This window comes from Cannabis sativa, chromosome 2 (assembly GCF_029168945.1).
Source record: "Cannabis sativa cultivar Pink pepper isolate KNU-18-1 chromosome 2, ASM2916894v1, whole genome shotgun sequence".
NCBI lineage: Eukaryota > Viridiplantae > Streptophyta > Magnoliopsida > Rosales > Cannabaceae > Cannabis > Cannabis sativa.
The window spans coordinates 12,638,271-12,710,359 of NC_083602.1; the positions used below are offsets into that span (position 1 = coordinate 12,638,271).

Sequence of the window (72,089 nt, forward strand, 5' to 3'; positions counted from 1 at the left end):
CAGTCCAAACAGATATTTCCGTTGTCTCCCCTTTAACCTCCATTTGGGACCTTTCGCGCTAATGTGTGCCAATTTCCAGTGTTGGGGTCTTTGACCTGTTTCAAAATCCACAAATTTCCCGATGTATGCACCCACAAATTTCCTGATATTTGGCCTTGTGGGATTCTTTCAAATGTCACGTTCGTTCCTGTGATCTCTTAAAGGTCGTTCGTTATACCCACACTTTCCAAGCCCAAACGATAGGAGGGTGTATTAAGAGTTAGTCCCACATTGCTAACGTGTGGAAATAAATTGTGATATATATAGATTAATGGACTACTCCTCCCATTGCAAATTGGTTTTGGGCTACTCCTCACATTCAGCTTGTCGACGCCTTCACCAAGCCTCTTTCTTCCACAATACTCAATTCTCACATTCACAAAATGGTTGTATATGATGTATACAGTCCATCTTGAGGGGGTTAATAAGTATTACAATGTAATAACAGTTCTGACTGTTAGCTAGTGTTAGTTGGTTTCTCTGTTATATTTTCCTTTTCCACTGTTTGTGGCTCCTTTTAGTTATATTAGTGTTAGGCTAAAATTAGTCTAAGTTTCGGGTCATATTTTCGGTTAGTTTTCACTCTTTGTTTCTAGTTTTAGGGCTATATTACGCTTGATTCTTTGGTTTCAGGTCCTCGGGCATTTAAAGAAAGTATGTTCAAGAATTGAGGAAAAGTTGCGAAAGAATCGAGAAGAAAATCCAAGATTGGTGTCGCTGTCTGTTCAAGTCGCGACGGGGAATTTGCCAGTCGCGACGGGAACTGGCAGAGACATCTCCAAGGAGTCGAAGTGTAACCCAATCGCGACGGGAAGTGGCAGAGAGAAGTTCGAGACAAAGTTGTTTAACCCCGTCGCGACGGGGGCTTTGCCAGTCGCGACGGGGATCCAGAGACGGGATTTTTGGGCAGTTTCGTAATTTCACGAATTTTAAAGATGAGAATTGGTTTAAATAGAAGGAGTTCGTGAAAATTAGGGATTATTCAGAATTGGAGCCCTAGAAACAAAGAAGGAGGCTAGAAGAGCGACTTGTGGCGACCCGAATCAATTGCGTCAACTAGTTCTTTCTCTTCTCTTTAATTTTTCTATGTTCTTTTCTATTTCAATGTTAATTATGGATTTGATTATGGATGTTTTGAACTAAACTCCTATTTAGGGAGAATGATGAATGTTGTTTAAGTTTTTCCTAGTTAATGAATAATTGCCATTCCTCCATCTTGATTGTGAACATTATTCTTATTTGTGTTTAATTTCCATGTGCAAGATTGATCACCTTTTACATGTTTTATGATCTCAATTCGAAATCTGAAAAGTGAGAATTGAGAATGCTAAAATTGGATAGTCTAGGTTTTGATGTGAAACGAGAGTATTTGCATAGCCTTTGTGACCAATAGATTATTGCTTAATGCTGATTTCATGTTAGTTTAATTAAGAGATTAATTAAAGAGCTTGTGATTTAGAACCTAAAAGATCTGAAAAGAGTTAGGTTAATTCATAATTTGTCATTCACTTCAAGAGAAGGATAGCAATTAGACATTAACACTGGTAACTTAACAACAGGATTCGTCTCCCTATTTTCTTATCTTGATTAATATTCCTTTGTTATTTTTAATTTTCTGAATTGTCTTATTTAATTCATAAAAAGTATTCTTTTACCAGATAGAATCAATAGTATAGTTTAGTAGTAATTAGTCCAATTCCATGTGGTTCGACCTCACCTGTGTGAGTTTACTACTTGACTGCGTATACTTGCGTAGTGATTATAAATTTAGCAACAAGTTTTTGGCGCCGTTGCTGGGGAATCGTATAAAGATTAATATTATCCAAAATTATACTAACTTCTACTTTGGTTTATTTTTCTTGCTAATTACTAATCTTTTTCTTGCAATATTTTCTTTATCTATTTCAGGAATCCTAGTGTATGCGCCGTCAAGGACAAGCAGTCATATTACCAGTTGATCCTGAAATCGAGAAAACTTGTAGGAGAAACCGAAAGAACAAGAGGCAAGAAAGAGTTTCAGCAACTGCTGAAACAACAGAAATCATGGCTGCTAATGTGAATGCGAATGCTGCAAATAACGGCAATAATGGTGGTGCCGTGGAAGATCAAGCTAATGGCCGTAGCTTGAGAGATTACATTCTCCCTACTCTGACGGGAGTGCAGTCATGTATCAGGCCACCGGCAGTGGATGCGAATAACTTTGAGATCAAACCTGCCATACTTCAAATGGTGCAGTCTTCAGTTCAGTTTGGTGGCCTCCCTTCTGAAGATCCTAATCTGCATCTCTCTAACTTCATGGAACTTTGTGAAACTTTTAAAGTTAATGGAGTTAGTGATGATGCCATTCGACTGAGACTGTTCCCATTCTCGCTCAGAGAACGAGCCAAGAGTTGGTTAAACTCCCTGCCACCCAACTCTATTGCCACTTGGAATGATCTGGCAACGAAATTCTTGTCAAAGTTCTTTCCTCCAGCAGAGTCTGCAAAGCTGAGAGGAGAAATCAACAACTTCTGCCAACAAGATAATGAATCTCTCCATGAGGCTTGGGAGAGGTTTAAAGATCTGATCAGAAAGTGCCCTCATCACGGTATAGAGAAGTGGATGCTGGTCCACAACTTCTACAACGGGTTGGTTGGTAACACTAGAACTCTAATAGATGCAGCAGCGGGCGGAGCTTTTATGAGAAAGAGTGCTAATGAGGCGTATGATCTATTGGAGGAGATGGCTCTAAACAATCAGCAGTGGCCAACTGAAAGGAGTCAATCTAAGAAGGTAGCTGGTGTGTTAGAAGTTGATGCCATCACAAAGTTAACAGCTCAGGTTGAGGCATTGACAAAAATAATTGCAGGGCAAGCTAAACAAGCCCAAATTGTTTGTGAGATATGTGGAGGAAATCATCACTTTTCAGAGTGTCAAGCAGATGTGGATGATTTGCCAATGGATGAAGCTAAGGCCATTGGAAATTTTTCACAGAATAACAACAACAATTATGGGTTCAACCAGGGTAATAACCGAAGAAACAGTGGGTTCTATCAGCAACGAAATCAGAACCAACAGTTTAATCAGCAACAATCCTCTGGTGGAAATTTTAGTTTGCAAACAGATTTACTGCTTCAATTTATGACTGAAACTAGATCTTCAATTAAAGACCTGCAGACTCAGATGGGCCAGCTAGCAACTCAGGTAGCAACCCGCCCTCAAGGAAATTTGCCTAGCACAACTGAAGTTAATCCCAAAGAAAACTGCAAGGCAATTACCCTGAGGAGCGGTAAGAAGTATGATGGGCCTGAGTTACCACAACCAGTTGAGGTAGATGAGGAGATAAAAGTTCAACCAGTGCAAACACCAACACCAACAGCAGAGAAGGCTACTGACAGCCTAGCACAACCACAACAGTCTCCACCAATTAGCATTGATCACCATGTGAAAATACCCTATCCTCAGAGGCTCAGAAAGTCAAGCTTAGACAAGCAGTTCACCAAGTTTCTAGAAGTCTTCAAAAGACTTCACATTAACATTCCCTTTGCTGAAGCTTTAGAGCAGATGCCAAGTTATGTGAAGTTTATGAAGGAAATTTTGTCAAAGAAGAGAAAGATGGAGGATTATGAAACAGTGGCTCTAACTGAAGAGTGCAGCGCTATTTTACAGAAGAAACTCCCTCCAAAACTCAGAGATCCAGGGAGCTTCACTATTCCTTGTACTATTGGAAGAATAGAAGGAATAAATGCACTATGTGATTTGGGAGCCAGTATAAACTTAATGCCTTTGTCAGTGTTTAAAAGACTGCAGCTGGGTGAAGCAAAGCCAACCACAGTAACTCTCCAATTGGCGGATCGATCACTAGCTCATCCTAGAGGAGTCATTGAAGATGTGTTAGTTAAAGTTGACAAGTTCATCTTTCCAGCTGATTTCATTGTTCTGGATATGGAAGAAGACAACAATGTTCCTATCATCCTGGGGAGACCCTTCTTGGCAACAGGGAAAGCACTAATTGATGTCCAGAAAGGAGAGTTAAAGCTGAGGGTACAAGGAGATGAAGTTGTATTTAATGTACTCAAGGCAATGACTTACCCTACGGCTAGTGACAATTGTTTCGCAATTGATGTGGTGGACCAGTTGGTGGAGACAAAGACGCACATTGAAGACCCTCTTAATCTGACTTTGGTACAAGGGGAGGTGGTGGAACAAGACGGTAAGGAAGCTTATGAGTATGCTATGTGGCTCGACTCTTATGGACCGTTGAACAGAAGATACTATGAAGAGTTAGGAGTCATACCAACAAAGCCTGCCCCATCTACTGAAAAGCCTCCTCAACTAGAGTTAAAAGTCCTACCGGATCATCTCAGGTATGAATATTTGGGAGAAAATAGGACACTTCCTGTCATCTTCCCTATCTTCTATAGAGACAGATAAGCTATTACTGGTTCTAAGGAAGCATAAGAAAGCCATTGGATGGACTTTAGCAGACATTAAAGGGATCAGCCCCTCAACTGTAATGCATAGAATCTTAATGGAGGAAGGAGTGAAGCCTACCATCGATGCACAACGAAGATTAAATCCACCAATGAAGGAGGTTGTCAGAAAAGAAGTCTTAAAGTGGTTAGATGCTGGGGTAGCGTATCCTATTTCAGACAGTAAATGGGTAAGTCCAGTCCAGGTTGTTCCAAAGAAAGGAGGGATGACGGTGGTGAAGAATGAAAAGAATGAACTCATCCCAACCAGAACTGTCACAGGATGGAGAATTTACATAGACTACCGGAAACTCAACAAAGCCACGAGAAAAGATCACTTTCCACTCCCATTCATTGACCAGATGTTAGACAAGTTGGCAGGCCAAGAGTACTATTGTTTCCTTGATGGGTACTCAGGGTATCACCAAATAGCTATAGCACCGGAAGATCAAGAGAAAACGACATTCACATGTCCATATGGTACTTTTTCTTTTCGACGAATGCCATTTGGGCTATGTAATGCTCCAGCAACATTCCAGAGGTGTATGATGGCCATATTTTCAAATCTAATAGAAAAATGCATCGAGGTGTTTATGGATGATTTTTCAGTATTTGGTTCATCGTTTGACCAATGTCTAAGCAACTTGGAATTGGTATTAACAAGGTGTGAAGATTCTAATTTGGTGTTGAACTGGGAAAAATGCCATTTCATGGTTACGGAAGGAATAGTGTTGGGACATAAGATCTCAAAAGAAGGTATTGAGGTTGACAGAGCCAAAGTATCTACAATTGAGAACTTGCCTCCTCCAGTTTCAGTTAAGGGAGTTCGAAGCTTTTTGGGTCATGCCGGGTTCTACAGAAGATTTATCAAAGACTTCTCCAAAATTGCCAAACCTTTATCTAATCTTCTCGCTAGTGGAGTACCTTTTGAATTTGGGAAAAATTGTCTTGAAGCATTCCAGATTCTCAAGGATAAGTTAATCTCAGCACCGATCGTGACTACACCAAATTGGGAATTACCTTTTGAAATCATGTGTGATGCAAGTGATTATGCGATCAGAGCAGTGTTGGGACAACGGGTTGACAAGGTATTCAGAACTATTTACTATGCAAGCAGGACCTTGAATGATGCTCAACTCAATTACGCTACTACAGAAAAAGAGATGCTGGCTATTGTGTTTGCATGTGACTAATTCCGACCCTACTTGATTGGCAATAAAGTGATAGTGTATACAGATCATTCAGCAATCAAGTACTTGATGACTAAGAAGGATGCCAAACCAAGACTAATTCGATGGGTTCTTCTTTTTCAAGAATTTGATCTACAAATAAAAGATAAGAAGGGTACTGAGAATCTGGTAGCAGATCACTTGTCAAGACTAGAGCTGGAAGAAAGTCAGAATACGAAAGAGGTACAAATAAATGAACAATTTCCTGATGAACAACTCTTTAGTGTGAGGGAAAGTCTAATGGTACCATGGTATGCTGACTATGTTAACTACTTGGCTGCTAATATCACTCCTCCTGAGCTCTCTCGACAACAACTAAAGAAATTCTTTTCTGAGGTGAAACATTACTACTGGGAAGAGCCAATCCTCTACAAGCACTGTGTAGATCAGATAATAAGAAGATGTGTGCCTGAAGAGGAGATGTATTCTATTCTCAATCACTGTCATGCTCTACCGTGTGGGGGACACTTCAGTGGAACTAGAACAGCTGCTAAGGTGTTGCAAAGCGGATTCTTTTGGCCAACACTTTTCAAAGATGCTAGTACTTTTGTGAAGGCATGTGATCGTTGTCAGCGTACAGGAAACATCTCAAGGAGAAACGAAATGCCTTTGACAGGAATCTTGGAAGCAGAATTGTTTGATGTATGGGGGATAGACTTCATGGGTCCTTTTACTTCATCGTTTAGCAATCTATACATTCTATTAGCTGTGGATTATGTGTCAAAATGGGTGGAAGCTGCAACAACACCAGCTAATGATGGAAAAACAGTCCTTCGGTTCCTTCAAAAGAACATATTCACGCGGTTTGGTACTCCCCGAGCAATCATAAGCGATGAAGGGAGTCACTTCTGCAACAAACAGTTCGAAGCACTCCTTTCGAAATATGGTGTTCGTCATAGAACTGCTCTCCCTTATCATCCGCAAAGTAATGGCCAAGCTGAGATTTCTAACCGGGAAATTAAGACGATTCTGGAGAAAACGGTGCAGAGATCAAGGAAAGATTGGTCAAGGAAAGATTGGTCAAGAAAGTTGGATGACGCATTGTGGGCCTATAGAACAGCGTTCAAAACTCCAATCGGGATGTCACCATATCGGTTGGTGTTTGGAAAGGCTTGTCATCTACCGGTGGAGTTAGAACACAAAGCTTATTGGGCAATGAAAACTCTGAACATGGATTTAAAGGCTGCTGGACAGAAAAGATTACTACAGCTGGATGAGTTGGAGGAATTTCGGAACGAAGCTTATGAAAACGCTAAGATCTATAAGGAGAGAACTAAAAGGTGGCATGACCGAAATTTAGTTAGGAAGGAGTTTCAACCTGGGCAACAAGTTCTACTTTTCAATTCAAGGCTAAAGTTGTTTCCTGGTAAATTGAAGTCAAGGTGGTCAGGGCCATTTACAGTGGTCAAAGTGTTTCCTTATGGAGCGGTGGAACTGAAAGGTGAAGGCCCTAATACTTTCAAATTTAACGGGCAGCGGTTAAAGCTCTACTTGGGAGGTCAATTTGACCAAGCCAAGTCCGCCATGATTCTGGCGCCACTATGAAGATCTCGGTCAATGTCTAGCTGAGCGACGATAAAGACAGCGCTATTGGGAGGCAACCCAATCTTTTATTTAATTCTAATTTTACTTTATTTTTTTTTCTTTTGAATTTTTTTTTAGAAGACAATTACAAATGCTGTGCATCATTTTAATTTGTTTCATTGCATTTAGGTTAGATTTGCATTTGTTTAGTTGTAATTTAAAACCGTGAAAATCGTGAAAAAAAAAAGCCACAGCTACAGTAGTCGCGACTAAGGCAGTGCCAGTCGCGACTGGGCCTTCTTCGAAAAAAAAAGGGGCTGGCTACAGTAGTCGCGACTAAGGCATTGCCCGTCGCGACTGGGAAGACCACGAGAAAAAAAACAAAACTTTCTGCCTATTCTAGTCGCGACGGGACACATAGCCCGTCGCGACGGGACCACCTTCAGCATATAAAATCCCCAATTCGCATACAACACCATTTTAACCTAAAAAATCAAATCCTACCCGACCCCCCTTCCTTTTCTCAGCCACCACACTCCTCCCATACCATAAATCATCAAATTCCTCTAATTTTTCTTCAATTCTTCCATCCAAATCACCTAAAACACAAATTTTACTCATAAATCTTCTCTTTTCTTCAAAAATCACACCACAAATTACCCTTTTTCACCCAAATCCGAATTTTCTACTATTCATCATCTTCAACCTTGAGTTCTCCATGGATGTGCAACAATGGTGGTGGATGAACGGCATTCTCTCTTAGTAAGTCTCTTTCTTGTCAAAACTTTGATTAGTTAGGCGAGTTTTCCAAAAATTTGAATAATTTTCTAGAGCATTTGGGAATTTGTGGATTTATTTTGGAGAAATTGTTGAATATTTGTGAAATATTATTGTTGTTGGATTATTGTGGTATTTTTGTGATTTTTGGGAAGTGAACAAATTAAGGGGAAGTGCTGCCGAATTTTTCCCAAAATTTTTGTGTGGTAATTTTGAAGTGTGTCATGGGTTCCAAGCGTACTAGAACGGGGCAATCGGGTGCTTCATCGTCGAAACCGCCAACACCGGCGTCGAAGTCCAATTATAAAAAAGATAGATTTGTGAGTTTGAAAGTGCAAGAAAGATACTTTGAACTGCAAAAGAGAGTCTTCATTATGGATCGAGGTATTGAATATGATGACAATCCCATCCCGAATAACCCATTATTTGAGACCATGAGGCAACAAATTCAGAATCGCCACTGGGCGCAGTTAGTGAAAATTTCAGAAAGAATCAATCAAACTCTGGCTCTTGAATTTTTAGCCAATTGGCCTGAGGCACAAAATGAAAGGGTACGGGTACGCAAAACAACCGTGCGAGTAAACATTAACACCATCCATCAAATGTTTGGCATGCCAAGAGAGGAAGAAATTCTTATGGAGGAAACGTATAGACAATTTATGAAAGAAAAGTTTGACCTTGTGGACTTGGCGGAAATAGTCGGTTTTCCGGGGTTGAGATTGCATGAGGTGGATGAAGAACCCCAAATGCTTTATCGATGTGAACTGAACCAAGTGGCTCGCGCTTGGATGTTTTTTGTAAGTGCTAGGCTTATGCCTAGTAAGCATTTATCGGATTTTCCATTGGATAGACTCAGAATTGTTCACGCAATAATGAAGGGAATTTATGTGCCAGTTGGAGGTATAATTTTGCAGAGTTTCGATAACATGGTCAAGGCCACTGCACATACAGGAATTGGCCTAGCGGGAATTATAACTGAGTTGTGTGTTGCTAATGGTGTGCCACAATATCCTTATGATAATCAAGTACAACCACAACGGAATATTGATTGGACAATGGTGCGCAACCTAAAGCCCCCTCATCCATATGGTCAACCGCCTCCTCCTCGTCGTAACCAGCAGCCAGAAGTTCATGTCCCCGAGGAAGAGGACAATCCAAATGAAGAAATGCCTCAAGCGGTTCCCACATCCACTCCTCTTGATGCGGGGATGCAACATATCCATGCTCAACTCAACTACATTATCCAGCAAAACAATCATATCCAGAGTTACATGGTGCGCAGAAGTGAATTTGATGAAAATCAAGTGAGGCAGTTCAATCATTTAATTGATTCGTGGAGTCTTGGGGTCGAGGACCCGAATTACTTGGCATATCCTCCTCGTTTTCATCCCTATGATCAGCCACCACCACCCAACCCCTTCTGATGGGGGTTCAGGTAAGTCTTTCTCACCTTGAGTATAATAGCACATTGAGGACAATGTCATATTTAGTTTGGGGAGAGAGACTTAAAAATTTTTAAATTCTGCACTTTAATTTATGCATTTTAATTTTTTTTTGTTTTTAGTTTTTTTTGTTTTGTTTTAGTCAAGGAATGGTAATAAGCTTGACGATAGTTGTATACTGCTGATTAGTGTGATGTGTTCTGAAATTGTAAAATAACTGTGTGCTTGATTCTGTTAACTCTTTGGATTAGTTTGTATGCTTAGAAACCTGTGTTTATCTGCAAATATTCAATCTGTGAAAATTGTTATAATTATTTTACTATGGTTTGTGGTAAGATTGACAGGATAGTTTAGAACTTGCATGTTTATTCTTTTGAGACGAAATCCTTGATAGTGTTCAATTGGAATATGATTTAGGCATTTGTTGGATAGTTTGAGCCTTTCAAGCCTACCGTAATAAGATGTATCCCTAGTTAACCTTTTGAGCCTAAACCTGTTATGTTTTTCACCCATCGATTTGAAAAATTGCAACCACACTATTAATTTTTCTTCACCATGTTATCCATGATATCATAAGCTACATAATTAGTTTGGGGGAGGAGAAACATTTAGTGTGAAGAAATAGTGAGAGGGAGAAAAAAAAAACTTGTAAGATTGAGAAGAAAAAAATTGTGTCATTCAATGTCACTGAAAGAAAAAATGAAATATGAAAAAAAAAACACAATAAAAAGTAAAAATATGTGTGAAGAAAAAAAAGCGAAAAAAAATCAGTGATGTTGGAAAAAAATAATAGAGATGTCTTCTATCAATCTTGGTAAATTCGGGAATATTATGGGATCTTAGAAAAAAAGAAAGTAAGAAGCTTGTGGGTTCTGTTTGTGTGCTTATGATATCTTGAGCCAAAATTGACTTTTGCCTATCCCTGAATATCTGAGCCATATTACCTAAAGCCTTGAAAAGACCTAATGATTCCAAAGAATACTGTCAACATTAGTGGAGAAAGGTCAGCATGCAAGCTTATGAGTTATCGGGATGTGGAACTGGTGGGAAGAGTAAAACTTTTATAACAATGTTTCACATTTGAATAAATTTTTGCAGTTGTACATAGTGCTATGAATTGAGCATCTGAGTTAATTATTAGAGTTAGTAGGATCGAAATTCTAGTTTATGCAAGGAAGAAAACAGAGCATGAGTCAGCAGCATAGTGATTATCTGACAGCGTAGTTAGTTTTTTTTCCCTTACTCGGGGGCGAGTAAGAATCTAGCTTGGGGGAATTTGTTAGGCTAAAATTAATCTAAGTTTCGGGTCATATTTTCGGTTAGTTTTCACTCTTTGTTTCTAGTTTTAGGGCTATATTACGCTTGATTCTTTGGTTTCAGGTCCTCGGGCATTTAAAGAAAGTATGTTCAAGAATTGAGGAAAAGTTGTGAAAGAATCGAGAAGAAAATCCAAGATTGGTGTCGCTGCCTGTTCCAGCCGCGACGGGGAATTTGCCAGTCGCGACGGGAACTGGCAGAGACATCTCCAAGGAGTAGAAGTGTAACCCAGTCGCGACGGGGAACATGCCAGTCGCGACGGGAAGTGGCAGAGAGAATTTCGAGACAAAGTTGTTTAACCCCGTCGCGACGGGGGCTTTGCCAGTCGCGACGGGGACCCAGAGACGGGATTTTTGGGCAGTTTCGTAATTTCACGAATTTTAAAGATGAGAATTGGTTTAAATAGAAGGAGTTCGTGAAAATTAGGGATTATTCAGAATTGGAGCCCTAGAAACAAAGAAGGAGGCTAGAAGAGCGACTTGTGGCGACCCGAATCAATTGCTTCAACTAGTTCTTTCTCTTCTCTTTAATTTTTCTATGTTCTTTTCTATTTCAATGTTAATTATGGATTTGATTATGGATGTTTTGAACTAAACTCCTATTTAGGGAGAATGATGAATGTTGTTTAAGTTTTTCCTAGTTAATGAATAATTGTCATTCCTCCATCTTGATTGTGAACACTATTCTTTTTTGTGTTTAATTTCCATGTGCAAGATTGATCACCTTTTACATGTTTTATGATCTCAATTCGAAATCTGAAAAGTGAGAATTGAGAATGCTAAAATTGGATAGTCTAGGTTTTGATGTGAAACGAGAGTATTTACATAGCCTTTGTGACAAATAGATTATTGCTTAATGCTGATTTCATGTTAGTTTAATTAAGAGATTAATTGAAGAGCATTTGATTTAGAACCTAAAAGATCTGAAAAGAGTTATGTTAATTCATAATCTGTCATTCACTTCAAGAGAAGGATAGAAGTTAGACATTAACACTGGTAACTTAACAATAGGATTCGTCTCCCTATTTTCTTATCTTGATTAATATTCCTTTGTTATTTTTAATTTTCTGAATTGTCTTATTTAATTCATAAAAAGTATTCTTTTACCAGATAGAATCAATAGTATAGTTTAGTAGTAATTAGTCCAATTCCCTGTGGTTCGACCTCACCTGTGTGAGTTTACTACTTGATTGCGTATACTTGCGTAGTGATTATAAATTTAGCAACAATTAGTTAGAAGGATTGTCGGTTGTTAGCACATATATATATATATATTCCCTCATTGTAATCAGCTAATTAATTCAATAATAATATCCTTTCTTTTCTCTGTTTTCTCCTCTGTTTCTTCCGCAACAGCCTTGCCTGGTAAGGCCTCTTTCCAATAATGTAGATTGGAGTGTTATATTGGAAAGTCTTCCTACCACAAACTTAATACCAGCCTCGGTCATGTCTAAAGTCAACTGTGGAGAAATTTGCATCAAACTGTATATTTGTCCCTGACCTTTCTAACTACGGGCATCATCTACAATGTTGACCTTTCTAATATGATAAGTAATTTCCCAATTATAATGTTTTACCAACTCTATCCAGCGTCTTTGCTCATAAATCTTTATGACTGAAAAAATACTTGAGACTCTTATGATCAATGTATATCTCACACTTTTTACTGTATAAATAGTGTCTTCACTCCTTGAGTGCAAACACCACTGCTGTCAAGTTATGAGTTCGATATCGTTTTTCATACTCCTTTAACTGTCGAGAGGCACATACAAGCACTACAAAAAATTGCTACTTTTAGTGACAACTTTTTAGTCACAACATAAATTTTTTGTGACGAAATGTGACTTTTAGTCACAACAAAAACTTACTTGTGACTAAAACATAATATTTAGCTACAAGTTGTCACTAATTTAGTTTTAGTCACAATAAGTATTGTGACTAAAAACACATTTAGTCACAATAAATTTAAACTTTTGTAACTAATACTTTTAGCCACGGACCTTTTAGTCACAACAAAAAAATAATAATTTATAATTAGTCACAATTTTTTTACTTTTAGTCACAAATTTTGTTATGACTACAAGTAAACTTTTTTATAGTGAAGTATTTTTCCAACTTATATTAAAACACATCGTAGGCCCTACCTTGAAGCATCACAAATATACAACAACCGTTTTTCCTATCTAAGGAAGAGTACACAACTACATGATCAATTTATCTTAAAATCTTTTCTCGCTGTCACTCAAAACAAACTTTGGATTCTTCTTGGTTAGTTTTTTATAAGGGCAGTGTTGTAAGTTTAGAATGGCAAAAGTAATTATTTTTTTAGTTAATTTTCCTTGTAGTTACCTTTTCCTTGTGAATAAGTAGAGCACGTGGTAAATGATTCAAAAAGATTTTATTAATACTTTATTCATTTTTCTTTCTCTCTCTTGTGTATGCTTTATTAATTTTATATAAAAAAAAGATACTTTCATAAATACTTAAAAATAACAAAAAATAATTAAAAATACGGAACTATAATTTCTTTCAATATTTTTAGTAATTTGACTTTGTTGTTTTACAAATAAAAATATTAATTGTTTATTTTTACGTTGTTTTCACAATAACATTATATTATGTAGTTTCTATGTTATTTTTACATTGCTTTTATATTTACATATTGTTTTCATGATATGTAAAAAAAAGTAAAACATAGTCCCTAAAAATGTAAAAGAGAAAAAAATTGTCATTTTAGGAACTTTTTTATGAAAACCCCATAAAAAATATTAATAAAATATTATATTTAAATAAGGTAAATAAAATATAGAGAAATTGACGTCTTATGATATAACTTAAAAGAGTAATTTGCAGCATAAGTACTTGAGTTTAATTTTTAGTTACAAATAAATACTTAAGTTTAAATTTTTGACGATAATAATGCTAAGTTATAATGAAAAACTGTGTTTTTGCAAATGTCAGTTGTATATAAGAAAATATTAAAACTGTGAACGTTTGCAGCAGCAGAAAGAAATTCTGCTACAAAGAAATGTAACGGTGCGTAATATAAAATATTTGCAAAAAAATAAATAACTTGACACAAGAGATTTATACGTGGTATCAGTGTTCTCCCGAACACTCCTAGTCCACGGGGCCACGCCCAGAGAATGAAATCAATTAATAAAGTATCAAAATTACAAAGACAATTGACTTAAACAAGTTTAGACTCCCTCTAAAGTATTGCCGCAATCCTTTGTAATCCACTTTATGAATCTGACTTCTTGAAACACCTTCAAGCCCGAACTCCCTTCGTCTTTGAAGTGTGAGTGCTTACTTCCTCCCGAAGTAAGGCTTCAACAAGTCTTCTCCCGAAGACCAAGTGCTTACTTCCTCCTGAAGTAAGGCTTTATCAAGTCTTCTCCCGAAGACCAATCTCTTGTTCAGTCAAGTAGTTCTTCACAACCTCTAGGGTAGAGTAAGAACAGAAATAAACAACTAGAACCTAGATGAACAACTAGGCTCTCACAAAATAAAGAAACACTCTCTTCTCTCAAAAGATAAATGCAAAAAATGAATAATAGAAGAGGTGATTCGAATGGTTACTCTCTAGGCTCTATTTATAGAACATAGAAACCAAAGAGGCAACTACAAGTTCGAATCTACAGCTGTACAAAAACTTTCCTAAGAAAACACGATCTGCTACATCAGATTCGGATGCTGACGCAGCAGATCTGACCAGAAACGGGAAACTTGCTAAAATCGGGTCCGATTTTCTATCAATGCTTGATTCCTGCCAAAAACAGATTAGATATTCTGATTGTATCAAGATACAATCGAAATCAATAAGAAAAAGGCAATAAACAAAGTTTCCCTAAAAAAGACAACTTTCCAAAAGAGAATTCCGAAGTTTTCAACAAAGGAAAGTTCAGCTGAAAGTGCAACTTTCCAAACAAGGAAAAGAGCAACTACAATCTGAATTTATAAGGTAAGAAATCAAATATGAATGCACAACAATCTTACCATAAATGGAAAAATTATTTTGTCAACTAACTTGCCAAAAAAGGAATTTACATATAATTTTGAAAATTCTGTAGGTACTAACTGTTAAGTGTAAAGTAAACTGTCACGTGACAATTCTTGATTGGTCCAAACTTTTTATTTTTTTTTAGAAAAATAATTTCAATATACTAATAAGAAAATGACACGTGGATAATGACTTGACATTTAAAGTTCAGGTACCTACAGAATTCTAAAAATATATATAAAAAACTTAAGTATTTATTTACAATTAAGAGTTAAACTTAAGTATTTATACCGCAAATTACTCTAACTTAAAATTTTGAATAAAGAAACATGTGATTTTCTATGTATATGTCTTATTGGTATAGCCTTTTATTTATTTTATTTTTGTTAAATAATATTTATTTCAAATACTCATAAAGGTACATCGTTTCTTTTCGAGCTCCAATCCTCTTGTGTATCGTTTTAGCATTGCTCATCGAATTAAGGAGATAAGACAACAGTTAGATGATATTGCTAAGAATATGGAAAAGTTTGATTTGATCAAAACTCAGCTGAAAATGGGTCAAGGCCTTCCAATAAATGGCAATAGGGAGATGAATACTCACTCCCTTGTTAACCCTGCAGACATTATTGGTAGAGATTGTGAAAAAGAGGAGATCCTAAATATGGTACTAAAGGACCAAGCTCAAGATCATGACAATCAAATCCCTGTTATAACTATAATTGGGATTGGAGGTTTAGGGAAGACAACGCTCATCAAATCAATATATAATAACGATGCAATTAAAGAAAAGTTTGATTTGAGAATTTGGGTTTGTGTGTCTTTGGATTTCAATGTGTCTAAAATAGTAAAAGATATTCTTACAGATGCAACTGGTAATAGCAATGCCACAAGCAACTTGTCCAATTTAAACCAGTTGCAAAAAGTTTTGACAGACACCTTGAAAGATAAGAAGTTTCTACTTGTATTGGATGATGTATGGAATGAGGATTTTTTGAAGTGGCAGGATTTAGCAGAATTGTTATCAGTGGGTTCGAAAAAGAGTAAAATTATAGTGACAACACGAAGTAGTAAAGTTGCTTCAATCATGGGTGGAACAAGGCCTTATGAATTGGAGGGTCTTCCTCGGAAGGATTCTTTGTCTCTTTTTTTCAAGTATGCACTTGGAGGTGAAGAAGAAGCATCAAAATATCATGAACTCAAAAGAATTGGTGGAGAAATTGTGGAAAAGTGTAGTGGGGTTCCTTTGGCATTGAAGATTTTGGGCAGTCTCCTTTGGTTGAAGACTGAAGCTCATGAGTGGAAAACGGTAAGAGATAGTAAAATTTGGGAGTTAGAACGAGAAGAAGGTCATATTTTACCTGCATTACGATTAAGTTACAATGCAATGTCTCCATCTTTGAGACAGTGTTTTTCTTATTGCTCAACTTTCGAAGAGGATAGTTTGATGTCAAGCATTGATTTGATTAGTATTTGGATGGCACTTGGAATCCTTCCTTCACCTAAAAACAAAGAGGACTTCGAAGTTATTGGTGACTCCTGCTTTGTAGAGTTGTGCAACAGATCTTTATTTCAACTTGATCCTCATGAAGATTCTTTTGAAATCTCCCAAGTGTTCAGAGTGCATGATTTAATTCACAACCTTGCATGTTCAATAACCCAAAATGAGTGCTCAATTGTAAATTCCAACGACGATAGAGAGATTTCTGATACAGTAAGATATTTAAGAGTTGTTATCAATGAGAATAACTTAAAAAAGTTGAGTAAGCTAAAGAAACTAAAGAGTGTTCATATTGATCAGTATACCAGAGATGAGAAGGATGAAGTTGTGCAGTTATTCCTTTCTACATGCATCTCAACAATCAAGCACTTACGAGTGTTTGATTTGTCAGGATTATCTTTTGAGGTGTTGCCTAATTCTATTGGGACCATGAAGCAGTTGAGATATCTTAACTTGAATGGTAATAGAAATATGAAGAGACTACCTGATTCAGTTTGTAAGCTGCAAAGTTTGCAAACTTTGATTTTTGAAGAATGTAAGAAGCTAGAGGAAAGACCCAAGAATATAGGGAGTTTGGTAAGCTTAAGGACTCTTTTCTTAACCACAAAACAAAGCGTTTTGGCAGAAGGTGGAATTGGATGCTTGAAGTCTCTTCGTTTGTTGATTATTGATGAATATTGTAAAAATTTGAGATCCTTGCCGCATCACTTGATAAATTGCACTACATTACGTTCTCTCTTTATAGTTGTTTGTGGTAAACTCAACTTGGCAAGTGAATTTATTAATAAAGATGTTCAGTTGAGCCTCCACACATTTGTTATTTATGGATTACTAGAGACAACAGAATTGCCCCTGAAAAACCGTGTTTTTGCAAATGTCAGTTGTATATAAGAAAATATAAAACTGTAAGCATTTGCAGAAGCAGAAAGTAATTCTGCTACAGCAAAACTGAACAGGCAGAATATAAAATATTTGCAGAAAAATAAATAACTTGACACAAGAGATTTATACGTGGTATCAGTGTTCTCACGAACACTCCTAGTCCACGGGGCCACGCCCAGAGAATGAAATCAATTAATAAAGTATCAAAATTACAAAGACAATTGACTTAAACAAGTTTAGACTCCCTCTAAAGTATTGCCGCAATCCTTTGTAATCCACTTTATGAATCTGACTTCTTGAAACACCTTCAAGCCCGAACTCCCTTCGTCTTTGAAGTGTGAGTGCTTACTTCCTCCCGAAGTAAGGCTTCAACAAGTCTTCTCCCGAAGACCAAGTGCTTACTTTCTCTCGAAGTAAGGCTTTATCAAGTCTTCTCCCGAAGACCAATCTCTTGTTCAGTCAAGTGGTTCTTCACAACCTCTAGGATAGAGTAAGAACAGAAATAGAACAACTAGAACCTAGATGAACAACTAGGCTCTCACAAAACAAAGAAACACTCTCTTCTCTCAAAAGATAAATGCAAAAAATGAATAATGGAAGAGGTAATTCGAATGGTTGCTCTCTAGGCTCTATTTATAGAACATAGAAACCAAAGAGGCAACCACAAGTTCGAATTAGCAGCTGTACAAAAACTTTCCAAAAGAAACACGATCTGCTACATCAGATTCGGATGCTGACGCAGCAGATCTGACCAGAAACGGGAAACTTACTAAAATCGGGTCCGATCTTCTATCAATGCTTGATTCCTGCCAAAAACAGATTAGATATTCTGATTGTATCAAGATACAATCGAAATCAATAAGGAAAAGGCAATAATCAAAGTTTCCTTAAAAAAGACAACTTTCCAAAAGAGAATTCCTTCTCTTTTGAGAAGTTTCCAACAAAGGAAAGTTCAGCTGAAAGTGCAACTTTCCAAATTAGGAAAAGAGCAACTACAATCCGAATTTATAAGGCAAGAAATCGAATATGAATGCATAGCAATCTTACCATAAATGGAAAAATTATTTTGTCAACTAACTTGCCAAAAAAGGACTTTACAATCTCCCCCTTTGGCACTTTAGATGAACAAAATAATTTTTAACAAAAAGTACCTGCAAGGGAAAGTTAGCAAGAGCAAAAGATACTACTCCCCCTGAGTAACACAATCGAATATCACAAAGAAACCAAAAACATGCTAACTTTAAAAGATATGTTCAAAAGTACTAACCAACCACAACTCCCCCTGGAAAAAGGGTCCAGAGTTGATAAAAATAAATTGAATGCTCAATAAAATGCACATTAATTAAAAATATTTTGACAACTAAATTGCCAAAAAAGGACCTAACAGTCTCCCCCTTTGGCACTTTAGATAATCAAAATATTATTAATTAACAAACACCTACAAAACAAAGTTAGCGAAACAAACATAAAAACTCCCCCTGAGAAGCACAACATTAAACCAAAATAAAAAGCTAACTTTGACCAAAGACGAACACAAACACAAACACAAACACAAACCTCAACTCCCCCTAGACAGTTGAGTATACAATTACTCCCCCCTTTTTTTTTTATCTATAAGGGCCAAAGACAAAAAGTAATGAAAATATAGAAATATGTTCAACAAAAACAAAAAGAAAGAAAACTTATGCCCCATAAAGCTTGATCAATGAGGACAGCCGCTTGGACATCTCTTGCTGAACCTCCTCCATGCAAGCAAGACGATTGGAGCAGCAAGAAGAGCATTTGGGGGGGCTTGTTCGGATTCCACCATTTTCCTTGGATGCCCTAGGTTCTTAGTTGTAGCAATGAATTACTGAAAGTAAGAATGAGAAATAAAGAAGCAAGAACACAAAAAATAGGGATCGGGTAGCTATGTTATAAAAAATAAAGGAAGTTGGTTTATATAATCATGTGAGAGAGGATCAAAAGAGGAAACCAACTTAAAAAGAAAAACTACCAGCCCAAGAACACAAAAGGAAACCGCCCATTCTCTTGCAACTCCTTTCCTTTTTTTTTAAAAAAAAAATAAATAAAAGGAAACTAGAATTACCAACAATATTTCCAAAAATAAGTCAATCTTTCAAGATTAAAGACACATTACCATATAAAAGCTCAATCTTTAAATGAAAACATATCAAAAATAAATCAAGGAAGAATAAATGTTGATACTTACCATTTAAGCACAAAATTTTCTTAGCCCATGAAACAAGTCACACGCCTCCCTCTTTTTTTATTTTATTTTTTTATTTATTTTTTTTATTTAAACCAAAACCGAAAATAAAATACAATGTGTACAATAAATATATGAGATTCTAAACAAGCAATGTAATCAAATATCATTGAAAATTGACAAAATAAAATACATGTTATGCTTTTAAGGAAAATAACTAATTAGTATCTCAGGAACAAATCAAACTTAAATGATGTTGAGGAAAAAGATATGCATGTTACTAAAAATTGTGAACCAGGATTATCACTTTAATTTAAAAGAGGAGACTTACAAATTTGAACACACTTGTCAGACATAAGTGTGTGCAGTGAAAATAGGATCATTGTCCTTGGCAAAATTTTTCATTTTCGCCTTTTTCAATTTGATCCCGCAACTGGATGCTATCACAGCATACTGAAGGTAGCCCTTTTCTATGGTAGTGCATCCTCATCATAGTTGCTAATTACAATGTTCCAGCTTACTCAAAAGATGGCTTTCACACCTCAGTATGGGTAGCTCTATTCCAGCAAGGGGCCTGACAAGACTGAAACAAAAATTGCTCAACTCTGTATAAGTACATTATTTAATCCTAGACACAAATAAAGAGTAACATGAACCTTTTAACACAACATCACAAAGTATGATAAGAATGAGATCCTAACTAATTATAATCCAAAAGCATAAACATGATTTGTCAAAATACAATGAAAGAAGATTAAAAGCTAGAGAAGAATCACATAACAATATTGTACAAAAATATGAACAAGAGAGATTTAAACAATGCAAACTCCCAAAGACTTTCTGAGGGAGTCAAAGCGACTTGAATCTAGGGCCTTTGTGAAAATATCAGCTAATTGTTTTTCAGTATCAACATATTCTAATTGCAAAGATTTATTTTCAACAAGTTCCCTGATAAAGTGATGCATTATATCAATGTGCTTTGTTCTAGAATGTTGAACAGGATTTTTGGAAATATTTATTGCACTAGTGTTATCACAAAAGATAGTCAAAACACCCAATTCAAATCCATAATCAATCAACATTTGTTTCAACCATAACAGTTGAGTACAACAACTGCCAGCAGCTATATACTCAGCTTCGGCAGTGGACAAGGAAATGGAATTTTGTTTCTTGCTATGCCAACATACTAGATTATTCCCAAGAAAGAAACACCCTCCACTTGTGCTCTTTCGAGCATCAGCATTGCCTGCCCAATTTGTATCACTAAAACAAGCAAGATTAGAATTAGTATCTTTCGAGTACCAAATTCCATAATCAAGAGTGCTATTAACATATCGAATAATCCTTTTTACAGCTGTTACATGGGATTCCATAGGATTACTTTGATATCTAGCACAAACTCCCACACTGTAACAAATATCAGGGCGACTAGCAGTTAAATACAAAAGACTTCCAATCATGCTACGATAAAGTGTAGTGTCTACCTTTACTCCATTCTGATCTTTTGACAATTTCAATGTGGTGCTCATTCGAATACTTACCTGCTTAGCCGATTCAAGACCAAATTTCTTGACAAGGTTCTTAGCATACTTACTTTGAGATACAAATGTACCTCCTTCCATTTGTCTCACTCGAAGATCCAAAAAGAAAGTAAGCTCACCAACCATGCTCATTTCAAATTCATTCTTCATTTGATCAACAAAAAACTGCACTTCATGGTTAGATGTAGAACCAAAAACTATATCATCAACATAAATTTGAGCAGTGATAAAATCAGAGTTTATATGCTTGATGAAAAGAGTTTTATCAACACTAACAAATATATATTGTTTACCATTCAAACTTTCAACTTGGATGGGACCCATAAGATCCATGTGAAGCAATTCCAATACTTTTGAGGTATTGATATAAGACACAGGCTTGTGAGAGATTTTTAATTGCTTCCCAAGTTGACACGGTACACACTTACCAACACTTTCTTTACCAAGCTTGGGAAGTCCTCGAACAATACCTGCAATTGACAATTTTTTTAGGTTTTTATAATTAATATGCACAAGCTGGGCATGCCACAAATCTGTGGTGTTGTTGATAGCTGAATGACAAGTAAACACAGGGGTTAGAGTATAACAGTTATCATTGGATCGAAATTCTTGCAAGATACATTCATTATCATCATTAAGAACATAACAATGATCACTATCAAATGAAACAGTATACCCTTGGTCACAAATTTGACTAATGCTAAGTAAATTAGCCCTTAGTCCTTCAACTAACATCACATTTTTCAGTCTAGGTAACCCTTCAAAATTTAGAGTTCCCATACCAACAACTTTTCCAGATAAGCCATTACCAAAAGTGACTTCTCCACATTGCATAGGCCGAATGTTAGTCAAAAAGTCCTTGTCACCTGTCATATGTCTAGAACAACCACTGTCAAAATACCACATTTGAGATGCAGCAGTTTTATCAGAAAAACCAGCTAGACAATTTTTTTTCACCCATATTTGTTTCAAACCTTTATGTGTCTTTTGAGATTTTTCCAAATTACCAAAATAATTTGTTTTAAACAGATTTTTCAACGTGAAACATTTAGGTCTGATATGTCCTTTTCTACCACAAAAATGACAAGTGGGAACAACACTTTTTACCTGAGATCTTACTCTTTTCGAAAATCCTGGAGATTTTGCGACATCAGAAACAACTCTTGCTACAACAGGCTGTGAAACTGTTGCAGCAGACTTTGTAGCCTCAGAATGGTTCGTTGGAACACTAGATTTTACAAACTTCGTGACTCCAGAACTTTCCATCCCATTTGATCCAATGCCTGCGAAACCTCTTTGATCTGCATTCTGAGCTTTTTCAAAAATAGAAGATCCAGGGTTAAGCATTTGGACATTTTTCTTAAAATTTTCAAGTTCCTTTTTTAAGAGAGTGATTTTTTCATCTTTATCACAAACACTTGTCTCATACTCTTTTATTTTCGATTCACACATTTCAATTTGATGAGACAATTGTTTATTCAATTTATTCAACTCTCTATTTTCAGAAGCAACCTGAATCCATTTTTCATACATGACTTTGTATGATTCAGCAAGAGACTCTTCACAGATGTCAGACTCATCTGAATCTGATTCCTCTTGTTTGGTGGTATTATTCAAACATACCAATCTAGCTTTCACCTGTGAATCACACAAAACATTAGTCATAACAGAAGTTAGGGCAACATTTTCAGAATTATCTTCATCACTTTTGGTTTCATCATCACTCCAAGTGACATTGAAACTTTTCTTATTCTTTTTCAAAGTGTTTGCACACTCAGCTTGAATATGCCCAAAACCTTCACATTCCCTGCACTGAATTCCCTTTTTGTTAGAGACAAATGGTTTAATAAAAGTATTACCTTTTAAACCTTTCGAAATATTCTTTTTATTTCCCATCTTTTTCATATATTTTTGAAAATTCTTTGTTAATACAGCAATCTCATCATCACATTCACTATCAGAATTTTCATTATCAGCAACTTTCAAATCAATACTTTTACCTTTATCAGCAATGGATTTGGGTTTGTCCTTTTGTTTAATCTGTTGATTTAATTCAAAAGTACGTAAAGAACCCATCAATTCTTCCACCTTCATTGTGCTAAAATCTTTAGCTTCCTCCATTGCCAAAAGTTTAGTATCGAACCTCTCTGGAAGAACTCTAACAATTTTTTTTACAAGAACAGAATCATCAAGCTTTTCACCAAGAGCAAAATATTCATTAGCAATATCAGATAATTTTTCATAGAATTCAGTTAGGGTTTCATTATCTGACATCCTAAGATCATCAAATTTGGTCTGAAGCATAATATATCTAGAACGCTTAACATCAGATGTTCCTTCAAACTGAGTTTGAAGGATCTGCCAAGCATCCTTAGCAGATTCACAAGAAGATATAAGCTTAATATAACCTTCACCTACTCCATTAAATATGGCATGTAAAGCTTTGCTATTATAAGCAGACAAATTATCATCTTCAGTAGACCATTCAAGTTCAGATTTTAATTTAGAATTACCTTCAGAATCTACCACAACAGGAGGAGACCATCCTGAAATAACCATCCTCCATGCTTTCTCATTTTGAGACTTGATAAAGGCTCTCATTCTAACCTTCCAATAAGGATAGTTGGAATCATTGAGGAGTGGTGGGCGAACAATAGAAGTTCCTTCTGCAAAGGGAAACATATTGCAAAAACACAAGAAAACGTTAAAAGGACCACACTAAGAGTTTAGTGTCCCGCTCTGATACCAAAAGAAAAACCGTGTTTTTGCAAATGTCAGTTGTATATAAGAAAATATAAAATTGTAAGCGTTTGCAGAAGCAGAAAGTAATTCTGCTACAGCAAAACTGAACAGGCAGAATATAAAATATTTGCAGAAAAATAAATAACTTGACACAAGAGATTTATACGTGGTATCAGTGTTCTCACGAACACTCCTAGTCCACGGGGCCACGCCCAGAGAATGAAATCAATTAATAAAGTATCAAAATTACAAAGACAATTGACTTAAACAAGTTTAGACTCACTCTAAAGTATTGCTGCAATCCTTTGTAATCCACTTTATGAATCTGACTTCTTGAAACACCTTCAAGCCCGAACTCCCTTCGTCTTTGAAGTGTGAGTGCTTACTTCCTCCCGAAGTAAGGCTTCAACAAGTCTTCTCCCGAAGACCAAGTGCTTACTTCCTCCCGAAGTAAGGCTTTATCAAGTCTTCTCCCGAAGACCAATCTCTCGTTCACTCAAGTAGTTCTTCACAACCTCTAGGATAGAGTAAGAACAGAAATAGAACAACTAGAACCTAGATGAACAACTAGGCTCTCACAAAACAAAGAAACACTCTCTTCTCTCAAAAGATAAATGTAAAAAATGAATAATGGAAGAGGTAATTCGAATGGTTGCTCTCTAGGCTCTATTTATAGAACATAGAAACTAAAGAGGCAACGACAAGTTCGAATTAGCATCTGTACAAAAACTTTCCAAAAGAAACACGATCTGCTACATTAGATTCGGATGCTGACGCAGCAGATCTGACCAGAAACGGGAAACTTACTAAAATCGGGTCCGATCTTCTATCAATGCTTGATTCCTGCCAAAAACAGATTAGATATTCTGATTGTATCAAGATACAATCGAAATTAATAAGGAAAAGGCAATAATCAAAGTTTCCTTAAAAAAAGACAACTTTCCAAAAGAGAATTCCTTCTCTTTTGAGAAGTTTCCAACAAAGGAAAGTTCAGCTGAAAGTGCAACTTTCCAAACAAGGAAAAGAGCAACTACAATCCGAATTTATAAGGCAAGAAATCGAATATGAATGCATAGCAATCTTACCATAAATGGAAAAATTATTTTGTCAACTAACTTGCCAAAAAAGGACTTTACAGCCCCAATGGCTCCAACAAGCTGCTAACACCCTACAAAAGTTACTTATTGGAAGGTGTTCAGAATTATCAAGATTGCCGGAGTGGCTGCCAAAACTCATCTCACTTGAGAAGCTGGTGATTAAGGATTGTCCAAAATTGTTGTCTCTTCCTGATGGGATTGAAGGCCTCACTTCGCTCACACATTTGGAGATTGAAGATTGTGATGCATTACAGGAAGCATGCAAAAAAAAAGTAGGCCCGAATTGGCATAAGATTGCTCATGTTCCCAACCGTATTATTGGTAAAGATGATCGATCATCATGAGGAGAAGGAAGGAAGAGGTATGCATCTACTTTTGTTGTTGATGTATACATACATACATACATTACATACATGTTATCATGATTATACTCTTTTTTTTTTTGTTATGCTAATATATGTATATATGTTTGTGTTTGTGTGAGTACAGGATTCTCTGTTCGTTTAGCTAAAGTGATTAAGTTCATGAAGTTGGTGTCTCTTCTGTCAACATGTTCAACTAAGATTTATGTATTGTGATTACTTTTGGTATAATTTTAGTGCATGAATAATTGTGGTTAATATATTTTTCTATATGATTTTGAATAATGTAATTATAGTTATAGTATAGGAGACCTCGTGTATTATTAATCTCCTCCAACCATTCATAAAAATAAATAATAATAATCTCCTTCAACCCAAAATTTGGTTTTGAATCAGCTATGTACATAATTAAATTTTAACATATTTGGTGTCAAAATTTAGTAAAAATAATTTTAAGATGAAAATTAAAAGTGTTATAGAGACAAAGTGATATATTTTGAAAACAAAATATATTAATGAAATGTAAAAGTGTGAGGGTGATACTCTAATGTGAGTAGTACTTTTAGGTATGTTTGGTGTCTATAACTAAAAATATGTATATTTGAGACATGTTTAGTGTCTATATTAGTGTTTCATTTTGATATGCTTGATATCAAAATTAGTAAAATTTGAGTTGTGTGAAAATTAATCTTTTATGATTTAAGTTTCAAAGTTTAAGATTTTAAGGAGAAAAGTGATACTTAAAAGTGGGCACTATATTTTGTTAGCATGATTCGCTTGGAATCAAAAGTGTGTAGTTAACAAATCGCTTAATCTTCATACAAGATTAAAGCATGAATTTTTGGGATGGGACCTAAACTCTCTTATTGTATTCCTCATTGATGGAACATATATTAACAGTAGTAAAAATATAATCTTAAGTTCAATAGGTAATAACAAGTCAATAGAGTGAATTTGGGACTCAAATTGTCCCATTCATAAATGAGTACATATGGTGAAAATTGAAGGTTAAAATCGAAAGATTTTTTAATGGAGTTTAACCTTAGAAGTGTATAAAGAATAGTGAGACACTAAAATTCTACCCATATAGACTAGAGGCGGTGCCTCCTCTTTTAAGAATTGGAAGTATTCTCTAGAGAGTTCATGAATTAGAATTTTGCACATGGATATTAACGGTACAAGAGCGAGACATGCGGTCTCAAGTGAGCATTAGCAAGGGTGTGGGTTATTGCCAATTTGTACTAAAAGAATAGTGATTTAATGCTACGACAACTAAAAATTTATTAAATTTTGAGGTAACTACACTAAAAAAAATTAAAGTCAAAAGATATTTTAGTTAATGCACTTAAGCAAGACTTCTATAATAGTGTATATTTAGTCAATCAAAGTGAAAAAATATTATATTTTAATGTAATATTTTTGATTGATTAAATTTATGTTACAAAAGTTACAAGTTTGATATTAAAGAGATAATATTTAATTTAGTGGAGATTGTTATATTATTTATGAATAATATAATATATAAATTAAATATATGTAACATATGATAATATATATTAGTTGTCATTATTTTATAGCATGTGGGGAGTTAATTATTGCTATTAGTAACCTCCACATAGGACCGACTTTGAAATATAGTGGGTCATAGGAAAAAAAAAATTTGAGACCTTATTTTGAAAATAAAAATGTGGTATTTTTCAAAATTAGTAAAAATATATATATAATTTTAAAAGAGAAAAAAAAAAATTGGGCCAATGGATTAGGTGGGCCCTACGCACATGTTTAGCCCGCCTATGCCCAAGGTTGGGTCTCTCTCCATAATTATCACTAATATTAAGAGTGTAAAATTAGGTGTTACACGTCATAGTTTGGAATTCTTAAAAGTTATAGGAGTTACAGTTGTTGGAGAATGAATTTTATACTTATTTATTGAGTCTATAACCTCCATGGGAGGTTATGAGTTAGAATTTTAAATTGTTTTATCATAAATACTATATAAAAAGGTCTAAGATACTTATATTGAGAAGATTAAGTTTTCTATCAAAAAAACAATTTGCTAGAAAATCCTAAGGCTTGATAATTCTCAAAGTTGTTTCTTAAAGAGTTCCCTTAGTGCTTAGAGATAGAAAAAATAAGATTTTGGACAAAGGTGATAATATATTATTCAAGTCATGGTGATCCTCTTTAATCTACACTCAAGATTGTAAGTGAATGTATATATATATTCTTCTCTGATAATATATATTAATTATATAATATATTTTGTTCATATTCTTCTTCTATCTTCCTTATATATGTATGTGTGTATAGTGTATTGCTTTTGTAATATTTTTTTAATCAATCTTTTAGTCCTTCTATTATATTGCAATAGTGTTGTAATGTTTTGATTATCTTCCATTATAATAAAATCTCTAATATCTTCATCAAAGATCCACCGTCGTCCCCGATCAAAGATCGTCCTCCAATCTTTCAGCGACATGTAGGAATCGATTCTCATGGTGAGCCACCATAAACACCAAAAACAGTCTCTCGAACATGCTCATAACCTTGTACGCCAAGATCCAATGACATCTCTGTCTTCTCTGGTATTGGAGTTCTTCGAGCTCCATTCATAGCCGCAAATTTAGGATCCACAACGTTCGATGAAGTTAAGGGCGCCTTCTTCGACTTTGATGGTCCGTGAGCTACCATCATCGCCATACATCGAGCAGGCATCAATCTACTTCGATCAGATTTAACTTAACATCACTGTCGGCGAGATCGACGAAAGGCTTCTCCATTGGCTTCATGATTCTCACTTGTTCCTCAGAACTACCAATGAGATTTTCGACCTCCGGCGAAATAGGCACTGCCTGAGCTAAGGGAATCAAAGTTTTCTCAATTGATGAGTAATATAGCTCAACTCTAACATCTAATTCCTCTTTGAGATGCACTTTTATTGCGTTCAATTGAGCATCGACGAAACCGATACGCAACTCCATAGATTTCAATGTGGATCTCACAAATCCATGAAGCTCTTCATCAACCATTTTGCCGAGCTCTCAATGAAAGCATCAATGATAGATAATAGTTTCTTTGAGATAGGAAAATCCCCAAATCTTTTAGAAAGAATAAGCGTTTGCATTTTGCTCTGTATCAATCCTTGAAAAAGTGTGTTTACAAACCTGGTGCATTCTATAAAGAAATACTATTTCCTCTATGTGAGGTAAACTGTTCTTAACTTATCAAGTGGTTCCTTAAGCAATTATTTTCCTTGTTCGTTTTTTGTTTCTGACAAAATTATTTTCTTCAATGACAGTCAAAAACGTGCAATCTAAGGGAAGCTGTTATTATTGGGAGCATAATACAAAAAGTTTCTATTCCTCTTCTTCATTCAAGGTTTGTATAGATTTTGTGTTTTCAAAGATGTATAGAAGCATGTAATGCAAGTAATTTTCTAAGCACACTATTGATGTTTTAAAACAATGGTGAGCTCTTACATTAGTGTTGGCGAACCATACTTTCCTAATCTTTAGGAAGTTATATCAACTTGTGTTTTGTGATATTATTCGATATTTTAAACAAGCTTTTATATGCTTTTGTAGTGTTGCATTGTTGAAACTTACTGATATAGAATATTGTGGTACAACAAGGTACTCCAATATATTTTACACATTATATGTTAGAACAGAAGCATTGTATATTCTATAAGATGTTATCCATCAATGATTATTGATCTGAAATGTGTTCTACACCCACTCGCCAACTAATGATGAAACGTAACCTATTTGACGTTTCAAATTGCTCGAAAAATGTCTTGACATTGTTGAGTTAAAATACTTGCAGTTACTTTATAAAGATCCTTTTGGAGAAAAAGTATGCTCTTCCATATCGGGCACTTGATGCTCTTGTTGTACATTTTGTGAGATTTTCGGATGACACAAGAATTATGCCTGTAATATGGCATCAATCGCTGCTTGCATTTGTGCAAAGGTATTCAAACATTCAATTGGGTGTTCCAAGTAAGAGTTTGAGACTGGCAAAGTTATTGATTCTTTTACAATTGGGTGTCATTGCTTACAGGTACAAGAATGAACTGCAGAAGGAAGATAAAGTTAGCCTGAGAGCTCTTCTTGAAAAGCAAAATCATAAACTAGTGAGAACAATTATCTAAACTAGTTTCATTTATTCTATATTCAATTCTTTTCTTAACATAACTAAGATCGATATGTAATCATTTTCTCTGGTTGAATGTAGATTACTCCTGAGATAACCAGGGAGCTAAATAATAGCCGCAATCGGGGTGAGAAGGAGGATGATCTTATGCTAATTGATATCCTTTGTCTTACAAGTGCTGTTTTTTTTTTCTTTATTTGTTTTTATTTTCATAGTTTCTTATGACTAAATAATTTAGTTGTCCCTATAGATTCAATGGTGATGTAATTTATTGTTTCATTGACCTCAAACTACCTTCCCCTACTTCTGTGATCAATAAGACTATTGAAGAAGATAGGTTTGATATTCCAGAGGTTCCTATGGAGGAAGATTGATCAATTACTTGCAAAGGTATTTTCTTATAATCCATTCTTGTGTTTTTGGCCTCAAATCATTTTTTTTCTCTTAATGCCCTTTTCTCAGGTTTGCAAGGCTCATTGTGTTGTTGCAGCATGTAAGTTTTGTCGGAATTTAATCGTATATTTTGCTTTGCATCGAATTAAACCACATACTCCACTGCTTTTACTTGAGTTTCATTCTTGCGAACGTACTCACCGGTGACAGAGGGTGTCAAGGGAAGTACACCATTTTCTTTTTCCAGGGAGAAGATATAATTCTGGGATTTTATATGTGAAACGTTTGTGCAGCTGAGTGGATTTAGTTTATAGTTTATTTATTATTTTTTTCCCCATCAATTTCTAAGGTTTATTTGGAATGTGGATTTTTTTTTTTGTAGGAAAGAAAATGTAGAGAAATAAAAATGCAACATTTTCTTCTGTTGGATTTTGCTTGGATACAGTATGTGCAATTTCGTTTGGTGTTTGAAGTTATTTCAGTTATATAATATAAATTTACAAAAAATGAAAAAGAAAAACAGGAAAATTGTAGTAAAACTATCCGAGTTACAATTTATGCTATGCTTAATTTTACAGTTTTTTTTTGGAGCGAAATCAAACTTTAATTTTGTTTTGGTATTTACTATAGTGAGTAGTTAAATGCCAACTTGTATTGTTTATGTGTATACAAGTGTACATGTGATATAATTTTATTGGTCAGTACCATTTTAATTTTTTAAATATTATGAGTAAACAATTTCAAGAGAATCATGGAATATACACTATAATTAATGTTTAAACTTGCTTGTGCATGATAGCCCATTTCTAGCTGATGACTTGCTTGAAAGACTTTTTGATGAGTGCCCAGATATCAAAACACTCTAGAAACTCCATTCCAAGATCTTTTTCGACCAGCATCTTCATTAGAATCAAACACTAGGTATTAAGGTTATGAGGGCTTATGCAGCCAATGGGGAAACAAGGATTACCTGCCGCATATTTGATGAAATGCCTGTGAAGAATGTTGTCTTCTTTAATGTCATGATCAGAAAGCATTGTAACAATTACCTGTATGATGATGGTCTTCTTGTTTTTAAAACTGGATAATTACACATACCCTTGTGTCTTCAAGGCATGTTCAACATCCCATTATTTGTGGGTTGGGTTGCAAATTCATGCTGCTGTTGTGAAAATTGGACTTGATATAAATTTTTTTGTTGGGAATTGTCTAGTTTCCATATTATTGGAGGCACGACAAGTTCTTGATGAGATGCCGACTGGAGATGTTGTTTCTTGGAACTTGATGGTTGCAGGGTGTTGATAGATCAAAGGGCATAATAGTAAGAGTTATTACCTTTAATAAGAACCTTTGGTGAAACACTTTAATGATGAGATACTACACAAGTTGGACGATACAAATTGATAAAAAGATAAGATTACTGCAACTCATTTGGGAGGTTGTATGTAGGGTTAATTTTATGGAAGGTAGGTTAATACTTAGCTCTATAAAAGGAAGATTGATGGAACTCACAACACACAACTCAGAGGCGCAGAAGAGTCTCTCTTTAAAACTAACTCTCATTTCATCATTATATTGTCTAATACATCCTATTTTTCTCTCTTACACACAACCATCCCATCTCATCACTTCTCTTTTATACACAACCATCCCATTCCTAATAGTCTTTTTAATTAATCACACTTATCATTCACCAGGCTGCCTGTTTAACAAGCTTCGATAAAAGACTAGAGCTTGTTTGGCTGTGTTTTCAGTTTTTAATATTGTGTTTTTAAAAGTGAGAATAGAAAACAATTTTTTGTTATTTAAAAATTTAATAGCGTTTGGCGCAAATTTTTAAAAACTGTTTTTAGATTTTTTCTTACGAAAAAAATCAATATTTTAGCACCATACCATGACACTAACCCATCCGAGTTTAGTTTTGGGTATGGTTTCGGGTCTAGGAACCGAGTATGTGAGAAGAATATAAAATATAATATGTTAGACAAAAAAAATTGTTTTTGAAAATTGAAAACAACATTTCGATGTTTTCTCTTTTCTAGTTTTTTAAAATTCAATTTTTAAAAAACAGTTTTTAAAAATTTTTGCCAAACGACTCCTAATAGTTTTTAAAAACTGATTTCAGTTTTAAAAAACAGAAAACAATTTTTAAACTGTAAAGCCAAACAACCTCTAGGCTTCTTATTTAACAAGCTTCTATAGAAACTAGGTTGTTTATTTAACAAGCTTTTATAAAAATCATATTGCCTATTTTATAACCCTCTATGAAAGTCAGGCTGCCTATTTCACAACCTTCTATGAAAATTAGGTTGCTTATTTCATAACCTTCTATAAAAAAAAACTAAATGTTCACACCACCTTCAAACACGTCGACAATCCTTAGAGTTTCTTTTTCTTCTTACAAACATAATTATATTGTCTAATACATCCTATTTATCTCACACAAAAAAGTAACCTCATCTAGGTTACCACACTTGCCCAAAAATAGACAGTATTTTCTCTTAATCTTTACAATCTTTTAGATAAAGATGCAATACTGACTCCTTGCTACTGTAGATGTAGGCGAATAAAGTTTACTGAACTACATAAATTTGTGCCTAGTTTTATTTAAAGTAATATATATGATATATGTGTATATTTAAATTTATATATATTTATATAATATGTATATATTTAAAGCAATATATATTTATATTATTAAATGTTTAGCTAGAACCCCTGATCACTCATAATGCAAGGTTTGATGATGCATTGGAAGTTTGTGAAGAAATGGAGTCTATGAGGCAAAGACCTAATGTTGGAACAATGGCTAACTTAGGGGTGTTCATAAAATAGTCGATCCAATCCAATTCAATCTACAAAATGCGGATATTTGCACTTGTGCAGATTGAATGTTGATTGACATGTAAAAGTAACCGATCCAATCTAATCCACACATATTTATAAAAAAAAAAATAAAAAATTATACATACAATTAATATTTAAAGTAACAAAATAGTAATTTAAAAATCTAATACATATTACACAATTATATTTCTAAACTTAATAGATCAAATATATACTCCATTCTTAAATATAATTTTTTTTCTACGTACAATTTAAAAATAAATTAACAAGTTCTTTATACATATAATTTTTTTCTTGCTTTGAATTTGTTATTGGTTATTTTCTTTATTTTAATTTGTTGTTGGAGACATGAAACAATAATGTGTTTTATTTTTTTGCTAGTTATGTGGAAAAAATAATTTTTTTCATAAATATTAAATAATTTAATATAAAAAAGTAACCAATCTAAAATAACCGATCCAATCCGCACTTTTACGAATTGGATTGGATTGGATTTGAGCTATTGTGCAGATTGGATTGGATCCAAAATATGAAATCCACACTTTTTTTTTGAAGAAAAGCGTGCTGTTATATAACATAAAAATAGTTAGCAATATTATGAAATCCACACTTAGTGCGGATAAGATACATTATGAGCAAAATAGTACAGATTGGATTTGATGAACACCCCTAGGCTAACTAACACATCTAGTGTTTTAAATATAGGACGAGCTTTTTAACATAACACGAAATTGGCATGAGCCTGGAAGATGCGAGCACGACTAGATATGAAAAAATATGGGCTTGGGCACGATATGACACGGCCTATAAATTGGCACGAGACGACATAGAAAATATGTGATTAAGCACGACATGACACGAGAAGCACAAAAGACTTGACACATAAGCACGAATAGACTAGTTTGAAAGGCACGGCACGCGACAAGCGACAAGCGTGACACGAAACATTAAAAAACCCTATAATTTAATAATAATATATGTATTTGTCAATGATAAAATAATAATAAAATTTAAATATAACACTGAATATTATAATTCTATAATTAAAATTATTAAATTTTCAAAAACAAAAAATTATTAAAAATGTAAAACTAAAACTATATATTAATTTATTTATATAGCGTGATATAAAAATTTAAGATTTTATAGGTAAATATTTAAATTCTAATAATTTTAATTATTTTTTTATATGACTGCTTAAAATATTATTGAAGGATTACATAAATATAATTGAAACTATAAAATATACTTATAGTTTAGTAATTAACTTATTAATTGTAAAAAAGAAAATGCAAAAGTAAAACGCAAATTCGAGCCCTGATATGAAAACGAGCTAATCTGTTTAAGAAAAGTGGACTGATACGAACAAAGCACGGTACGAATCCGAGTAGAGCACGACATTAAAATATCGAGCCTACCCTTTGAAAATGGTGGCGCGGTACAGTAAGACCCATATAGGGCATAACACATCACAACCCATATTTTGAAAAGCACAGAAAATATGGGCCGAGCCAGTACGACGAGCACGAATTTACAACGGGAAATTTGAATATCTATGCATTAATTGGGGGATAATTTTTTCCCTAATTGAATACATATGAAAATTGAAAATATGTGACAATTTTATCTAAAACCCAATACTACCGCTCTCATAACTCAACCCCATCTCTCTCTCTTCCCCATCTCTCTCTTCTTCTATCTCTCTCGCTCTCTCTCAACCAACCGAACCACACCTCACCGCCGCCCAAAACCACAACCCCCAATCCCCCTCACCGCCGCCCAAAGCACTGGCCCCTCACCATCTCTCTCTTCGTCTATCTCTCTCTCTCTCAACCAACCAAACCACAACCCCCAATCCCCCACACCACCGTCCAAGGCGTCGACCCCTCACCACTGCCCAAAACGCCGCCCCCACACCACCGTCCACAACACCGTAAACACGCACCGACACACAAAGACCACCGGAGAAGAAGATGGTCCGATGCCGCGCACAAAGAAATTTTTTTTTTTTTGGTTTTTATGGTCGGGTCCGACGGGCCCATCGGACCCCATCGGACCCCATCGGACGGGCATCAGGCCCGACTTCAAAACCCCCCAAAAAAATGCCCATCGGACCCATGCATCGGGACCCATCGGACGGCATCGGGCCCATCAAACCCGACTTCAAAAACTCCCAAAAATGCCCATCGAACCCATGCATCGGGACCCCATCGGACCGATGCATTGGGGACCCATCAGACGGGGCATCGGGCCCATCGAACCTGACTTCAAAAACCCAAAAAAAATGCCCCCATCGGACAGGCATCGGGCCCCATCGGACCGGACCCCTTAAAAGCCCAAAAAAATTGAAAAAAAGAGTTTTTGAGAGGGGTCTTTTTGGGGTTTTGGAAAAGTTGTCATATATTTTCAATGTAGAAAAGTATTAGTTTAGGGAAAAAATATTAGGTATATGTAAGTATAGAATTTAAAATTTCCCTTTACAACACTGCACATCATCTTACAATGTCTCATACATTAAGAAGATGTTAGATAACTTGGTTAAATATTTGGTTTCATGGAATGCGATTATAACTAACTCAATGCCAGTTGAAGCAGTTGATCTATTTCTACAGATGGACAGTTGTGAAAAAGAGCCTGATGCAGTCACAATTGCCCTATTACTTGGTAGCCGTCTTCATCGATATGTTAATATGAAGAAATTTCGGTCAATATTATTGGAAAATGCTTTATTAGATATGTATGTATGCTAAGTGTGGTTGTTTAGAAGAAGCAAGTGAAGTATTTAATTAACAGTATGAAGTTTTAGGATTATTTTAGCGTCTGGAATGCAAGATTTGGGTATGAGTCCGGATTCTGTTGCTTTTGTATCAGTTCTATGGGCTTGCAGCCATGTTGGATTGCTCGAGGAGGGGAAGTACTACTTTAAGTTGATGATTTACAAGTATCAAATAGTTCCAGGGCTAAAACTATTCGTGCATGGTTGATTCGAAGAGATGCCAACAGAGCACAACAAAAGAGGTTGGGGGCTTTGTTGAGTGCTTGCAGTGTTTGCAACCAACATTTATGTGAAACCTGAGAGGTGGCAAGAGGTGACCACAGTTAGATTAATTATGAATTGAACTCACACCATTGCGTAATGTGTCATACACTCCAACCAACTAAGTTATAAATATTTTCTTTCAATATACTTAATTTTACTTAAAATAAAACTAAAGTTCGAGGAGTTGAGGAAGAGTTGGATGTATTTGTAAGAAAAATGAAAGAGATTGATTCAGCTCTCCATGATGTAGAGGAGGAAGACAAGGAGTGTCAACTAGTTATTCATAGTGAAAAGCTTGCAATTGTTTGTGAAATTATGAATTCAGAACTCAGAATTACAAAGAATCTTCGCGTTTGTGGGGACTGTCATACTGTAGCGAAACTGATAACCTAAATGAAATTGTTGTAAAAGACACTCATCCTTTCCACCATGTCACCAATGGGTATTTGCTCTTTTGGAGATTACTGGTAAATTTCATCATCATATAGAGTAGTATTTTCAATTGGATTACATTAGTTGATTGGAAACTTGAACATGTTTTACTCACACTAATTTGTTGATGTGGAAATTATTTATTTATTTTGTAAAAATTTAGATCTTTTCATCTGTTAAATTGAGGAACATTGATCATTGAACACCTGAGATTGGTTGTTTTTTTCTCTCACCAATTTGTTATTTGCTTAATAACAATTTGAGATATTCAAACTATTAGGATTTAGGCTTCACTTGTTAGTTACTGGTTTGTACTGTTTTATAGGAAGTAGTTAATTCTGTTAATTAACTCCTTATCCTTTCTTTTCTGTCAGTAGTTAGTTAAATATAACTAACTTTAGCTGAATATTAGTTGGGTAGTTGGGTGTCCCTGCAGTATATATATTGCCCTATTTTTCATTTCTGTATCATCTGAATCTTGCAATTCAATAAAATGATTTCTCTTTCTTTTCTTAATACAAACTACAAGGAGTTGAAAAAAAAAAAGTATGAATCCAAAGGCACATAGTTAATGAGTGAGAAGACTAGCATCTTATATTTTGAGCCACTTGCCTAGATGAAAAGAGAAGTTCAATTATGTTTCAGTCTTAACATTTTTCTGCTTTATTATTTATTAATTTGAATTGAAATAAATTGCAGGTAAAAGGCATATATAATCCAGACTTCTTATGGGACTTTTATGTGTAGTAGTAATTCTCTTCATTTTAGATAAGGATGTCTTGTTCACCACAGTCAATGGTAAAAAATAGCTTGATAATTTATAATGGTTAGATCAAGCTAAAATAATTAGAATAGGCCCTAGCACGAAGTGTGCAGATGGAGTAGGGCTTTCATTCTTCCTATGGAAGAAGGAAGAAGAAGTACTCTGAAAGATACTGAACAAAGGTGCTGTCATAAAATGAAAGTAAATTTTTTTACTTTTACTTTTTTTAAAAAAAAAATAAAAATGTGTTCTGTAACCACTTTTATTTTTTAATTTTAAAAACAGAAAATAAAAGTGTGTTCTGTAAAGTTTATTATTATTTTTATTTTATTTAAGTTGGGTCTAAGTCCAGAGTCGGATTCGGGTTCGAGTCCGAGGCCGGGTTCGGCGGCAGGGTCGTGGGAGGAGATTTGGGTTCGGGTCTGGTCTAAGTTTAAAATATTGAAAGTCATTTTTTTTGTTTTTAAAATTTTGATTCTCAATTAAAAAAATTGAAAAATGAAAACAGTTTAATAATTTTATAGAACATGTTTTTGGAAAATATTTTCACTTTTTCAATTTTAAAAACTGAAAAAATATTTTTGAATTTTTTCATAGAAAAATATTAAAACATAAATATAAAATACCAATAAGAAGGATATAGGAGAGGCTAATAATTTTTTCAATTTTGGTATGCGTACCTTCCGTATAGATAATTAATTTGATGTTTGTTTTTTATGTAATTATTTTCATATTTAGGTATATATTTGAAAAATCTCTTAATAAAGATACTAGTGGATGAGAAAGATCCAGCTTGTGGATGAGAATTATAGCAAAGGGAATATCTCTCTCTCTCTCTCTAATCTCTACTGCTTCAATGTCTCAACACTCTACTGCTTTGATAATGGCAGATCTAGCTTACATCATAGCTGGAAATGTCTTGGACAAACTGGGTTCTCTTGCTTATGAAGAGGTTAGCTTGGCATGGGGAATGAAAAAAGATCTTGACAAGCTTAGGCTAATCACATTAGCCATCCAAGATGTGCTCCTGAATGCTGAAACTAAGCAAGAAAAGAATCCACAACTCAAAAACTGGCTCAATTACCTTAAGGATGTGTTCCATGATGCGGTGGATGTGCTCAATGAATTTGAGTGTGAATTACTGAGGAGACAAGTTGTCAAACAACATGCCTCTTTTGGTAGAAAGGTATGCCGTTTCTTTTCAGGGTCCAATCCTCTTGTTTATCGTTTTAGTGTTGTTCATCGAGTTAAAGAGATAAGACAACAATTAGATGAGATTGCTAAGAATATGGAAACGTTTCATTTGATCAAAACTCAGCTGAATGTGGAACAAAGCTCTCTCGTGTTAGAGAATAGAGTGATGACTCACTCCTTTGTTAACCCTTCGGATGTTATTGGTAGAGATCGTGAAAAAGAAGAGATCCTAGATATGATATTGATGGATGATAACAAAATTGAGAATCAAATTCCTGTGGTATCTATAATGGGAATTGGGGGTTTAGGAAAGATTTCACTTATCAAATCAGTTTTAAATGATGGGAAAATTGATGAAAAGTTTGATTTGAAGATTTGGGTTTGTGTATCTTTAGATTTCAATGTCATTACACTAGTGAAAGATGTTATTATGAGTGCAACTAATAATGAAGCTGAGATTAGTAAGTTGACTAATTTATAGTAGTTGCAAAGACCCTTGAGTGAGACTTTGAAGGATGACAAGTTTCTACTTGTGTTGGATGATGTATGGAATGAGGACCCTTTTAAGTGGCAGGAATTTGCAGAGTTGTTATTTGTGGGTTCTAAAGAAAGCAAAATTATAGTGACAACACGAAGTAGTAAAGTTGCTTTAATCATGGGTGGAACAGAACCTTATGAATTGAAGGGCCTACCTAAGAAGGATTCTTTGTCTCTGTTTTTCAAGTATGCATTTTGAGGTGAAGAAGACGCATCAAAATATCCAGAACTCAAAAGAATTGGTGAAGAAATTGTGGAAAAGTGTAGCGGGGTTCCTTTGGCATTGAAGACTTTGGGCAGTCTCCTTTGGTTGAAGACTAAAGCTCATGAGTAGAAAACAGTAAGAGATAGAAAATTTTTGGAGTTAGAACGAGAAGAAGGTCACATTTTACCCGCATTACGGTTAAGTTACAATGCAATGTCTCCATCTTTGAGACAGTGTTTTGCTTATTGCTCAACTTTTGAAGAGGATAGTTTGACGTTGAGCATTGATTTGATTAGTATTTGGATGGCACTTGGAATCCTTCCTTCACCTAAAAACAAAGAGGACCTGGAAGTTATTGGTGACTCATGCTTTGTAGAGTTGTGCAACCGATCTTTATTTCAAGTTGATCCTGATGAAAATTATTTTGAAATGTGGCAAGAGTTTAGAGGGCATGATTTAATTCACAACCTTGCATGCTCAATAACCCAAAATGAGTGCTCAATTGTAAATTCCAACGACGATAGAGAGATTTTTGATACGGTAAGATATTTAAGAGTTGTTATCAATGAGAATAACTTAAAAAAGTTGAGTAAGCTAAAGAAAATAAAGAGTATTCATGTTAAGCGTACTGGAGATGAGAAGAATGAAGTTGTGCAGTTATTCCTTTCTACATGCATCTCAACATTCAAGCACTTACGAGTGTTTGATTTGTCAGATTTATCTTTTAAGGTGTTGCCTAATTCAATTGGGACCATGAAACAGTTGAGATATCTTGAATTGAGAGATAATATAAATATGAAGAGACTACCTGATTCCGTTTGTAAACTGCAAAGTTGCAAATTTTGATTCTTGATGGATGTGTGGAGCTTGAGGAAATACCCAAGGATATAGGGAATTTGGTAAGCCTAAGGACTCTTTGGTTAACCACAAAACAGAGCTTTTTGGCAGAGGGTGGAATTGGATGCTTGAAGTCTCTTCGTTTATTGGTTACTGGTGAATGTAAAAATTTGAGATCCTTGCCGCATGACTTGATAAATTGCACTCCATTACGTTCTCTCTTAATAGGTGATTGTGATCAACTCAACTTGGCAAGTGAATTTGTTGATAAAGATGTTCAGTTGAGCCTCCACACATTGCTTATTTTTGAATTACCAGAGACAACTGATATGCCCCAATGGCTCCAACAAGCTGCTAACTGTTGGAAATATTTTACCAGGATCTAGATTTACTACCAAGTATGTTTCATTAACATCGTAATATGAATTCTAAAACAATGAAATAAACACATATAAAGTTTAGTAAACCTTACATTGGGTGCAGCAGAATATAATGACTCCTTCCATTCAGATCTCTAGCCCTTGATTCCATTCTGTAGCAGAGCATAATCAAGATCTGAATTTGGATCTCTTTCTCTCCTTCCTTTGATGCTGATTCTCCTTCTTGTTGTTTGGATTCTTCACAGTCTTACACACTATGATTGAGATACCACTTGATGTGTGTGGGCACTACTCTATCACTTAGGGTTCGAAATTCAAGAGAATAATAAGAAGATAATAGGGGCGGCTATGGCTTTTCTCTGAGAGAAACAATATGCAAGTAATAGTTTCCTGAAGCCAACACTTTCTATTTGTAGAATGCCATCTAGGTTTAGGTTAGAATTGTATGGCATTAAAATAATAAAAAATATAAATGGTAAACCCTTTGCATAGTGGCCGTCCATATAAGGGAAATGGGCCTCACTTTGCAACTTTTCCATTTTGTCATTTTTCAATCCCATTTTCTCAAAAATACCAATTTTCCAATTTAACCATTTAAATGCCAATTTTAATTATTTAATAACTAAAAATTAATTATTAAATAATATTGTCATTTAATATATTTATTAATTTAGACATATAAAGTCTCTTAATTAATAAATAAACCTAGAATCTCTTTTCTTTACAATTTTGCCCTTGCTTAGTGAAAATTCATAAAGTAGACATAGTCAAACTTTAGAATTATAATTGATTAATCAAAATTAATTAACTGAGTATTACAAGCAGTATGGTCTCAACTAGTATGGGGACCATGAGCCTATATTAACCGAGCTTCCAATAAGTCGAACCGAATTTACCAAGTAAATTCCCTAACTTATTAATTCCTTATTGAATCCACACTTAGAACTTGGAATTGCACTCTCAATCATATAGAACGCTCTATATGTTCCACAATATAGATACGCTATTAGTTATCCATTGTTATAATCCTAATTTGATCAATGACCCTCTAATAGATGATCCACATTGAATAGGCACCAAATTACCGTTACATCTTCAATGTATTTTATCCTTAAAACACCTAGCTCTGTATAAATGATATTTCAACGAAGTGAAATGAGATCTCCACCATTTATCTCTGTTTAGCGAAGCTCGAAGGATATCATTGTTTCACTTCTAAATTCCTATAGAAGTTATAGTCTCCATATTTATGGTACCGCTCCCACTCAATTATACTATCATGTTCCCAAAATTTACGTATCACCCTGACCCAAAAGTAGGCTTAACTAACAAATCAAAGAACATGTATAATACTTTTGAGATCGAACCTAACCATATCAGGATTAAGATCATTTGATCTAGGATCAATGAGTGATATTGAATTGAATAGATATTACGGTAAATTTTAATATATCTAATCAAAGTTCAATATCGGTCCATTCCGATGTATACTCCATACATCCGATACTGGTAAACTTTGCCAATGCCCTGGAAAGGACATAACACTTATCTAAGGTGTAAGAATACCTATCGTTGATTATCATGTCAGTCTAAATCCAGTGAACTGACAAATCAGGGAATAAACTTTCGAACCTATAATTAAGATTATATTCCACTGTGCTGACGACACTATAATCATTAACAAATTCATATGTTTTGGACTTAAATAGAATTCATACATTATATATATATCATCATGAAATAAATCATGTGAACCATGCAACATAAAGTGTTATTTTTGATCTTTATTAATAAGTAAATCTGATTATATTGAAATGGGTTTTATTTAGGGCACAAAACCCAACAAACTCCCACTTGCACTAATATAAAACAAAATGTGCATTTCAAATAATCTAAACACCTTGATATACAAATCAAGTGTAGTAGTAGTATACTCCTCGTAATAGGATCTGATAGGTTGAATTAACCACAACCTTTTCTCCACCATTACTCTTCCTTAATCACAAAATCCTTGATAATGTGAAATTCCTCTCTATATGTCTACTATCTCGGGATACTGGATTCTATACTTTTGGCAACTACTTTTGGTTAATCATGAAATAATACTAGTAGTTAAGACAAGTTGGAACGGTGCCACAAATGTATAGAACTTTCCTTAGACTGAATAAGTACCTTTCCTGCAACTTTAACATTCAGTCTCTCTTTGGTAGACCTAGAGACTTCAGATCGGTTTTTACAGTTCTCCAAAATCATTACTCCACCCCCAGAGTAATCACCATCTTATCAGAAGACTTTCTAGAACAAAGGCAAGTCTCGAAATATGATGTGGTGTAGTCTAAGAGTTTTAAACACACCCTTATCGACTAACATATAGTTCCTATTCTTAATCTTGAGATTTACTTGATATTCTTCCAATGTTCCTCTACTAGATTAATCTGATACCTACTCATTACTCCCACTCAACAGCAGGTGTCTGGTCTAAGGCATACTAAAGCATATCTAAGACCTCTCACTATATATTTAAGAAATTATTTCATGGATTATCTTTTCTGGAATAGTTGAGACTTTTCCTTAGATAAATAAAATCTATGTCTAAGAATTCGAGAAGCTTCTATAGATTGCCATTAGAAAATGCTTCAGCATCTTACTAAAGTAAGTTGCTTGCATTAGAGTAAGTAATTACCAGGTCTACCACAAGCCATAGGTTTAGATAAACTCAAACCTATAATACTAGGAACAGGAAGTTTTGTTAAGTCCGTTGAATAGACTTATTAATGAAAATCTCCTTTTTATGTCCTTGTAATAGAAAACTTTAGGTTACTCCATGTAAATGGATCAAACCATAGTTCTCTTGGCTTTTCTTCTTAGTTTCTTATCTTGACAATCCATTACTTGTTTAAACTCACAATGAATTTTAATCACTAGTGTCTTCCAAGTCATAAGAAGAGTTAGTTCCTTGAAACCCTCCCACTACGACAAGGTACCGTGAATTATGTCTAAGAAAACTACATGGTATTGACCTCTTCGGTTGTGTCAAGACAACAGAGGCAGTGGTATCATCTTGTATCAAATAAGATGATAGAACACTTATGGAATCAAAAAAATATCTCCTTTATTTGCTACTTTATTTTCAGACTTAGTCATTTTCTTAGAAAAGTAGTATTTGTTTAAACAAACACTTTCTTATCTAATGACTATGGAATGTTCCACCCTTAATCACTTAGAATAGCTAACAAACATGCAAACCATGGTTAACAGTTCTAGCTTTTCTTAAGATTTCGATTTGGTCATCCATGAATCTAGTAATGATTTACATTAAGTATACAACCATTGCATCATTCTGAAATTGTATTACCATAGAAGGACTTAGGCAACGACTAGTAACTAATCAACAATATGCAAAACAAATTTTTTGAGGATGTAAGTTTGGATATAATTCAAAAATCAAATTAATGATCTTTGAACTGCATATCTACTAACTATTTCTCCACCCCTATCAGTTCGCAAGATCTTTAACCACTTACCTTAATGGTTTTCCACCATTGCTAGAAATTCATGAAATTTTTCAAACATTTCAAATTTCTTTTGCATAAGGTAAAATCTAGAGTGATCGTTTTAATAATACAACGAAAACTCATATCCACCCCTGAATGTACATCCATCTGCGAAGGAGATGAACTTACTTTCAGTAGATATAGGCATATTAACTCTTTGCAGAGAATGATTTTGTCAAAACCACTATGAACAAGATACAAATGCCATAGATTTAAAAAATATGTGGTTGTATCTTTTGATGACTTAGGTTTAGTTACATCAAAGAGTTCTTAGAATAGTCCAAGTGGATTCTGGTCACAGAATACTAAACTCATATTCCTCACTATCATGCAGTTTGAATCCATTGATAGAAAATTGTTCTTAAACACTTGTGAAAGTGTAACTGTATAACTAAAATTCAAACAAAAATATGTAAAATAATAAAAAAAAAATGTGTAACTTACCGAGGTAATTCCCCAAAAAGAAATTAATGAAGATTGAATGAAAATTGTCTCACTTAATAATTAAAAGGCTAATTAGTAATTTTTGCCCCTGAACTTTGACATATACCAAATCATACTCCCCGAACTTTTTTTGTCGTTAAAAATTTCCCTTGAACTATTGAGATTGTTAGATTTAAGGACTTTTGACTAATTTCATTCAATTTTACTGTTTCAGTGATTGTTTATGTACTAAAACATGCTCCCCAGACTTTGATATCTACCAAATTATGCCCCTCAAACTTTGATATGTACTAAATCATGCCCCCTGAACTTTCATCTATGTTAGAATTTTTTTACTAAAATTAGACAAAAGTCCTTAAATTTAACAATCTTAATAGTTCATGGGGAATTTTTAACGGCCAAAAAAGTTCAGGGGGCATGATTTAGTACATGTCAAAGTTCGGGGGGAAAAATTGCTAATTAACCTAATTAAAATATCATATTTTATCTAATTTCCATACAACAATTAAATTTTAATAATTTTCTCTCAAAAAAAATTAAATTTAAATAATTAAAATTTATTATGGAACACGACAATTATAGCAATACTTTATTTTATTTGTATATTGAGAAGTGATAATTACAACTTCCTGTTATAATTTTTTAGTCCATTTCTATGCCCAAAATCACATATCGAAATATTTTTTTTCAAATTTTTTTAAACGATATTAATTATAGTTATAATATCATCCTTGTAAATTTTTGAAAAATTCTAAATACTTTATAGTATCGAAGATAAAGAATCTCATATTTCAGTCTACCACGCGTGTTTAAACAACTTAATTTTGGCACTGTAAACTATTTGAAAATTTTCAAAAATTTACAAGATTAATATTATTACTATAACGGATGCTACCACAAAAAAAAAAAATTAAAAAACAAATATTCCAGCTCGTACTTTTAAACACAAAAATTAACTAAAAAATTATAATAAGAGATTATCAGTACCACTCCTCTTTTATTTTTATTTCAAAGAAAAAGTAGAAAGAAAAATTATTGTTTTTACTTTAGTTTGTCCAAATTAAAACACACAAAAAAGGAAAAATGTTATGATTAAGGCAATATATTAGTTAGTGCAGTCCAGCTTAGCTTGTGAATGAGAAAGACTCAAGTCAACAAGTGAAAAGCATACAACTTTATTCTGCTCTCTCTGCTCTCTACTGCTTCAATTTCTCATCTCTCATGGCAGATCTAGCTTACATCATAGCTGGAAATGTCTTGGACAAACTGGGTTCTCTTGCTTATCAAGAGGTTAGCTTGGCATGGGGAATGAAACAAGATCTTGACAAGCTTAAGCTAATCACATTAGCACTCCAAGATGTGCTCCTGGATGCTGAAACTAAGCAAGAAAAGAATCCACAGCTCAAAAACTGGCTCTGTCACCTTAAGGATGTGTTCCATGAGACAGTGGATGTGCTCGATGAATTTGAGTGTGAGTTACTCAGGAGACAAGTTGTCAAACAATATGGATCTTCTGGTAGAAAGGTATGCCGTTTCTTTTCATGGTCCAAGCCTCTTGTTTATTATTTTAGTGTTGCTCATCGAGTTAAAGAGATCAGACAACAATTAGATGAGATTGTTAGGAATATGGAAAAGTTTCATTTGATCAAAACTCAGCTGAATATGGATCAAAACCCTCCAAAGCATGACAATAGGGAGATGATGACTTACTCTTTTGTTAACCCTTCAGATGTTATTGGTAGAGATCGTGAAAAAGAGGAGATGATGGGTATGGTATTAAAGGAGCAAGCTAAAGAAAGTAAGAATCAAATAATAGATGTTATATCTGTAATTGGGATGGGAGGTTTAGGGAAGACCACACTTATCAAATCAATATACAATGATGATGCAATTAAAGAAAAGTTTGATTTGAGGATTTGGGTTTGTGTGTCTCTAGATTTCAATGTCACTAGATTAGTGAAAGATATTATTATGAGTGCAACTGATAAGAAGGCTGAGATTACTAACTTGACTAATTTAGATCAGTTGCAAAGATCTTTGAGTCAGATTTTGATGAATAAAAAGTTTCTACTTGCGTTGGATGATGCATGGAATGAGGATCCTTTAAAGTGGCATGAATTTGCAGAGTTGTTATTTGTGGGTTCTAAGAAAAGTAAAATTATAGTGACAACACGAAGTAGTAAAGTTGCTTCCATCGTGGATGGAACAAAACCTTATGAATTGGAGGGCCTACCTAAGAAGGATTCATTGTCTCAATTTTTCAAGTATGCATTTCGAGGTGAGGAAGAAGCATCAAAATATCCTGAACTCCAACAAATTGGTAAAAAAATTGTGAAGAAGTGTAGAGGGGTTCCTTTGGCACTGAATGCCTTGGGAAGTCTACTTCGGTTGAAGACTGAAGCTCGTGAGTGGAAAATTTCCAGAGACAGCAAAATTTGGGAGTTGGAACGTAAGCAAGGTCATATTTTGCCTGCATTGTGATTGAGTTACAATGCAAATGTCTCCATCTTTGAAACAATGTTTTGCTTATTGCTCAACTTTCAAAGAGGATATTTTGATGTCAAGCTTTGATTTGATTAGTATTATGATGGTACTTGGAATCCTTCATTCACCTAACAAAAAAGTTGAGTTGGAAGATATTGGTAGATCATACTTCCTAGAGTTGTGGGGCACGTCTTTCTTTCAAGCTAATGATTTTAGTGATGATGATTTTAAAATCAACCAAAATTTTAGAGTGCATGATTTAATTCACAATCTTGCATGCTCAATCACTCAAAGAGAGTGCTCTATTGTAAGTTCTAACAGTGGAGAGATTTCTGATAGTATAAGATATTTAAGAATTGTTATCAATGAGAACAACTTAACAAAGTTGAGTAAGTAAAAGAAATTGAGGAGTATTCATATTGAGTGTACCGGAGATGAGAATGATGAAGTTGTGCGGTTATTCCTTTCTACATGCATCTCAAGATTCAAGAACTTGCGGGTGTTTGATTTGGTTGGTTTATCTTTTAAGGTCCTACCTAGTTCGATTGGAGCCATGAAGCAATTGAGATATCTTGACTTGACCAATAATGAAAAGCTAAAGAGACTCCCCGATTCAATTTGTAAGCTGCAAAGTTTGCAAAATCTGTCTTTTTGGATGTGAGGAGCTTGAAGAATTACCAATGGAAATATGTAATTTAGAAAGCCTAAGGGTTCTTGGATTAACCACAAAGCAAAGCTTTTTGGCAGATGGTGGAATTGGACGCTTAAAGTCTCTTCGTTTCTTGGGTTTTAAGGGATGTGAAAATTTGAAAGCCTTGCCACATGACTTGAGAAATTGTACTACATTACGTGTTCTATTAATACTTAATTGTAAAGAACTCGAGTTGGCAAGTGAATTTGTTAATGAAGATGTTCAGCTGAGCCTTCAGACATTTGCGATTGATGAGTTACCAAAGACAACGGATCTGCCCCAATGGCTGCAACAAGCTGCTAAGACCCTACAATATCTACATATTGAAGATTGTTCCGAATTAGCTACATTGCCCGAGTGACTGCCAAAACTCATGTCACTTGAGAAGCTTGTGATTAGGGATTGCCCAAAATTATTGACTCTACCAGAGGGGATGGAAGGCCTCACCTCCCTCACACATTTGCTGATTGAAGATTGTGATGCACTATAGAAAAGATGCAAACAAGGACAAGGGAAGGATTGGCAAAAGATTGCTCATATTCCTAACCTTTCTATTGATGATTATGATGGTGATGATGATGAGAAGGAGAAGGTACACTTCTAGTTTTAATTAGTCACATTTATTACTGATCACAGTCACATGTTAAATTTTTATATATGAAGACTCATAAAAGTATATGAAATAATTTAGGCAAAATAAGTCATTTCAATAATAACATTTGGCTTAAACCTATCACATGGATCATTTTGTCAAGTATTCATGATGGTGTATTCTAATAAAATAATGGTACTAATGTTTGTTGCAATCTTAATTTTTTAGGAAAAATCATTAAAAAAGTTTCTATATTTATAATAGAGAGGAAATATTACTTTTGTTATATGTTTATAAATGTAGAATATGTACACATGTAGAATATATTTTACAATGAATATACGAAAAACACATTTTATTTTATTTCATTTTTCTTGAGCTAATTAATAGGTATGTTTGTGTGTGCATTGTGCAAATTTTCCCTTTGCCCCAGGAGTAAATTTGTTTTGCTGAAGTCTACCATTAAGTGTAGGAAATTTGTTCAATAAAGACATTTTCTGTGTATTATTTTATTTCGTTTGGGTTTTTAAGTGATGTTTATTTTTTTTTTTCAGTTATTTCAGTTTTTTTAATATTAATTTACCAAATTAAAAAGAAAAAAGAGGATATTTGTAGCAAAACTACTTAAGCTACAATTTCGGCTATGCTTAAAATCACAATTTTTTGAGGCGAAATCTTTCAAACTATAGTTTCATTTTGGTATTTACTATTCTGATGGTGACCGGTTAAAGTTTAAACTTGCTTGTGCATGATAGCCCATATCTGGCTGATGATTTACTTGAAAGAGTTTTTGATGAGTGCCCAGATATCAAAACACTCAAGAAACTCCATTCCAAGATCTTTTTTTGACCAGCATCTTCATCAGAATTTATCACTAGCTATTAAGCTTATGAGGGCGGCTTATCCAGCCAATGGGGAAACAAGGATTACCCACCACTTATTGGATGAAATGCATGTGAAGAATGTTGTCTTCTTTAATGTCATGATCAGAAGCATTGTAAACAATTACCTGTATGATGATGGTCTTCTTGTTTTCAAAAACTCTATAGTTTATATACCCTTGTGTCCTAAAGGCATGTTCAGCATTCCATTATTTGTGGGTTGGGTTGCAAATTCATGCTGCTGTTGTGAAAATTGGACTTGATAGAAATTTGTTTGTTGGGAATGGTCTAGTTTTCATGTATGGGAATTGTGATAATTTATAATTGGGAAAGGTTGTATGTAGAGTATGTTTTATGAAAGGTAGGTTAATACTTAGCCCCTATAAAAGGAAGACTGATGGAATTCAAAACACAATTCAGAAGCACAGAAGAGTCTCTCTCGAAAACTAGCTCTCATTTCATCATTCTTCTCTCTTACACACAACCATCTCATCTCATTACATCTCGTTTATACACAACCATTTCATTTTTAATAGTCTTTTTGATTAACCACACCCTTACCATTTACCAAACTACCTATTTAACGAGCTTCTATAAAAACTAGGCTGCTTATTTAACAAGTTTTTATAAAACATCAAACTGCCTATTTTTATAACTCTGTATGAAAATCAGACTGCCTATTTCATAACCTTCTATGAAAATTAGGCTGTCTATTTAATAACCTTCTATAAAAACTAAAGTGCTCACACCACCTTCAAACCCGTCGACAGTCTATACAGTTCACCAAGCTTGTTCATGAATTATAAGTTCATCCATTTACAATGCTTTTTCTTTTTACAAACATAATTATAATGTCTAATGCATCCTATTTATCTACTAAATACTCACAAAAAAAATCTAAATTACCAAAAAGAAAAATACTCACAAAAAAAACTAACCTAATCTAGGTTACCACACGTGCCCAACATTTATCATCTTGTACAAAAATAGATACTATTTGCTCTTGATCTTTGTAATCTTTTACATTAATAAAAATGCGGTACTGACTCCTTGCTACCGTAGACGTAGGGAAATAAAATTTGCTGAACTACATAAATTTGTGTCTCATCTCTTTTTAAAGCAATGTATATAAACTACAAATATATATATATAAAAAAAAAGATGAGAGGTTCGTTCATTTATACATTTCAAAGTATTTTGTTCTATTTATACGGTAAAATTTGTATAAACTACAAATATACAATGTTTTATAGTAAATGTCCTAATCGCAACTTACGCAGCAACCCAATTCAATTCGCAATCTACATCGCAACTCACACAGTAACCCTACTCGATTTGCAGTTTATACAGCAATCTAAATCGCAACTAAAATTCAACAAAAAAAATTTGTGTAACTTACCGAGGTAATTTCCCAAAAAGAAATTAATGAAAATTGTTTGTCACTTAATAATTAAAATATGACATTTTATCTAATTTCCATACAACAATTAAAATTTTAATAATTATCTCTCAAAAAAATTAAATTTAAATAATTTCAATTTACTATGGAACACGACATTTCATAGCAATACTTTATTTTATTTGTATATTAAGGAGTGTTAATTACAACTTCTTGCTACAATATCTTAGTCAATTTTTATGCCCGATTTCACATATCAAAATATTTTTTAAAAATTTTTTATAGCGATATTCATTATAGTTATAATATCATCCTTGTAAATTTTTAAAAATTTTTAAATAGTTTATAGTACCGAAAACAGAGAACCTGATATTTCTATCTACCAGGCACGTTTAAAGAACTTTAAACCTAATTTTAGCACTGTAAACTATTCGAAAATTTTCAAAAATATATAGAAATGATATTATAACTATAATAGATACTACCAAAAAAAATTGAACACAAAAGTTAACTAAAAAACTATAATAAGAGGTTGACTGTAACACACATCCTTTGTTTTTGTTTTAAGGAAAAGTAGAAAGAAAAATTCTTTTCTTTTACTTTAGTTTGTCCAAATTAAAACACACAAAAAAGAAATGTTATGATTAAGGGAATATAGTTAGTGCGGTCCCAGCTTGTGAATGAGACAGACCATCAAGTCAACAACTGAAAAACAGACGAAGTTCAATAGTCTATACTCTCTACTGCCTTAACTTCTCATCTTTCTAGTCTTTTGTTTGATAATGGCAGATTTAGCTTACACCATAGCTGGAAATTTCTTGGACAAACTGGGTTCCCTTGCTTATGAAGATGTTACCGTGGCATGGGGAATCAAGGGAATGAAACAAGATCTTGACAAGCTTAAGCTAATCACATTCGCCCTCCAAGATGTGCTTTTGGATGCTGAAACTAAGCAAGAAAACAATCCCCAGCTCAAAAACTGGCTCTGTCACCTTAAGGATGTGTTCTATTAGAGAACATTGTCCCACATGGATTAAATGTAAAAGTATTGAGCCATATATAACATAAGCTACTCCACTCATCATTAATTGGTTTTGAGATGGAATTTGATGATTCTCAACATGTTCCAATCCTCTTGTTTATCGTTTTAGTGTTGTTCATCGAGATAAGACAACAATTAGATGAGATTGCTAAAAATATGGAAAAGTTTCATTTGATCAAAACTAATCTTAATATGGATCAAAACCCTCCAATGCATGACAATAGGGATATGTGTTAGGCTATTTTTAGCCTATGTTTCGGGTCACAATTATATTTGCTTTTTGATGTTTTAGGACAGAATTACGCTTGTTTTCTGTGTTTTCAAGTTTCTCAAAGCTATGGAAGCTCCGGGCTATAAAAGTGCAGCAAAAGACAAATGGAGCCAAGAAAAACGCAAAATTAAGGTTCGGTACACTTCTGGCCATGGCGACCCTATTCCTGGCTGCAGCTAAATACTCTGGGCAGAGAGACGGTTTTGAGCTAGGTCAGTAGCCGCGGCGAGATGTTCTACCGCTGTGGCCACATCATCACTCGTCGCGGCGAGGCGAGGAAAGCTATGGCCGCGGCGAGATCCCGTACAAGTGAGGGCAATTTCATCTTTTGAATCTGAAAACGAGAAATAAGAAGAAAACTGCGAATAGAAGACCGGGGAAGCGATTTGGAGACCTAAAAAGCAGTCAAGAGCGGCTGGAGGAGCAAAGTGGAGACCCAGATTCATTCCACCAACAGTTTCTTTCTTCCTTCCTTTTCAATTACTTTATGTTAAATTCTGTTTTTGGAATGGTATTGAACATGAGCTAGTCTTCCATTTAGGGAAGATGATGAATGTTTGTTAAAGTTTACCCTAGTTAATGTTAATTGCCATTCCTGTTCATTCTGATATTGAAATTATCCTTATTTGTGTTATTCCATGTTAAATCTTGATCATGTTTTGCATGTTCTATGATGTCAATTCAAAATCTGAAAAGTGAGAATTGAGAATGCTAAAATTTGGACAACCTAGGTTTATGTAAAACGAAGGTATTTGCATGACTTATGTGAGAATTTAGATTATTGCTTAATGTAGATTTTATGTGATTCTAATTAAGAGAGTAATTAGAGAGCATGCGATTTAGAACCTAGAAGATATGAAAAGAGCTAGGTTAATTTGAATATTTGTCATTCACAATAGATACTGGAATAGTAATTAGGCATTAACAATTGGGTAAACCTATCAATAGGATTCTCTTCCCTATCTTCTCATCTTGATTAACTTTTATTGTCTATTTAAGCTTCTTGAATTTTGATTCGGTTATTAAACTTGAAAAATATTGATTTGCCAAATAAAAATATAGATTGAGTCTAGTGGTACTCAATCAAATTCCCTGTGGTTCGACCTCACCTGTGTGAGCTTACTACTTGATTACGTGCACTTGCGTACTATTTATAATTTTCGTAACAATATGATGGCTCACTCTTTTGTTAACTCTTCAGATGTTATTGGTAGAGATCGTGAGTATGGTATTAAAGGAGCAACCTCAAGAAAGTAAGAATCAAATAATATATGTTATATTTGTAATTGGGATGAGAGGTTTAGGGAAGACCACACTTATTTTTCTTATTCCATTACAATTCATATTACCATTACTATTCCTATTACATTACATTACATCAAAACAAACATCACCTAAACTTTTTTTTCTTACAAAATTAGTTTCGGAAGGATCAAACAAAACAAAACTTGAGAAGAATTAAAACAAAAGACAGGTTCCAGTATAGAGAACTTGAGAGTTTTAAATGTTTTCTTTGCAACACTGAAGATGAGACCGTGGCACACCTATTTTTTGAATGTTCTTTTTTCTTGGAATGCTTGGAAAAGATGAAATCATGGCTGAATTGGAGAATGACTGCCACTACCTTAAAAAGAATTATAAGGTGAATAAGTAAGGTGAAGAGATCATTTTTTGCTGCTGTCATTACAGCCTTTGTCTATGAAATATGGTGCACAAGAAACACAGTTTTATGGCAAAATTCTAATACTAATGTAGAATATGTAATTGTCAAAGTGAAAAACACAGTGAAAAAGAAAATTACATGTATATGACCAAAAACAGCAACTAGAAGTGTGAAAAAATAGTTTGATACCTTGTAAAGTTTTAAAGATATTTAGATTCTCCTTATTTGGAGAATACTATTAGGTGGTACGAAAAGTTTTTGAACAATACACATATTTGATTTATCAAAAAACAAAAAAAAAGAATTAAGAATAGTATCACTTATATTTCTTCAACTATATATAACTTCATTGTAGAAGATTTTGCTATGAAGCCAATTAACATTTTAAGAATAAGGAATGGTTTTTAACGTTGCATACACTCCAAAAAAAAAAGTCATTCTTTACTTGTGTACAAAATATTATAAAATTGTCACATAAGGAAGAATAATTTATATATATATACATATAGACAAATAATTGCACTTGAACATTTCTTTCTCACCACCCACAAATATTGTTGTGAAGAAAGAAAATTCAATCACTTGTTCTTTCAATATGGCTGAGCTAGTTTCCAGTATAGCTTTAAATGTGTTGAATAAGCTAGCTTCCCTTTCTTATGAGGAGTTTAACATGGCATGGAGCATGAAAGATGACCTCAAAAAGCTTCAACAAATCATGTCTAACCTCGGCGATGTGCTCATTGATGTGGAAAGTAAGCAAGGAAAAAGTAGAGAGCTTAAAAACTGGCTCGCTCAACTTAAAAATGTTTTTGATGACGTGATCGATGTGCTCGATGAATTTGAGTGCGAAATACTGAGGAGACAAGTTGTAAAAGAACATGGCTCTTTTTGTAGAAAGGTACGTACCTTAATTATTAGCATAGCTCAATTTTTTCCTCAATTCAAATTTTTTAACAATTGGTATTTTTCAAATATTAATAATTAATGTGTACTTAGTCCATATGATCACATATGGAGTAAATATTTTGATAATTAACTCAAAAATACTTCAACCTTTTATTTTTTAAAATAGAACATAATAATATTCTAAATTCAAAATATCAAATTCCTTTTACATTGTCATTATTAAATATATAAATAGAAAATAATTTTTACTTTTTTTTTCTCCAACTCAAATAAAATAATTAATTTCAAAATTAATCCTTTTTTCTTTTTCACCTCATAAATTTAGAAATAATATATTTATTCAAATCCAAAATTAATAATTAATAGTTAATTCTATAATTAATCATTGAACCTCATTTATCGTAAAAATATATATTTGACGTGACGAAAAAATTCTCCTACAATTGTCAAATTACCATGTATCAACTCCTACCTTAATATGATGTTGATAGAGCCGCCTTGGGAACTTATGAACCTATAATTTTAAGCTCCAATAAATATTGTATTATTACTAATCAAAACTTTTTGATTAAATAATTATATATTTATAAATTAATTCCATAATTACTCCACTATAAATATGGTAATACTGTACTCTTGATAATTATAGATGTATATATTTACATAGAACTTTATTAAAGAATAAAGTATCCATTTATATGATCATTACATTCATCCTAATCCTCTATTAATGGTTCATAATTAAAGGAAATAAAATTACTATTTTACCGTTTTAATTATATCTTATTCCTAGTGTTGACTGAGATTTTCGGTAACTTAACTAATAATTATAAAATAAAGAAAAATAGAGCTTAAAATAAAATGAGATGAAAATTTTTACGTGATTCGAATGTTAATGAATCCTAATCCATGAACCAATATTATTGGGAGTTGTTGTATGAGCACAACAATAGTGGTTCTCTCTGTTGGATTTTGTGCCCTAAATAAAACCCATTACAATATGATCAGTTATCAATCTAAGAAATTTGAAGTGATTTATGTTTGCATGAAAAAATTTTCATGCTTATGGTTTAATATGTTTATATATGCACAAAATCTGTTAAGTCTAGAACATATATTTATTCACAATTACAGTATTGTCAACACAGTGGAATGTGATTGTGATTATATGATTCAAAAGACTAAGTCCCTGTTTCATCAGTGTTGATGTGATAATCAGCGATGATGTGTACTTACACTTGGAGTAAGTGTTATGTTCTTTCTAGGACATTGGTAAAGTATACTAGTTTCGAATGTATAGAGTATACATTGGACTGGACGAATATTGAACTTAGTTAAGATATTATAAACTTACCGTTGTATCTTTCCAATTCAATATCAGTAGTAGATCTTAGATTAAAGGAATCTAAATCCTGATATGCTTAGGCTCAACTCAGGAGTGCTATTCATGTTCCTTGATTTATTAGTTAAGCCTACTTTTGGGTCAGGGTGATACGTATATTTTGGGAACATGATAGTATGATTGAGTGGGAGCGCTGAACATAAATATGGAATTTATAGCTTCCACTGGTGTATAGAAGTCAAGTGATGATTTCCTTCGAGCTTAGCTAAATAGAAGTGTTGCCCCTGATTTTGCCCAATATACGTGGACCAACCGGACAATGACACGTGGATGGAAAGGGTTTAGCATTTAAATTAAATAGCTAAGTCTTTATAAAGCAAAGGATTATTTTGGATATGCCTCTCGGAGAAGGCCTGCAAAGTTTCATATGCTCCCGCAGAGCAAGATGGCATCAAAGCATTTCCGGGTGGTGTCAAGCTTCCTCTGAACAGTCATCTCGCATTTCATGTCGCATGGGAGGAGGCGTATAGGAACTGCCACACGCAATAAAGTCTGACGACACAACCCCCGATCTGTACCTACTAGGCTATGACCAATAAAGTTTAGTTACGGCTACTCTGTGAAGAATCACATCAGTCAAAAGGGATTAAGAACTGCCCTCATAAAATCCCTACAACACCTAGGGATTAGACCATGGATTACCCATGATATATTCATTGGAAATGTACAACTTTACTGATAGTCACAGAAATGCATGTACCTTAATTTTGGGGATCACCCCACAAAAACACTATAAATACCCCCCAAAGCTCATTAAAGAGGGGTCGAGAATTTTGGGTTACATAAGTGCTAGAAGAGTAAAAACTCACCAAGAACGTTCTCTGTATTAAATACTATCATAAATACACAGACTCGTGGAATAAGGCTCATTAACGCCCCAACCACGTAAAAAATCTCCTTCTTACTTTTTGACAGCTCTCTAAATTATTATCATTTTATTGGTTGCCGAAAACCTCAGTCAACATTTTGGTGCTTTCATTGAGAGCTGAAGAAAGCGTCTGTAAGTAAACACTGCGTTGTAACAACACAACAATGGTGGAGACTCGAAGCACACGTCAACCTCGCCCTCTTCAAGATGCTCAAGATCTGAATGTGGAGGACGTAGCATCAAGAGCAACCGAGGGTTCCGAGGAAGAAGAAGGAATTCCTGATGACGATTACGAAGGAAACCTCGATGAGTACGCCTACGATGAAGGCAGCTACTCAGAACTGGTACTCTTAAGGGAAAAGGTAATGCAAAAAGCCATGGAGGCAGCAGGAATCCACGTGCATCCTAAAGCTATCCCTGCGGGACTTGGCAAGGAACCAAAGAATCCTCGCCAAGTACCCAAAAGCAAAAATCTAGGGAACCAAGCTGTATAAGGTATCCTGCCGAAGGGAACCAAAAGAAAAACCCTACTTCTACCCCCGGGAAAAAGAAAAAGGTGCGGGATCCGCGAAAGGTCCGCTCAGATTTCCTGAAAGGGAAAGGTCCGCAGAGGGGCAAGCTCCAAAGAGGGAGTCTTGGCCCTCAGGATCGAGAGGACCGAAAAAGCATTTCCGTGCACCAAGAGCTCGGAGGGAGAGGAAGAAGGGGACAGAAATGTCCTCCCGTTGATCTGAGGAATCAAATTAACGGAAACCAAGGTGACCTCTGGGATCACCTTAACCAAAAGAAATACGAACATGCGGTCTCCACGGGAACGTTAAACGAAGGAATCATGGTAGAACTCGCCATACTTTGAAAAGACATCGTCTGAGTCTCCCGAAGACAGAAAGACGACGACACCGACTCAGACGTGAGGACCGGGAACCATGTGCCAAACACATCCTGGAAGCATAGTTCCCCAAAAACTTTAAGATGCCCGAAATGGAAGCTTATACCGGGAACTCTGATCCAAGTGATCACCTGTCACGGTTTAACTGAGTCATGACGGTCATGAGAATCAGCAATGACGCTAAGTGTCTGCGCTTCCCGCTTACTCTAAGCGGGTCCGCGGAGGAGTGGTTCAAGAAATTGGAACTAGGATACGTGGGTTGTTGGAATAAGTTACAGACCAACTTCCAAAGATAGTTTGTCGCCGCAAGGAAAGTCAATCTGGAGGTCAGCGCCTTGACTAACATCAAGCAGCTGCCTACGGAGACGTTAAAGAATTTTATAAAGAGGTTCCGGGAAGAAGCCTCTAAAACCAAGAAAGTAGATGATGGACAACAGCTTGCCCTCCTCCAAGCAAGCATCCGTACAGGGACTCCATTCTGGAACGAACTACAACAAGAAGGAGCTGCAAACCTTCAGGACTTCCAGAAGAGTGTCCAAAAATACATTAACCTTGAATAGGCACAAATAGTGGCCTATGGAGGATATTATCCCACCAGGATAGCGGGATATGTGCCCGGAGCCCAGCCCTCGGGCACTGTGCCGGCAGCAGCTCCACCGATGAGCGACATACAGTTTTCTGCCCCTCCCGGATATACCCAAGGCCAGGCCCTGGCCCCCGCATCATCCCATTTTGGAAATCCCTCAGGGATAAATGGACAAGCCCCCTCGCACTTTGCTCCGACAATCAGTCTAGCCGGTCCTTCCCAGGGCTCGAGGAGTAAAAGGTCCTCCAAAGGCAGCACTCGGACGGAGGAAAAACAACAGAATAGGGGGTATACTCCCCAATATACCCAGTACACGGAGTTAACGGACTCCCAAGAGCGTGTGTACTTTGCTACTAGGCAAAATACGTACTACCGGAGACCACCTCCTTTGTACAAAGATAGCTCCCTAAGGGATCCCAACAAGAGATGCGAGTACCACAACGACATTGGGCACAGCACCAATGAATGCAAAAATCTCAAAGACGAGATTGAAAACTTAATCCGATTGGGACACCTCTACGAGTTGATCATGAATCGGTTGCCTCACCTCAACCCGGGTCAGGCGGCTGGAACTTTGCCACAAGTAGCACCAGGGGGTGCAGCAAGGGTATTGGCTCCAGCTGTCCCCCCCCCCCCCCCCCCGAGATGCTCAGCATATTCCCGGCCTACCACCTAGACCCAACGGAAGAGTGGCTATGATCTCGGGAGGACCCCAGATCGGAGGAACCACCCGCAAAGAGCTGAAACGGTACGCAGGGGCCGTGAAACACGATGAGGTGTGGGAAGTTACTCAACTCCCAGCTCAAAGGCCCCGGATGATGGATCAACCTATTAAATTGACGGAAGAAGATGCAAAAATAGTGCGTTTTCCCCAACATGACCCCTTGGTCATCGAGACCCCCATTGCCAATAAGGTGGTGGCCAGAGTCCTAATTGACAACGGGAGTTCTGTGAATTTGCTGTTTAAAGAGGCCTTCACTGCAATAGGCCTGGCGGAATGAGACCTCTCACCAAGTGGTTCCCAACTCATGGGGTTCAATGGAACAACACTTATCCCAATGGGAAAAGTGAGGCTTCCAGTCACCTTGTGCCCGGACACACCCCAGAGCACTTTCAAGTACTGCACGTTCGTTGTGGTGGACTGCCCGAAAGCCTACAACGCAATCCTCGGTTGACCGGCCTTGGTGGACTTTGGCGCAGTCACATCAATATGGCACTTGTGCCTGAAATTCCCCACCCAGGAAGCTGGGATAGGGACGGTGAGGGAAAATCAGGGGGAGGCGAGGCAATGCTATAACGTTGCTGCCCACCTACCCGTGTTGATGGTCCGAGAAACTATTGAGCCAGAAATGGCTGAAGAAGACGAGTTGGATCCCTGTGTGGGATCCGAAAAAATCGTGAAACCAATGGAGGACGTCGAGGAGATATCAGTGTGCGACCTCGACTCCACCAGAGTACTTCGGCTAGGAAAGAGCCTAGACCCGGAGGAAAAAGAAAAGATAATAAAGACACTGAAGGGTGCCATTGACGTTTTCGCATGGTGCCAAGAAGACATGATTGGCATAAGTCCCCACGTCATCACCCATGTCCTCAATGTCAACCCGGACATGCCGCCGGTCCAGCAGAAACGACGTCCCCTCGACTCAGTGAAGGCCGAAGCCTTAGAGAAATAGGTGGACAAGCTATTAACAAGCGGCATGATCCGCGATGTCTACTACCTGGAATGGCTAGCCAATCCGGTCCTGGTGTTGAAGCCTAACGGGACCTGGCGAGTTTGTATAGACTTAACTGATCTAAACAAAGCTTGCCCAAAGGACTGTTTCCCTCTACCCAGGATCGACCAGATGGTAGAAGCTACCTCCGGATTCAAATTACTGTCCTTTATGGACGCATATGCCGGTTATAACCAAATAAAAATGCACGTAGCAGATCAAGAGTGCACTAGCTTCAGGAGTGATAAGGGGGTATATTGCTACCTAGTCATGCCTTTCGGACTGAAAAACGCTGGCGCAACGTATCAAAGAATGGTTAACCGGATGTTCAAAGGCCTCTTGGGGCGAAACATGGAGGTATACGTGGATGATATGCTGGTCAAGTCAAAGGCGTGCAATAGCCACGCAGACGACTTAGAGGAATGTTTTGAAGTGGTCCGGAGATACAGAATGAAGCTCAACCCAAAGAAATGCACTTTCGGGGTTAAGTCAGGGAATTTTTTGGGCTTCATTGTCAGCCAGAGAGGGATTGAGGCAAATCCAGAAAAAATTCAGGCCCTCCTGAACATGCCACCCCCAAAGAAACACAAAGACGTGCAGAGCCTAACCGGAAAGGCTGCTGCTCTGAGCCAATTTATCTCCCGGTCCACAGATAAATGCATTCCCTTCTTCAACATTATGAAGAAGTGTCAGAAGTTTGAATGGTCTGACGAGTGCGAGGAGGCATTCAAAAAACTAAAGAAACACATGGCCAAGCCTCCAATCATGTCAAAGCCTGTTCTCAGAGAGGACTTGTTTCTGTACTTGGCCGTCTCCGAGCACGCGGTTAGCGCAGCCTTAGTTCGGGAAGAGAAGAAAACTCAGCATCCCGTGTACTACCTCAGCAAGCGCATGATAGGGGCAGAGACGCGACACCCTCTCATTGAAAAATTGGTCTTTTCCCTCCTAATGGCCTCGAGGAAGTTGAGACCCTACTTCCAAGCTCACCCAATCAAGGTCTTTAGCTTCAGACAGTGAGATTGAGGAACTGGGGGTAGTACCCGTGGAACGCTTGGCAGAGCCAAGCATCAAAATAAAAGAGGCCATAGCAACGCTTGGTGTCACGGGCCGCCTATTTGGACACCCCCAAGTAGGTGGAACGTGCGTCACTTGCTGGCACACCGAGCTAGCAAGTCAGCCTAAACGCGCCTGCAGGCAAACAAGTTCAAAGGTTAGGCACGATACATGTCTCGCACATGTTGAGTGCAAACAAGAAGCATGAGCAAACAAACACAAAGCGTCCCCCAAGGACCAATCTCACACAACCCACAAGCAAACATATAGACAAATGGCACGCAATGACCCAACAAAGGCAACAAACAGGCATCACAAAGACCATATAGAAGCATACACAAGAAGCATGGATAAACATCGTTTTATTAATATATGGCCTTGATAGGGCAAGGGAGTACACAGCTGGGCCCCAATCATGCTGGTGACAAGGTGCTTCATAAGTCACCTGGTCACCCCCCCCCCTAAAGAGCTTATTGGGGTTTTAAGGGATTTCCAGGAACATAGATGATTTTAGCTCTGTAGACATATGTGAAGGAAATACAAATAAAGAAAGCTAAACAACAAAAGGTTCCCAACCCCCATGAGGTGCTTGGTGCAAGACTTGACTAATGCTCAAGCACCAAGGCATGCTCATGTTACAAAATACCCCGATGAGGTGCTTGGTGCGAGACTTGACTAATGATCAAGCACCAAGGCATGCTCATGTTACAAAATGGCCCTAGTGTGGGTGTGCCATGGGGCAGCACGCCACATTCTCCCCCACTTAATTGTTCGGCGTCCTCGACGAACCTGCTGCATGATCTTCATTCTTCTGTATAAACTGCTGCAAGTCCTCCGCCTTTTCCCAGCTGATCTCGTCATCAGCAAGGCCCTTCCATTTGACCAGGTACTCTTTTCTCTTCTTTTTCTTCACACGAACAGTTCTTTCGGGAAGGATTTCTTCTGGTTCTCTGCTCCTGCGTCGTTGAATGCTGATGTCGCCCCTGGTAGATTGGTTGCGCACTGGATCTTCTGGATCTTCATGATACGGCTTGAGGTTGCTGACGTGCAGGACCGGGTGTATCTTCATCCACGAAGGTATTTCGACTTTGTAGGATGCTAGGCCAATTTTGGAGATGATTGGAACAGGGCCCTCGTATTTGCGTACGAGTCTGATGTCCTTGTCCCCTCGGAATCTCAATTGTTCTGGCCGCAGTTTGATCAATACTAAGTCACCTGTCTTGAACTCCAGCGGTCGGCGTTTCTGATCTGCCCACTTCTTCATTCTTCGTGAGGCTTTCTCTAAATATGCTTGGGCAATCTCTGTGTTCTTCTTCCAGTCTTTTGTAAAATTAAAGGCACGCGGATTCCGTCCGTGGTATTCATCCACTGTGTGGGGTAACAGTGGTTGCTGTCCGTTCACAACTTCAAAAGGGCTCGTGTTTGATGAAGAACTCTTCTGAGAGTTGAAACAAAATTGAGCTACGTCTAGTAGTTGCGGCCAATTCTTCTGGTTGGCATTGACAAAGTGCCGCAAATACTCCTCCAACATCCCATTGAATCTTTCTGTCTGCCCATCTGTCTGTGGATGGTAGCTCGAGGAGATGTTCATCTGTGACCCAAGAAGCTTGAATAATTCGGACCAGAAGGTCCCCGTGAATCTTCGATCTCGGTCACTTACTATATTCTGGGGTACTCCCCAGTATTTTACTATATGCTTGAAGAAAAGTTGAGCTGTCTCTTCTGCCGGACACTGCTTCGACACCGGGATGAAGGTTGCATACTTAGAAAATCTATCCACAATCACCAAGATTGCATTCAAGTCCCCAGTCTTCGGCAAACCTGAGATGAAATCAAGCGAGACACTCTCCCATGGCCTGCTTGGGACCGACAGAGGTTCTAACAACCCTGGCGTCTTATGCCTCTCCACTTTGTCTTGTTGGCAGACGAGACAGGTCCTTGTGTAGTCCACCACATCTTCCCGCATCTGCGGCCAATAGTACCCATGCTTCAAAAGGGCATGTGTCCTATGCCACCCTTGATGACCCGCCCACAACGTGTCATGACACTCACTCAGCAGCGTCCTCCTTAGATCGCCTGCCTTTGGAACAAACAACCGCGCACCTTTGGCCCACAAGAGGTCATCCTCTACCCAAAACTGAGTTGTCTTTCCCTTTCTTGCGAGAGTCATGATGTTCTTTGCAACTGGGTCCTTATCCAAGTTCTCCTTGATGCGCTCTTTGATTGGTGTACCCACTTGGCTAGCTGACATGCCCGCTAATACCTTTAGTGCCGCCAACTCTGCTTTACGACTAAGGGCATCAGCTGCCTGATTAAGACGTCCAGCCTTGTGCTCAAAGTAGAAGTCGAATTCTGCCAAGAATTCCTGCCATCTGGCCTGTTTGGGAGTCAGTTTTGGCTGTGTGAGGAAATGACTAACAGCAGTATTGTCCGTCTTCACCACAAACATTGACCCCAGCAAATAATGCATCCACGTCCGTAAACAATGAATAACTGCCAAGAGCTCTTTCTCTTGCGCAGTGTACCGCCTCTCTGCTTCGGAAATTTTGCGGCTCTCAAATGCCCCGGGGTGGCCCTCCTGCACGAATACCCCTCCTAAAGCATAATCTGACGCATCAGTGTGTACTTCAAAAGGCTTGCATACATCAGGTAGGGCTAATACAGGATCTTCGACCATGGCTTCTTTCAGACTTCGAAAAGCTTCTTCGCACTTCTCAGACCACGTCCAAGTAACACCCTTCTTCAATAATTCTGTTAAGGGTGTCGCTCTTCTCGAATAGCCCTCCACAAATCTTCTATAGTAATTGGCTAGACCGAGAAACGAGCGAAGTTGTTTCACGTTGGTTGGGGTCGTCCACTCTTGGATCGCCCGCACCTTTTCCATGTCCATACGGATTTTCCCGTGTTCCACAATATGACCAAGGAACTTGATACTTTTCTGAGCGAAAGAACACTTCTCGCGCTTTACATATAACTGTTCCTTCCTCAACTTCTGAAACACCGTTGTCAAGTGTTCCTGATGCTCTTCTAAAGTGGCGTTGTAGACCACGATATCATCCAAGTACACCACCACGAACTTGTCTAAGACGTCATGGAAGACTTCATTCATCAGTGTACAGAATGTGGCTGGCGCATTTGTCAACCCAAACGGCATGACGCGAAACTCAAACGCCCCATACCGAGTAACACAAGTCGTCTTAGGTTCATCCCCTTCTGCGATACGAACTTGATAGTATCCTGATCTCAAGTCCAACTTCGTGAAGTATTTCGCTCCACTTAGCTGGTCAAACAGATCCACAATCAAGGGAATGGGGTATCTGTTGCGCACAGTCACCTTGTTGAGGGCGTGGTAGTCTATGCACAGTCTCAAGGTCCCGTCCTTCTTCTTTTGGAACAACACGGGGGCACCAAAAGGTGCCTTTGAGGGTTTGATGAATTCTGCCTCCAGCATCTCCGTTAGCTGACTCTTCAACTCCTTAAGTTCCGGAGGAGACATTCGATATGCTGCTTTAGCTGGGGCCTTTGCACCTGGCACCAGCTCAATTTGGTGATCAACTCCCCTCCTGGGAGGCAGTCTCTTTGGAAGCTCGTCTGGCATCACATCCTTGAATTCATCTAACACCTTCTTGATTACAGGTGGAGTGGACTCCTCCACTTTTTCGTCATACACGGTGGGAGCGATGACAAATGTTGGCCTCTTCTTCTTCAGGCCCCTCTTCAGTTGCAGGGCTGATAGAAGCTTGACTTCTGGGGGCTGTCTCACTTTGGCGGGTACCATTGAAGGATTCTCACCCATGATCAGGAGATTCCCTGTTGCTGGAATTGGGATGGCCCCCTTCTCTGCTAGAAACTCCATTCCCAACACCACATCGAAGTCATCCATGCGAACCACTACGAGGTCAAGTTGTCCCTCCCATCCGTCAATCTTGACATTCACCTTTCTGGCCACTCCAGTTGTGGCCATGGCCTTTGAATTGACTGCCTTCATGCGACCCGCATCTTTCTCCAGTTTTAGGCCCACCCTCTTAGCTTCAATTTCTGAGATGAAGTTGTGTGTTGCGCCGGTGTCAATCAGTACGCTCTTGGCCTGCTTACCGTTTAAAGTGGCCTCCACAAACATCAACCCCTTCCCAAGGGCTTTCTTCCCTCCGACGCCATGCTTCTTAAGAGCAGCCATTAATCGAACAGCGCTCATGTGCGCACAGTCTTCATCCTCATCATCTTCCCCACATCCTTGCTCCTCTTGAGCAATGGATGCCTTTATGGCACTCAACTTGGACTGGTGGGGACAAGCAGCTGCCCTATGTGGGCCTTGGCAAAGCCAACACTTAAGGGGCTTCTTCCCCGTTGCAGCATCACTTTTGGAGGAGGAACTAGATTCAGGAGTCCTCTTGTCTCCTCCCCCACTTTTACTCGGCCACTGCTTTCCTGACTTCTTGCTTGCGGCATTGTTGGCGCTGGTCTGAGGATTCGTCTTCTTTGGCTGCGAATTCTCAGAGGTGTAGTCAGTCAGTCGTTCGGCTGCAGCTTGAGCAGTGGCGAGATCTGCCACACGCTGCCTTTGCAGCTCTTGTTTAGCCCATGGTTTGAGTCCTTCAAGGAAGTAGAAAAGTCTGTCGACTTCATTCATATCTTTGATGTCGAGCATCAATCCAGAGAACTTCTTTACATAGTCTCGAACTGTCCCGACTTGCTTTAACTCTCTAAGCTGACGTCGAGCGAGGTAGGCGAAATTCTCTGGCAGAAATTAGGCGTTCAATTCCTTCTTGAGATCTTCCCAAGTGTCAATGGTGCATTTACCATTCTGAATGTCTTCATATTTCGTCCTCCACCACAACTTGGCGTCCCCGGACAAATACATGGTAGCTGTTGCTACCTTAGCTTCTTCAGAGTCAGTCCGCACGACCCTAAAGTACTGCTCCATGTCAAACAGAAAGTTTGGAGCTCCTTGGCATCCCTCGCCCCTCCATAGCATTTGGGCTCGGGTGCTCTCGGTCGGCCATACTCCATACCTCCGTGCCCCCCGGTATTTGCACGCTCTGCCGCTATCATGGTAAGATTTAGCTTGGTTGACATCCCTGCTAACTCTTCCCGGATGGCTGTGACAGACACATTACAATCCTCGATCGTATCATTGAGGGAGTCTTGTAATGCAGCCTGCCCATTTTGTAGTACAGTGATAGCAGCCTGCATGTCTGTTGTTGCTTGTTCTAATGCCTTGATGCGATCCTCCATCTGAGGTGCACCTGATGTTCCGGTAGCAGCATCTCTTCTCTCGATCGCAGCTACCCTGGCCAACAAGTTAGCATAGTCTTGAGCCAACGAGGCAACTTGTTGTTGTGTCACTGTTGGCCCTGTGTTCTGATTGTTAGGGGCTAGATCCCTGACCCTCTCGTCCAGGCCATCTAATTCCCCTATGCGCCTCTCAAGCTCTTGAATCCTTTGGTTGTTGCTCACCATTATGTCGTGTTACCAAGCTTCCCTTTTCTCTTGGCTCTGATACCAACTGTCACGGGCCGCCTATTTGGACACCCCCAAGTAGGTGGAACGTGCGGCACTTGCTGGCACACCGAGCTAGCAAGTCAGCCTAAACGCGCCTGCAGGCAAACAAGTTCAAAGGTTAGGCACGATACATGTCTCGCACATGTTGAGTGCAAACAAGAAGCATGAGCAAACAAACACAAAGCGTCCCCCAAGGACCAATCTCACACAACCCACAAGCAAACATATAGACAAATGGCACGCAATGACCCAACAAAGGCAACAAACAGGCATCACAAAGACCATATAGAAGCATACACAAGAAGCATGGATAAACATCGTTTTATTAATATATGGCCTTGATAGGGCAAGGGAGTACACAGCTGGGCCCCTATCATGCTGGTGACAAGGTGCTTCATAAGTCACCTGGTCACCCCCCCCTAAAGAGCTTATTGGGGTTTTAAGGGATTTCCAGGAACATAGATGATTTTAGCTCTGTAGACATATGTGAAGGAAATACAAATAAAGAAAGCTAAACAACAAAAGGTTCCCAACCCCCATGAGGTGCTTGGTGCAAGACTTGACTAATACTCAAGCACCAAGGCATGCTCATGTTACAAAATACCCCGATGAGGTGCTTGGTGCGAGAGTTGACTAATGATCAAGCACCAAGGCATGCTCATGTTACAAAATGGCCCTAGTGTGGGTGTGCCATGGGGCAGCACGCCACACTTGGGCAAGAACCCAACTGGATGGTCCCCATCATAGAATACATAACAAAAGGTGAGTTGCCCCAAGAAAGGGCACTGTCCAGAAAGATTCAGTATCAGGCTCACCGTTATGTAATGATGGATAAAATTCTCTACCGAAGAGGACTCAGCATGCCTTATTTAAGGTGTGTATCGGACCCTGAAACTAGGCAAATTATGTTAGAGGTCCACGAAGGGTTCTGTGGAGTTCATACAGGAGGACCAAGTCTCTCAAAGAAAATATTGAGACAAGGTTACTTCTGGCCGACAATGAAAAAAGATTGCATAGACTACGTCCAAAAATGTGATTCGTGCCATAGGTTCGCGAACATAGCGAGAGCTCCTCCCAACGAGATCACCCTGACGACTAGTCCTTGGCCCTTCGCGGTCTCGGGGATAGATCTTATTGGGTCCCTGCCAACAGGAAAGGGAGGAGTAAAGTATGCAATAGTAGCAGTAGACTACTTCACCAAATGGACGGAGGCTGAGCCAATGAAGACTATAACTGCTAAAAAAGCACTAGACTTTGTTATTAAAAACATAGTGTGTCGATATGGCTTGCCTCACAAAATAGTCTCTGACAATGGAAAGCAATTTGATTGCAAAGAATTCACTGACTTCTGCAACCAACACGGAGTCGTTAAAAGCTTCTCCGCGGTGGCAAGACCGCAAACAAACGGACAAGCAGAAGCAATCAACAAAATCCTAAAGGTCACGCTAAAGAAAAAGCTGCTGGCCTACAAAAACAGCTGGCCGGAAGAATTGCCAACAGTGTTATGGGCCTACCGGATGACCCCAAGAACTAGGGGTGAGCAACGGTCGGTTTGGTCGGTTTTTTACACAAAAAAAAAATTCAAAATTCGGTTTTTGATTTTTATGGTTCTAATCCAAAAACCGACCGACCATTATAAAAATATAAAAAAACCGACCGTTTTAATCCACGGTTTGGTCGGTTTAAACCGACCAAACCGAACTTCATTTTTTAAAAAAAAAATTAAATTTTTTATAATTATTTGAAAACTAAAAAATTAAAATATTGTATTAAATATCATATAATTTAAAAATAAAACTTTCTTAGTTAAATAAATAATGTAAAATAATTTTTTTTTAAATTTTTTCAAATTATTTGTGCTACTAATATGGTAATGAGTTATATTAAAAAACTAGTATTGTTTTATGAATGTGTGTATATAATACGTAAATGCATCAAATTATAATAAAATAAAATAATGAATAATTGAGACTTTAAATAAAAAAGATATAAGTAAACTTAGATTAATAAAATTGTATATTAAATATGTACAAAAATAATATATATTACATATAATATATATGTTCGGTCGGTTCTCGGTTTAATCGGTCGGTTTGCGATTGACACTAAAACCGACCATGTTAAGGCGGTTTTAACCGAAGGTATTTTTTCGGTTTTCGGTTTTTTTGGTGTCAGTTTTTTCGGTGTTCGGATGGTTGGTTTACTCGGTTTGGTCGGTTTCTTGGATTTTTTGCTCACCCCTACCAAGAACTATGACCGGCGACTCGCCTTTTTCAATGGCGTACGGTTGTGAAGCAATGGTCCCGGTAGAAACGTTATTCACGTCCCACAGGAGAACGACTTATGATCCAGCTACAAACCAAGTTTTATTATAGGAAGCGTTGGATCAGCTTGAAGAGCTCCGAGACGAGTCGCAAATATGAATGGCAGCTTATCAAAAGAAGGTGACTAAATATTTTAACTCCAAAGTTAAAAACAGAAAATTCACTATTGGGGATATGGTCTTAACAAGAGTCTTCCCAGCCACCCAAGAACTTGGAGTGGGGGTACTTGGGCCAAATTGGGAAGGGCCATATGAAATCGAGGATGAAATTGACTCCGAAACCTATAAGCTAAAAAGGATGGATGGAACCATTGTGCCAAGGGCCTGGAACGCGGATCACCTCCAGAAGTATTACCAATAGTCCAAATATGTTAACTTAGGCTTTGTTTAAAGGATTTGTACTGTCTAAGTGTATGCAACCTCTAAATTTTATATAAAACTGAGTGCCTTAAAAATAAAGTTTTCATGCCATTCAGGGGGTACTAGGGCATACCACACGGACAGATGTAAAACAGGCCAAAAGTAAAAACAAAATATCCTAACCCAAAGGGCAGGTCCAAAAGAAAAAAAATATGCATAAAAAAAGATCATATATATAAAAATCCTGGCCCTAAGGGCAGGTCAAAAAAAAATATGTACAAAGGGCCCGGGGACAGGCCTTAATAATTGTCTCCCCTTAGAAAATAAAACAGTTACTAAGTTAAAGATTGTCTTAGATAAAAGAAAAATAGCTGTAAAAAAAAAGTGAGAAAAAGCCTGGTAAAGTGGGCTGAACTCAATCAGCCAAGTCAATGCGGGGAGGAACGCGAGGACCAGTGCGCGCCTCAAGCATGGCATCAAGTTTCTTCTTCTTCTCCTGAAATTTAGCAATAACCTCCTAAGGTTTGGGGTAGAAGTCAAGCTTGATACTCTGGCCATTTGTCGACCAGGCCATATAGATGCCATCATCGAAGCGCTTGACACAACGCTTGCAGGAGACAGGGGACAGGAGCTCATCTCTTTTAGCCTTGTTTAAGGCCTGATCTCTGAAGTCTTTTAGCTCCTTCATCTCTACGGCCAAGTTAGCCCTGGACTGCAAGTCCGCCTGGTGTAAGTCCTCTAGGGACCTCACCTTGGCAGCCATTTCATCCATGGCCTCCCTAGCCTCCCGAAGCTCACGCTTGGCCCTAGCAGTGGCCTCGCCCTCTGCCCTCAACGCCTCCCGGTGCCTCGCCTCCAGCTTATCCCTCCGGAGGACCTCCTCTCGAAGCATCGCCTCCGCCTGGGCTTCCCTCTGTTTGGCCTCCTCCTCGAGCCTCGCCTTAACAAGGGCCTCCCTTCGCTCGGCCTCCTCTTGGATTGCCCGCCTCTCAGCGGACAGGTCCTGCAGGATCCTCACGACCTCGTCTATGCCCCCAAATTCGGACAAGACAAAGCCATGATTAAGGATGATCCTGGAGAGGCGGCTGGTCTCCGCAGTAATCTGAAAAAGGAGAAAAGAGTGAGATCAAATGCCTTAGACAAAATATTGAGGAAAGAAATGAATCAAGTACTTACCGCGACCATGGCGTTGGTGATGTCTTGAACTGTTGGGTTTTATGCCCTAAATAAAACTCATTTCAATATAATCAGATTTACTTATTAATATAGATCAGAAATAACATTTAATGTTGCATGGTTCACATGATTTATTTCATGATTATATGTATATAATGTATGAATTCTATTTAAGTTCAGAACATATCAATTTGTTAATGATTATAGTGTTGTCAACACAGTGGAATATAATCTTAATTATATGTTCGAAAGTTTATTCCCTGATTTGTCAGAACACTGGATTTAGACTGACATGGTATAATCAGCGATACGTATTCTTACACCTTGGATAAGCGTTATGTCCTTTCCAGGACATTGGCAAAGTTTACTAGCATCGAATGTATGGAGTATACATCGGAAGGGACCGATATTGAACTTTGATTAGATATATTAGAATCTACCGTAATATCTATTCAATTCAATATCACCTGTTGATCCTAGAACAAATTATCTTAATCCTGATATGATTAGGTTCAATCTCAAGAGTGTTATTCGTGTTCTTTGATTTGTTAGTTAAGCCTACTTTTGGGTCAAGGTGATAAGTACATTTTGGGAACACGGTAGTGCGATTGAGTGGGAGCGCTAACATAAATATGGAATCTATAGCTTCTATCTGGCGAATAGAAAGTAAAAGATGATTTCCTTCGAGCTTAACCAAACGAAAATAAATGGTGGAGATCTCATTTCACTTAGCTGAAATATCATATATACAGGGTTAAGTGTTTTAAGGATAAAATACATTGTAGGGTGTTACGGTAATTTAATCCCTTTACAGTGTAAATCATTTATATAGAGGATCATTGATCACATTAGGATTATAACAATGGATAACTAATGACGTGTCTATATCGTGGAACATGAAGAGCGTTCTATATACTGAGAGTGCAATTCTAAGTTCTATGCGTGGATTCAACGAAGAATTAATAAGTCCGTGAATTTAAGATATAAATTCTTGATCTATTTATTGGAAGCTCGGATATATAGACCATGGTCCCCATACTAGTTGAGACCATACTGCTTGTAAGACTCAGTTAATTGATTTTGATTAATCAATCATAATTCTAAAGTTAGACTATGTCTACTTTGTGAATTTTCACTAAGCAAGGGCGAAATTGTAAAGAAAGAGATTCTAGGTTTATTTATTAATTAAGAGACTTTATATGTCTAATTAATAAATATATTAAATGATAATATTATTTAATAATTAATTTTTAGTTATTAAATAATTAGAATTGGCATTTAAATGGTTGAATTAAAAAATTGGCATTTTTGAGAAAATGAGATGCACGAATGATAAAACAGCAAAATTGCATAAGTGAGGCCCATTATCCAAGGCCCATGGCTGGCCACACTTATAGGCTTTTATCATTTATTTTTTCATTATTTAAATGCCAAATAATTCTAACTTAAACCTAGGTGGTTACCTACAAATAGATAGTGATGGCTCTCATTCACACTGTACTTTGTGAACTTCTGTCAGATGAAATTGAGCCTCCTATTCTCTATAGCCGAAACCACCTTCTCTCTTCTTTTCTTCTCTAAATTTCGAATCCTTGAGTGAATGAGTGAGTGCCCACACACATCAAGTGGTATCTCAATCATAGTGTGTAAGACTGTGGAAAACCATCCAACAAGAAGGAGAATCAGCATCAAAGGAAGGAGAGAAAGAGATCAAGGTTCATATATTGATAATGCTCTACTACAGAAAGGAATCAAGGGCTAGATATCTGAATGGAAGGAGTCATTATATTCCGCTGCACCCAATGTAAGGTTTACTAAACTTTATATGTGTTTATTTCATTGTTTTAGAATTCATATTAGGATGTTAATGAAACATACTTGTTAGTAAATCTAGATCCTGGTAAAATATATATCCAACAACTGGTATTAGAGCCATGGTAATGATTTACTTTCATGAAATATGAATTAAAACGATATTATGCGTTGATTTTGATGGTTTCATGTGGTTTATGTGCTTATTTGATGATAGTTTAGAAATCACAATATATGTTACTGGAATATTTTTTATTTCAATCTGGGATTATTTTTACTGGAAAGTAGAAAAAAAAATTAATAAATTTAGGCTTTTACAGAACCTAATTTGGATTTTTTATGAATTAGTTATGATTTTTTGAAGTTGAACGAAAATATAAGGATTTGAATGCACACACCGTGCGCGCGGACGCTAGGACAACACCCTGTCTGAAGGGCAGCTCGCGCCCAAGTCCCACGGTCAAATGAGGCAAATCCTTGCATCCACGCGCGCAGGGGTATGCAATACATGCCCGTGTGCCTCAAACTTGTTTTCGTCATAACTTTTGATTCAAAAATCGTTTTTCATTGAAACAAAAGCC

General features: G+C 36.7%; 5 protein-coding genes, 1 non-coding gene and 1 pseudogene across 6 annotated transcripts; 6 read left to right on the forward strand and 1 right to left on the reverse strand.

The window, feature by feature from the left end:
• Positions 1-2,523: 2,523 nt before the first annotated feature.
• Positions 2,524-2,630, reverse strand: LOC133035260 (small nucleolar RNA R71). Its single transcript, XR_009686537.1, has one exon. It is a non-coding gene; the product is annotated as a small nucleolar RNA R71 (small nucleolar RNA).
• Positions 2,631-9,443: 6,813 nt separating this feature from the next.
• LOC115720273 (putative disease resistance protein RGA4) lies at positions 9,444-20,748 on the forward strand. The gene is made up of 4 exons (XM_061109149.1): positions 9,444-9,455; positions 15,200-16,495; positions 16,583-17,158; positions 20,728-20,748. The coding sequence occupies exons 1-4, from the start codon at positions 9,444-9,446 to the stop codon at positions 20,746-20,748; spliced, it is 1,905 nt and encodes a 634-aa protein (XP_060965132.1).
• Positions 20,749-28,123: 7,375 nt separating this feature from the next.
• LOC115720270 (bystin-like) lies at positions 28,124-30,604 on the forward strand. The gene is made up of 8 exons (XM_061109150.1): positions 28,124-28,128; positions 28,221-28,320; positions 28,414-28,493; positions 28,700-28,747; positions 28,941-29,087; positions 29,178-29,250; positions 29,352-29,450; positions 29,591-30,604. Exons 1-8 carry the CDS (start codon positions 28,124-28,126, stop codon positions 29,642-29,644), a joined length of 606 nt encoding a protein of 201 aa, XP_060965133.1. The 3' UTR covers positions 29,645-30,604.
• Positions 29,718-32,498, forward strand: LOC115720269 (putative pentatricopeptide repeat-containing protein At3g49142; annotated as a pseudogene).
• Positions 32,499-35,089: 2,591 nt separating this feature from the next.
• On the forward strand, positions 35,090-35,943 carry LOC133034127 (putative pentatricopeptide repeat-containing protein At3g49142). Its single transcript, XM_061109152.1, has 3 exons — positions 35,090-35,247; positions 35,398-35,489; positions 35,726-35,943. Exons 1-3 carry the CDS (start codon positions 35,090-35,092, stop codon positions 35,941-35,943), a joined length of 468 nt encoding a protein of 155 aa, XP_060965135.1.
• A 1,658-nt stretch (positions 35,944-37,601) lies between these two features.
• LOC115720268 (putative disease resistance protein RGA4) lies at positions 37,602-38,675 on the forward strand. Its single transcript, XM_061109153.1, has 2 exons — positions 37,602-38,318; positions 38,424-38,675. Exons 1-2 carry the CDS (start codon positions 37,602-37,604, stop codon positions 38,673-38,675), a joined length of 969 nt encoding a protein of 322 aa, XP_060965136.1.
• Positions 38,676-44,978: 6,303 nt separating this feature from the next.
• On the forward strand, positions 44,979-47,943 carry LOC115721393 (putative disease resistance protein RGA1). The gene has a single exon (XM_061110093.1). It carries the CDS (start codon positions 45,118-45,120, stop codon positions 46,375-46,377), a length of 1,260 nt encoding a protein of 419 aa, XP_060966076.1. The 5' UTR covers positions 44,979-45,117; the 3' UTR covers positions 46,378-47,943.
• Positions 47,944-72,089: the final 24,146 nt, after the last annotated feature.

Bases quoted from the DNA above. Each gene is read 5' to 3' on its own strand.
- LOC115720270 (XM_061109150.1), top strand. The intron at 28,321-28,413 runs GTAAACTGTTCT...CTTCAATGACAG, and splicing joins TACTATTTCCTCTATGTGAG to TCAAAAACGTGCAATCTAAG. The intron at 29,451-29,590 runs GTTTTTTTTTTC...GTGATCAATAAG, and splicing joins TCCTTTGTCTTACAAGTGCT to ACTATTGAAGAAGATAGGTT.
- LOC115721393 (XM_061110093.1), top strand. From the start codon at position 45,118: ATGGCAGATCTAGCTTACATCATAGCTGGAAATGTCTTGGACAAACTG.
- LOC115720268 (XM_061109153.1), top strand. From the start codon at position 37,602: ATGTCTCAACACTCTACTGCTTTGATAATGGCAGATCTAGCTTACATC. The intron at 38,319-38,423 runs GTTTGTGTATCT...AATTTATAGTAG, and splicing joins AGTTTGATTTGAAGATTTGG to TTGCAAAGACCCTTGAGTGA.
- LOC115720273 (XM_061109149.1), top strand. The intron at 16,496-16,582 runs GTAAGATATTTA...CATATTGATCAG, and splicing joins ATAGAGAGATTTCTGATACA to TATACCAGAGATGAGAAGGA. The intron at 17,159-20,727 runs GTCAGTTGTATA...TCCTTTTTACAG, and splicing joins AAAACCGTGTTTTTGCAAAT to CTGTTACATGGGATTCCATA.
- LOC133034127 (XM_061109152.1), top strand. From the start codon at position 35,090: ATGCCAGTTGAAGCAGTTGATCTATTTCTACAGATGGACAGTTGTGAA. The intron at 35,248-35,397 runs GTATGTATGCTA...ATGGGCTTGCAG, and splicing joins GAAAATGCTTTATTAGATAT to CCATGTTGGATTGCTCGAGG. The intron at 35,490-35,725 runs GTTGATTCGAAG...ATAAAACTAAAG, and splicing joins GCTAAAACTATTCGTGCATG to TTCGAGGAGTTGAGGAAGAG.